The sequence below is a fragment of the Bombina bombina genome, chromosome 4 (genome assembly GCF_027579735.1).
Source record: "Bombina bombina isolate aBomBom1 chromosome 4, aBomBom1.pri, whole genome shotgun sequence".
NCBI lineage: Eukaryota > Metazoa > Chordata > Amphibia > Anura > Bombinatoridae > Bombina > Bombina bombina.
In genome coordinates, this window is record NC_069502.1 from 1,111,940,284 (window position 1) to 1,112,012,372 (window position 72,089).

Consider the following 72,089-nt stretch of genomic DNA (forward strand, 5'->3'; position numbering starts at 1 on the left):
TATGTTATTTTTCTAGTGTAATTTTTTTTCATTTTCTATCAGGCCAGTGTCACACAGCATATACTCTGGTTCATTGCTCTGTGCCAGCCAGCAGCCAGCAGTGTTAATATCCGTTTATAACATTATTTTTAATTTAAAAAAAAAACACAAAAAAATATTTTTCTAGTGTAATCTAATTACATTTACTATCATGCCTGTGTCTGTCAGGCTCACTCAGCATTAATATACCTCTTTTTTTTCAGTCTTTTGGTTAATTGGTCTGTGCCAGGCAGCCACCCAGCACTCATATCTATTTTTCTTTCACCTTAATTTTAATATAAAAAAAAATAAAGTTTAAATTTGTTTGCTAGTGTAATCTAATATAATTTTCTATCCGGCCTGTGTGTTTTGCTGACATAGAGAGCCTACTGTGTTTACTTGCTGCCCTCCCTAGTCTATGAGCCACGACTCATATGTGTTTAACCTTTTTTTAATTCCCCCCCAAAAAAATAATTTCAATCATTTTTCTAGTGTAATCTAATAGTATTTTCTATCAGACGTGTGTGTATCCGACATACAGAGCCTACTGTTTTTAATAGCTGCCCTTCCAAGGCTATCAGCCATGACTCATATGTATGTGCTTAACCTTTTTCTTAAAATTTCCAAAAAAAAGTCTTTAAATCATTATGCTAGTGTAATCTAATTGTATTTTCTATCAGGCCTGTGTCTAACTGTCTATCTGACTTACACAGCATACTGTTGTTATAATTGCTGCCCTACGTAGCAGCCAGCATACTGTGTTAAATTGCTGCCCTACCTACCATCCACGACTCATATCTGCCAGCCTGTCTGCCAGGCCCAAGTAGCCAATTAGTGGCACCAATCACAATTCTTGTAACAGTAATAAAAAAAAAAAAAACATAATTTTTTGGACTGCAAATATTCAGTCTCCTAGGGCCATTGAATTTCATTTACCTCCTGCCTGCCACTGCCAGCCTTTTGTGCCAGGCCATCTAGCAAACTATTTACACCAATCATAATTGTTGTCACAGTCAGACAGTATAGTTATTAATTTAAATAAAAAAAATTTTTATTGTTGATCTTAATCCTCAGTTTGCTCGTGCCTTTGAATTGCACTTTTCTACAGCCTTCCAAGTCTGTGTGCCAGGCCTACTTAAAAAATATTTACACCAATCATATTTGTTGTGACAGTATTCTAATAATTAAAAATTAAAATTTTTGGTAATAGTTGCTGTGATTTGAATCCTCAGTTTGCTGGTGCCATTGAATAGCACTTTCCTCCTGCCTTGCAGCCTGCTGTGAGCCAGGCCCACCTAGCCAATTGTTGTCAGCAATCATATTTCTGTTAACAGTATTGCAAAAATTGTCAATCATCACTGTTTAGACTGTCAGTAATCAGTCTCCTAGTGTCCTTGAATTGCATCTCCCTCCTGCCTGCCATCCTTTTGTGCCAGGCCGTCTTGCCAACTATTTACACCAATCCAAATTTTTTTGTCACAGTATAGTTACTAATTAAAATTAAAAAAATCTTTATTGTTGATGATCTTAATCCTCAGTTTGCTCGTGCCTTTGAATTTCACTTTTCATGCAGGCCATATAGAGCTGAAAACATTCGGTGTCGTATCAGCTATTAAACTAATAAGAACGGTACTACCAAAATACAGCCATTGAAGGGCCTTAGGAAGACTGAGCCAAGGTTGGATTGTAGTATTTGGTTAGGCTAATCATGATGGCCATGTAGACCACCATGTAGTAATAAGAACAGTACTACCAAAATACAGCCAATGAAGGGCCTTAGGAAGACTGAGCCAAGGTTGGATTGTAGTATTTGGTTAGGCTAATCATGATGGCCATGTAGACCACCACCACCGAGAGTCCTGGAAGTAACAGGGATGATGAGATGAAAGTGCTAAGAATAGTACTACTTGAAACAACAGAGTTAGCCATGGGTGTTAATCCAAGACCGCTTGGATTTATTTTTGTATTGGGTGCAGCTAATCATGCAGGCCATATAGAGCTGACAACATTCGGTGTTGTATCAGCTATAAAAATAATAAGAACTGTACTATCAAAATACAGACAATGAAGGGCCTATGAAGACTGATCAAAGGTTGGATTGTAGTATTTTGTTCGGCTAATCATGATGGCCATGTAGACCGCCCGTAACAGGGATGAAAGTGCTAAGAATAGTACTAATTGAAACAACAGAGTTAGCCATGGGTGTTAGTCTAAGACCACTCGGCTTTTTTTTGGGTTTGGGTGCAGCTAATCATGAAGGCCAGATAGACCTGCCACCATTTGGTGTTGTAACAGGTATGAAAATGCAAAGAACAGTACTACTTAACACAACCTACTTACCATGGGTCCCAGAGCATATGTTTGGTTGTTATATTTTGTAAGGGTAATCATGCAGGCCATATAGACCTCCACCGTTAGGGTGAGTATGAGTAACAGCTATTAAAATGCGAAGGACATTACTAATTAACACAACATAGTTACCATGGGTCGCAGACCAAGAGCAGATGTCTTATTATTATATTTTGTATGGGTAATCATCCAGGCCGTATAGACCTCACCAAATAGGGGGAGTTACAGAGATTAAAGTGCTAAGAATGGTAGCACTTAAAACACAACCTCGTTAAAATAGGTAGCAGACCACATGTCTTATTATTATAATTTTTCAGGGTAATCTGGCAGGCCATATAGAACTCCCCCGATAGGGGGGGGGGAACAGGGATTAAAGTGCTAAGAAAAGTACTAATTGACACAAGCTAGTTGGTTCCAAGAACGCATGTTTGATTATTAGAATTTATTAGGGTAATTATATATCTAACAAATCTATCTATTTCTCTTCTATCGATTCTATCTATCAATCTATGTATATCTATCTATCCTATCTATCACTATCAATCTATCTTCTGTCCGGGATGTTTTGAGACAGCCACTTTGGGAATGTTAGTTGATTTAGACCCATTATGGCTTAAAAGCAGACTCTGCATCAACTATGTAATTTTCCATGGGAGTTTGCCAGGGATCCCCCTCCAGCATGCAACAGTCCAGGTGTTAGTACCCTTGAAACAACTTTTCCATCACTATTGTGGCCAGAAAGAGTCCTTGTAGGTTTTAAAGTTCGCCTGCCTATTGAATTCAATGGCGGTTCGCGCGGTTCGCGCGGTTCGCGCGTTCGCAAACAATACCAGAAGTTCGAGTCCGCGGTTCGCGAACCGAAAATTTTAGGTTCGCAACATCACTACTCTGGTGCTGCACTGTGGCTTCAAAAACCAAACCAAAAAAAGGAACTTAACAGGGATTAAACTGATAGGAATAGTACTACTTAACACACCACTCCTATCTGGTGGCACATTAGATTGCACGTGCAGTGCCCCAAATTTGAAGTAGGAGGACCGACCAAGTATCTTTTTCCATCTCCCAGTTTCTAAAATCCATGCCATATACACGTCCCCTGATAGGGGACACCACAGTGGAAGGTACCCGGCCAAAATTTCTTTGCACAAAAGGTAATCCCCAACCTGTACTCGATTGTGCAAAAGGAAGTAACCTTACCATGGGTCTCAGACCACACGTCTTGTAATTCTCTGTCTGAGCAATCATCTATCTATCTATCTATCTATCTATCAAATCTATCTATTTATCTATCAAATCTATCTATCTATCGTATCTATCAAATGTATCTATTGCATATATTGATCTATCTATCTAATCTACGTATCTATCTATCAAATCTATCTATCTCATGGCCGGAACGACCAAGCATCTTTTTCCATCTCTCGGTTCCTAAAATCCATGCCATATACACGTACCCTGATAGGGGACGTAACAGGTATTAAACTGATAAGAATAGTACTACTTAACACACCACTCATATCTGGTGGCACAGTAGATGGCACGTCCAGTGCCCCAAATTTGAAGTAGGAGGACCGACCAAGCATCTTTTTCCATCTCCCGGTTCCTAAAATCCATGCCATATACACGCCCCCTGGCGCCGCAACTGCCTCTGCAAACCTTACCATGGGTCCCAGACCGCACGTCTTGTAATTCTCTGTCTGGGAAATTATCTATCTATCTATCAAATCTATCTATTTATCTATCAAATCTATCTATCTATCTATCAAATCTATCAAATGTATCTATTGATCTATCTATCTAATCTATGTATCTATCAAATCTATCTATCTCGTGGCCGGACCGACCAAGCATCTTTTTCCATCTCCCGGTTCCTAAAATCCATGCCATATACACGTACCCTGATAGGGGACATAACAGGTATTAAACTGATAAGAATAGTACTACTTAACACACCACTCATATCTGGTGGCACAGTAGATTGCACGCGCAGTGCCCCAAATTTGAAGTAGGAGGACTGACCAAGCATCTTTTTCCATCTCCTGGTTCCTAAAATCCATGCCATATACACGTCCCCTGGCGCCGCAACTGCCTCTGGGAACCTTACCATGGGTCACAGACAGCACGTCTTGTAATTCTCTGTCTGGGAAATTATCTATCTATCAAATCTATCTATTTATCTATCTATCAAATCTATTAACCTATCTATCTATCTATCTATCTATCTATCTATCGAATCTATCAAATGTATCTATTGATCTATCTATCTAATCTATGTATCTATCTATCTATCTATCTATCAAATCTATCTATCTCGTGGCCGGACCGACCAAGCATCTTTTTCCATCTCCCGGTTCCTAAAATCCATGCCATATACACGTACCCTGATAGGGGACGTAACAGGTATTAAACTGATAAGAATAGTACTACTTAACACACCACTCATATCTGGTGGCACAGTAGATTGCACGCGCAGTGCCCCAAATTTTAAGTAGGAGGACCGACCAAGCATCTTTTTCCATCTCCCGGTTCCAAAAATCCATGCCATATACACGTCCCCTGGTGCCGTAACTGCCTCTGGGAACCTTACCATGGGTCCCAGCCCGCACGTCTTGTAATTCTCTGTCTGGGAAATTATCTATCTATTAAATCTATCTATTTATCTATCAAATCTATCTATCTATTGATCTACCTATTTAATCTATGTATCTATCTATCTATCAAATCTATCTATCTCGTGGCCGGACCGACCAAGCATCTTTTTCCATCTCCCGGTTCCTAAAATCCATGCCATATATACGTCCCCTGATAGGGGACGTAACAGGGATTAAACTGATAGGAATAGTACTACTTAACACACCTTATAATAACGCAGAGAGAGGCAACGCAGAGAGAGGAGTCTGAATAAAAGGAGTCAGAGGAGGAAGGTGGCTTTGAGGAGGTGGAAGACCAAACACAGTAGGCGTACCAGGGGGCTTGTTGTCACCTTCCGGGGACCCTTGATGTTGTACTTGGCTGGGTAGAGGAAGAGACCTTCAATGACATCAGTGAGGACAAGGAACGGGACATGGCTAGCTTGGTATCCAACCTTGTGCAAATGGGAAGTTTGCGGTTGTGCAAATGGACTGTTTGCGGTTGTTTGCGGTGCGTTAAAGGGACAGTCTAGGCCAAAATAAACTTTCATGATTCAGATAGAGCATGTAATTTTAAACAATTTTCCAATTTACTTTTATCACCAATTTTGCTTTGTTCTCTTGGTATTCTTAGTTGAAAGCTTAACCTAGCAGGTTCATATGCTAATTTCTTAGACCTTGAAGCCCACCTCTTTCAGATTGCATTTTAACAGTTTTTCACCACTAGAGGATGTTAGTTCACGTATTTCATATAGATAACACTGTGCTTGTGCACGAGAAGTTATATGGGAGCAGGCACTGATTGGCTAGACTGCAAGTCTGTCAAAAGAACTGAAAAATAGGCAGTTTGCAGAGGCTTAGATACAAGATAATCACAGAGGTTAAAAATATATTATTATAAATGTGTTAGTTATGCAAAACTGGGAAATGGGTAATAAAGGGATTATCTATCTTTTAAAACAATAAAAATTCTGGTGTAGACTGTCCCTTTAAACGGGGAGTTTGGTCTGTCACTGTGATCCATACAACATCATACCTGATGTTTTAAAGCACGTCATTCCAAACTATTTAGGAATGTTAGGTGATTTATACCCTTTATGGCTTAAAACCAGACTCTGCATCAACTAGGCAATTTTCCATGGGAATTTTGCCATGGATCCCCCTCCAGCATGCCACAGTCCAGGTGTTAGTCCCCTTGAAACAATTTTTCCATCACTATTGTGGCCAGAAAGAGTCCCTGTTGGTTTTAAAGTTTGCCTGCCTATTGAAGTCAATGGCGGTTCACCCAGTTCGCCCGGTTCGCCCGTTCGCGAACAGTCGCAGAAGTTTGAGTCCGCCGTTCGCGAACCAAAATTTTTAGGTTTGCGACATCACTAATTAAGCTACCTTTTGGCAGCACAGCTGTAATCCATTACTAATCTGCAGGTCCTGCAGACATTGTAATTTTCCTGTAAAAGATGATGAGGATGCCCCGTGGCCCATCATTTCACTAGGGCTTCCCACAATAAAAAACAACTTAGATTCCATTTTAGCTTACATTTTTCCAAATTGGTGTAAACATTTCCAGTCCTGACCGGTTAAAACGACTCTGGATTTCTGGTAGGTCCATCAGTCCGCAGCTAAGGAACAGCTGACAGTGTACTAGCCGCTGTACAAAGTGCTAGCCTGCGTTCAAGCACCGGTCACAGTACGGTGCAATGACATTTGGTGAACATATTTCCAGCTATTTGTTGATAAATTCAGCAATCTGTGATACACTATGAGGCGCCCTCTTCTCTTCTTTCCAGTTCTATAGATTGTTCCACACACCGGATTCACAAGCGGAACGGCCTCTCCTCTTCCATACATCACGGATCAGAGCGTCACTTGCATACCATCACAGACAGCAGCAGATTTGTTTTTTCTTCAACAATATATATATATATATATATATATATATATATATATATATATATATATATATATATATATATATATATACAGTATATGTATAACATTATTTTAACTTATTTATGTTGTGTTTGGTGCACTTTTTTTTTGTTAACTCTTGCAATTTATGCTAGGTCTCCACTCGTGCAAACCAGACACGCTCTAAATATGCTTGCACTTAAGCAAACTGTCATGAACCAAGCCTCCAGACTAAAAAGAAAAAGAAAAGGTCTGGAAGGCATTCTGCTAGGAAGGGCTGTGTGGGGATTTGAACCTGTGGCTCTGTGCTTGCCAAGCACAGTTTGCTTGTGTGTTGAGCCAAAGCCAGTTCTAGCGACAGCATGGAACTTAAAAGATCTGATAAATTACTGTTTGTCTTACTTATAATTATACATGTGCAACACACATGTGCTCTTAATTTTGGAATTACTCAGAACTAATCCTGTGCAAAACCTCCCTATTTAAGGGTGGCTCTTAGACTGCATTTTGTCTTCACATTGGTTATGTTTTGTCACAAGTCAGAACCTGTTTCCTGTATTTCTGTAATTATTTGAAGGAAGACTTCACCTTTGCACCTGTTTACAAGTTTGCGTCCTGCTTTGTGCAATTCCTGCACATCAGTTATTTCCAGGACAAAGACTTCACCTGCTACCTGGTTACAAGTTTATTCCCTGCTTTGTGCAAATCCTGCATTTCAGTTATTACCAGGAGAAAGACTTCACCTTTGCACCTGTTTACAAGTTTGCTACCTGCTTTGTGCAATTCCTGCACATCAGTTATTTCCAGGACAAAGACTTTACCTGCTACCTGTTTACAAGGTTATTCCCTGCTTTGTACAAATCTTGCACTTCAGTTATTAGCAGGAGAAAGACTTTACCTTTAAACCTGTTACCTGTTTACAAGTTTGTTTCCTGCCTTGTGCAAATCCTGCACATCAGTTATTTCCAGGACAAAGACTTCACCTGCTACCTGTTTACAAGTTTGTTCCCTGCTTAGTGCAAATCCTGCACTTCAGCTATTACCAGGAAAATGACTTTACCTTTAAACCTGTTACCTGTTTACAAATTTGTTTCCTGCCTTGTGCAAATCCTACACTTCAGTTATTACCAGGAGAAAGACTTTACCATTAAACCTGCTACCTGTTTACAAGTTTGTTTTCTTGCTTTGTGCAAATCCTGTAATTCAGTTATTACCAGGAGAAAGACTTTCCTTTTGAATCTGCATCTCTGCTTACTTTGTTTGGTTATTTCCACTCCTGCCGTATGTGGACTTAACATACCTGAATAGCACATTTAAAATACCCTGCAAGTATTTGTTCAAAGTATTTTGTTTAAATAAATCTGTTATCATTTCAATCTATATGGCTTCTACTAATCTTCATTTAAAGCAACTGTTCCAGACAACGAGGCTTTCACAAAACATCCTGAGATAGAACATGACACAAACACATTTACTTTCAACTTGTAATATGCGCGCAAGTGAGTGTGGTTGCAATATTGCTTATCTTGACTCGTGCTAACAATAGTGCTCCACTTGTAATCTAGCCCTATGTAAATAAAGTTCTGTGTAAGTTCTTTATTATATATGTTTTTAGTAGCCCATAGTTAGTTTATTTACTTCTGAAATAGAGTCTCCAAAATAGAAGAGGCCTGACTAGCTAGCTATAGAGTGGCATAAGGAGCTCTCACTTACTGAAACAGCTAATAAATCCTACTACTTCTTCATGTTATGTGTAGCTCATTAGACGTATTTATTTCCATGTCTTGTTTCTCATTCCTGACTGTATATTTGAGCTTATTTTAGTTTGAAATTATGAGAAGCAAACACTGGTAATTTCTGTTTTTCTGTAAAAATTGAGCTTTGTCTCTCACTCCCTAGTGATGCCAAAAAGCAAAATCTGTAACCTAGGATTTCAAAATGTTGCAAATTGCCTAAACTGGTTGTTTTATTTTCAACATTTTCAAGTTACAGAATTTGCGTTTTAGCCTCTTCTGGGACAAAGAACAATTTTTACACAAAAAAAAATGTAATGTCTTTTTAAAGTCTAGATTACAATCCATGAAGTAACCTGGACTATATGAAAATATGTAAATAATATTAATTGTGCAAAGGGTTGACTATATAGCTAGTCGCCATCTTTTAAAAAAAAGGTACCAAAAATACTAAATGCTTTACTTGCCAAAATCAAATAAATGGAGGCCGTCTCCACTTCCTGAGAATGCCCCTTATATGCATGTAACATGAGGATAAGCCCGCTTCACACTTGTCATGTTAGATGCTACATTTTCGGAAAAAGTAACTCTACGTCAATTTACAAGCCAATGTTCTCAGATGAAAGCAGACATCAGGAACTATATATTTTTTAAGTAGACAATCCAAGGTTTTGATCTAGGCCTATTTTGGTTTGTTTAGGACTAGATTATAAGTGAGGCACAAAAATTTCACAATGGTTTTCACAAATGTTTAATTGCACTCATATTACGAGTTAAGCGAAAACTGGGTACAATGCGTCATCTATTCTTTCATTCATTCATTTATCTACAAAGACACACAAGTTACTGTAACTTTTAAAGCCAAACATTTGTATTTTCTCCAATATTCAAGCATAATCCCATATTCAAGCATAATCCCATACCTCGTCGCCAAATGTTACATTTTTTTATGAAAATCAATTAATAAATTATTATGCAACAATCAAAGCAACAAATTACAACATTAATATTTTTTAGTTCTTGGTATTATGGTCGAATATGTGGAAGAAAAACACACAAAACAGTAAAATATCAATTGACAATTTACTTGGCAATCCATATTAAAAGTTAACACAATAAAACAATACTAGTACGAAAGAGAGAAACAATACTTGACACAGTGATAACACAAAACAATACAATAAACACAACCATGAATCAAAACAATACTCACAATAGTACACATTCATACCTTCAGGGCCCAGCCTGCCATCTGGGCCCAGCATAAACTCCAGTCCATCCTTGCTGGCTCATGGTGGAAGGGATAAGCCTTTTCCAAATCCCTCAATTTACTCTAAAATGGGAGGTACTATATCAGGTAGGCTGGTCTGTGATGTCACCACATGGAAATGAATTCTACACAGTGCCCCCAGTGGACCCTCTAGCAAATTGCATAATAATTATTAATAATTATGCTTAATTTATTACATAAATCATTAGTGAATAATCAGTACACATACAAATAATGAGAGCTGTTTTCTAGTTAAAAATTTACAATGGAGGGCAAAGTACAAAGGGAGAAACCAGTGTGTTTTAAAACTTGAATATTACGCTTAATACAAATCAATTTACACTATTTTCTGTGCACTGTACCTTAAATTCACTGTAATTTTTTATATGCATATAAGTGGAGAGCTATTTTACACTCAAGCATTAACTGTGATAGAACTAAGCTTTCTGCTCTGTTTTCTCTTGCTCACTAACCCGACAAGTGTAAAAATCCGAACTTACAATATTGTGTGCACTTTCACCTATTCCCCAATAGAAGTCAATGGAGCAAAAACAGTGGAAAAAAACACCCTACTCGCGAGCAAACCTGATTGCATACTCTCATGTGCGCTAACCCAACATAAAAATATGAATATTTCATATTTTAATGTTCTTCCCATAGAAGAAAATGTTCTATTTATTCATAAATACATATTTGTACATGCATCTTTACCTATAAATATATACATGATTATATATAGGTGTATATACATATATATATATATATATATATATATATACAGTATAATTAAAAATACTTAGAACATAATCTGCTATGTGCAGAACATTGGTATGTGAAATATTTACAGTACAAACACAATATAACAATTAATTAAACATGAATATTGCATAAATATGCTTTTACATGTTTTAATCTATTAATGTGTACATATGTATTTGTTTACAGACATATATACACATATAATTACATAAATACACACATAAATACATATATATATATATATATATATATATATATATATATATATATATAAGTATAGTCCTCTCGAAATTTCCTTCCTTGACTTAAAATTATTGAAAGTGGGAAACACAATTGTTACTGAAAGCTATAGGAAGCCAACAGCAGCTAACACTTTACTAGAGGCAACAAGCCATCATCCCATCGCACAAATAAAAGTTATTCCCATAGGTTAATACCTTAGACACAAAAGAAATTGCTCTGATGGCTTGCTTTTTAAGAAACATGTTGATGATTTAAAACACCGATTTTTAGAGAGAGGGTATAGTAAAACTTGGTTAAAAAATGGATTTCATAGAGCATCTCAAACTGAGAGAAAAACCTTACTCTACCAATCTAAAGAAAAGATTGGAGAACAGAAATTAAGGATGATTACCACATATAATAACCAATGGTCTGATGTAAAGGCTATACTTTCTAAACATTGGCATTTGTTAACCCTAGATAGTGATATACATAATCTAGTGGGGGATTTTCCGCTACTAACGGCTAGAAAAGCTCCATCTTTAAAAGACAAACTAGTACATAGTCACTATATTAACTAAGGCCTAGATTTGGAGTTTGGCGTTAGCCGTGAAAACCAGCGTTAGAGGCTCCTAACGCTGGTTTTAGGCTACCTCCGGTATTTGGAGTCACTCAAAAGAGGGTCTAATGCTCACTTTTCAGCCGCGACTTTTCCATACCGCAGATCCCCTTACGTCAATTGCGTATCCTATCTTTTCAATGGGATTTTTCTAACTCCGGTATTTAGAGTCGTGTCTGAAGTGAGCGTTAGAACTCTAACGACAAAACTCCAGCCGCAGGAAAAAAGTCAGTAGTTAAGAGCTTTCTGGGCTAACGCCGGTTTATAAAGCTCTTAACTACTGTACTGTAAAGTACACTAACACCCATAAACTACCTATGTACCCCTAAACCGAGGTCCCCCCACATCGCCGCCACTCGATTAAATTTTTTTAACCCCTAATCTGCCGACCGCCACCTACATTATCCTTATTCTGCTGCCCCTAACACCGCCGACCCCTATATTATATTTATTAACCCCTAATCTGCCCCCCACAACGTCGCCGCCAGCTACCTACACTTATTAACCCCTAATCTGCCGACCGCAAAGCGCCGCCAGCTACATTATCCCTATGTACCCCTAATCTGCTGCCCTAACATCGCCGACCCCTATATTATATTTATTAACCCCTAATCTTCAACCCTCAACGTCGCCTCCACCTGCCTACACTTATTAACCCCTAATCTGCAGAGTGGACCGCACCGCTACTATAATAAAGTTATTAACCCCTAATCCGCCTCACTAACCCTATAATAAATAGTATTAACCCCTAATCTGCCCTCCCTAACATCGCCGACACCTAACTTCAATTATTAACCCCTAATCTGCCGACCGGAGCTCACCGCTATTCTAATGAATGTATTAACCCCTAAAGCTAAGTCTAACCCTAACACTAACACCCCCCTAAATTAAATATAATTTACATCTAACAAAATTAATTATCTCTTATTAAATAAATTATTCCTATTTAAAGCTAAATACTTACCTGTAAAATAAATCCTAATATAGCTACAATATAAATTATAATTATATTATAGCTATTTTAGGATTAATATTTATTTTACAGGCAACTTTGTAATTATTTTAACCATGTACAATAGCTATTAAATAGTTAAGAACTATTTAATAGTTACCTAGTTAAAATAATTACAAAATTACCTGTAAAATAAATCCTAACCTAAGTTACAATTAAACCTAACACTATACTATCATTAAATTAATTAAATAAAATACCTATAATTTCCTACAATTAAACCTAACACTACACTATCAATACATTAATTAAATACAATATCTACAAATAACTACAATGAAATAAACTAACTAAAGTACAAAAAATAAAAAAGAACTAAGTTACAAAAAATAAAAAAATATTTACAAACATAAGAAAAATATTACAACAATTTTAAACTAATTACACCTACTCTAAGCCCCCTAATAAATAACAAAGACCCCCAAAATAAAAAATGCCCTACCCTATTCTAAATTACTAAAGTTCAAAGCTCTTTTACCTTACCAGCCCTGAACAGGGCCCTTTGTGGGGCATGCCCCAAGAAGTTCAGCTCTTTTGCCTGTAAAAAAAAAACATACAATACCCCCCCCCAACATTACAACCCACCACCCACATACCCCTAATCTAACCCAAACCCCCCTTAAATAAACCTAACACTAAGCCCCTGAAGATCATCCTACCTTGTCTTCACCTCACCAGGTATCACCGATCCGTCCTGGCTCCAAAATCTTCATCCAACCCAAGCGGGGGCTGGCGATCCATCATCCGGTGGCTGAAGAGGTCCAGAAGAGGCTCCAAAGTCTTCATCCTATCCGGGAAGAAGAGGCGATCCGGACCGGCAACCATCTTGATCCAAGCGGCATCTTCTATCTTCATCCGATGACGACCGGCTCCATCCTGAAGACCTCCACCGCGGACCCATCTTCTTCCGGCGACGTCCAACTGAAGAATGACGGTTCCTTTAAGGGACGTCATCCAAGATGGCGTCCCTCGAATTCCGATTGGCTGATAGGATTCTATCAGCCAATCGGAATTAAGGTAGGAATATTCTGATTGGCTGATGGAATCAGCCAATCAGAATCAAGTTCAATCCGATTGGCTGATCCAATCAGCCAATCAGATTGAGCTTGCATTCTATTGGCTGATCGGAACAGCCAATAGAATGCGAGCTCAATCTGATTGGCTGATTGGCAGAATATTCCTACCTTAATTCCGATTGGCTGATAGAATCCTATCAGCCAATCGGAATTCGAGGGACGCCATCTTGGATGACGTCCCTTAAAGGAACCGTCATTCTTCAGTTGGACGTCGCCGGAAGAAGATGGGTCCGCGGTGGAGGTCTTCAGGATGGAGCCGGTCGTCATCGGATGAAGATAGAAGATGCCGCTTGGATCAAGATGGTTGCCGGTCCGGATCGCCTCTTCTTCCCGGATAGGATGAAGACTTTGGAGCCTCTTCTGGACCTCTTCAGCCACCGGATGATGGATCGCCAGCCCCCGCTTGGGTTGGATGAAGATTTTGGAGCCAGGATGGATCGGTGATACCTGGTGAGGTGAAGACAAGGTAGGATGATCTTCAGGGGCTTAGTGTTAGGTTTATTTAAGGGGGGTTTGGGTTAGATTAGGGGTATGTGGGTGGTGGGTTGTAATGTTGGGGGGGGTATTGTATGTTTTTTTTTACAGGCAAAAGAGCTGAACTTCTTGGGGCATGCCCCGCAAAGGGCCCTGTTCAGGGCTGGTAAGGTAAAAGAGCTTTGAACTTTAGTAATTTAGAATAGGGTAGGGCATTTTTTATTTTGGGGGTCTTTGTTATTTTATTAGGGGGCTTAGAGTAGGTGTAATTAGTTTAAAATTGTTGTAATATTTTTCTTATGTTTGTAAATATTTTTTTATTTTTTGTAACTTAGTTCTTTTTTATTTTTTGTACTTTAGTTAGTTTATTTCATTGTAGTTATTTGTAGATATTGTATTTAATTAATGTATTGATAGTGTAGTGTTAGGTTTAATTGTAGGTAATTATAGGTATTTTATTTAATTAATTTAATGATAGTATAGTGTTAGGTTTAATTGCAACTTAGGTTAGGATTTATTTTACAGGTAATTTTGTAATTATTTTAACTAGGTAACTATTAAATAGTTCTTAACTATTTAATAGCTATTGTACATGGTTAAAATAATTACAAAGTTGCCTGTAAAATAAATATTAATCCTAAAATAGCTATAATATAATTATAATTTATATTGTAGCTATATTAGGATTTATTTTACAGGTAAGTATTTAGCTTTAAATAGGAATAATTTATTTAATAAGAGATAATTAATTTCGTTAGATGTAAATTATATTTAACTTAGGGGGGTGTTAGTGTTAGGGTTAGACTTAGCTTTAGGGGTTAATACATTTATTAGAATAGCGGTGAGCTCCAGTCGGCAGTTTAGGGGTTAATAATTGAAGTTAGGTGTCGGCGATGTTAGGGAGGGCAGATTAGGGGTTAATACTATTTATTATAGGGTTAGTGAGGCGGATTAGGGGTTAATAACTTTATTATAGTAGTGCTCAGGTCCGCTCGGCAGATTAGGGGTTAATAAGTGTAGGCAGGTGGAGGCGACGTTGTGGGGGGCAGATTAGGGGTTAATAAATATAATATAGGGGTCGGCGATGTTAGGGCAGCAGATTAGGGGTACATAGGGATAATGTAAGTAGCAGCGGTTTAAGGAGCGGCAGATTAGGGGTTAATAATAATATGCAGGGGTCAGCAATAGCGGGGGCGGCAGATTAGGGGTTAATAAGTGTAAGGTTAGGGGTGTTTAGACTCGGGGTACATGTTAGAGTGTTAGGTGCAGACGTAGGAAGTGTTTCCGCATAGCAAACAATGGGGCTGCATTAGGAGCTGAACGCGGCTTTTTTGCAGGTGTTAGGTTTTTTTTCAGCTCAAACAGCCCCATTGTTTTCTATGGGGGAATCGTGCACGAGCACATTTTTTAGGCTGGCCGCTTGCGTAAGCAACTGTGGTATCGAGAGTTGAAGCTGCGTTAAAAATGCTCTACGCTCCTTTTTTGGAGCCTAACGCAGCCTTTATGTGGACTCTCAATACCAGAGTTATTTTTATGGTGCGGCCAGAAAAAAGCCGGCGTTAGCTACGCGGGTCCTTACCGACAAAACTCTAAATCTAGCCGTAAGAATTTAAAATGTGGTTAGGGAGTATGAAAACTAAAAACGGTAACTATCCGTGCAATAAATGCAAAATGTGTAAATTTTTGATTACAGGAAACAAGATTGAAGATAGCAAAGGACAAATTCATAGGACAAAAGGGCAGGGGCGGTTCTACACAGGGGCCCACAGGGGCCAGTGCCCCTGTAAAAATGTCCCTGGCCCCCATTGTGGCCCCCCCCTGAGCTGGCCACTGAGCTGACTGAAAAATACCGGACAAGATCAAGGCTATTTATCTGCTTCCCTGTACCTGAAACGTTGTCTAGTCAAAGTGTGGGGTTAACAAAGTGAAGTAAAACTTGTGCCCCCTCCCCTTTCAGAGATGTGCTACAGTTCCAGGGTTGTTGTGGGGGTGGGGTGTCTTACAGCTGCAGTCTGCAGACAAGAGTTCCAGAAGTGTCACTGGTTGGTTTTGCAGACGTTCTCTCTAGCCTGTACACTGCCAGAACAGAAGAGATGCAAGTCTGAACTCTCACCTCCACAACTCTGCTGGAGTGTTTTCCTTATTTTTCTAATGTATGTAAATAATTATTTGACACCATTTTTATTGAATGTGCTATCTGAACTATGTAGAACTAGTTAAGTGCATAGATTGCGTGTATATATACACACACATATATATATATATATATATATATATATATATATGTGTGTGTGTGTATAAATGTATATATATTTATAATTTTTGTGTGTGTATATATATGTGTGTGTGTATGTGTATATATATATATGTGTGTGTGCGTGTGTGTGTGTATATATATATATATACATACATACATACATATACACACACACACACATACACACATATATATATATATATATATAATTTGTTTCCGTTTATTAATGTGCCCCCCTGATTAAACACTGGCCCTACCTTGGCCCCCCCAGTAAAATTTGTCTAGAACCGCCACTGCAAAAGGGTTTATAACATGCAAAACTTATGGGGTTGTTTATGTACTCTCATGTTCATGTCCCAAACAGTATGTTGGGAAATCCTACAGAGAATTCAAAGAGAGGATGAATGAACATAGGCGAGATATAGTAAATAAAAAAATTAAGACCAATGGCATAGCATGACATTTTTTTGAATTTCATAACAGTAGTGATGAATGTTTGAAATTTATAGGTGCTGAGTATTTAGGCATAAATGAAAGAGGGGGTGACTGGGACAATTTATTACTAAAAGCAGAATGTAAATGGATATTCAACCTGGACACTGTTCAACCAGGAGGATTAAATGAAGAGTTAAATGATGCTCCATTTCTATCTTGAATATGCATCTGCTACTCTCCCTTAAATGTTTTTTCTGTCAAATATTTTTGTATGGTTACAAACCCTTACCAATCTAAATTCAATCACATTTTTGACAATATTTGCAGATACTTCTGTGCAGATATATATTTTACTGTAAATCAATGAATATGTTTGAATATTGGCAAATTTAAACTGCTATTTAATAATTGTAACTATGTGTCATATGTATTTATGTTTCATGACTCGATTTTCATACTCCTAAAAATATGTACTGGTGATGCCATTGCTGCCATAACAATATGATTAATAAATATCCCTTAATGATTGACTATATAGATTAATCCCAGAGCAGTCAGGAGAGTTGTATTTACACAGGCACTGAATGAGTTAATTATTTCACCTGGGATCCACTGCAATATAAGGCAAACTTTACGTAACACGGCATCACATGCCTGAAGAAGCCCAATCAGAACGCAAGTTTGGGTGAAACACGTGTAGCTGCTTTTTCCACGCCCACTGGAGCTCTGTGAGCGTGGCTGTGTTTGGACACGTTGTATGGCTTAGGTAAGGTAACAGACTTTACTGGAGTCGAGAGAGCTGATGTCCTGAAAGACTTCACAGGTAATCCCTGTTGTACTCCCGACATAGTGGTGGTAGTGAGACGTCACTCCCGCTATTAAGTTGTTTGTGAGCAAGTTACGTTTCAATATCTGACAGCCCTCCATAACGTCTCTTTATGGACAATATCATATAACCAGACCTACCTTATTGCTACTAGCGTCCAATATATACCAACCAGATTTATCTACATCCTGCATTTGTTTTTTTACCACTGATCAAGACAAGCTTACTCTGTCAGCACTGATGTCGGATTTAAAAGGCTTTCTACTTTATTACATCGGAGACTGCTTCAAAACTTTGTATACTAACCAAGGCTTGCTTAACATTTAACTATCTTTGCCTGGCTTTTGAACTGCTACAAATTAACCTTTCCGCTACTGACATGTACTGGCAGATGCCTTTGCAGGACTTTATCTGTTTTTTACAGTTTTTTTTTATTTGGTCCATTGTCCTCTATTGAGAGGAAGGTATATATGTCATATGATTATTTAGTTTTAGTTTGGTGTCTCAATTGTTTATGTTATTTAGTTTAAGTTAATAAAGGGTTTTGATGTTTTCTTGCATTTGGTCTCTTTGTCTGACTTTTGTGTCAAGGCTATCTATATTTTATGTTTGCTTTATGAGCAAGTGCTGGTTAAAGGTACAGCTGTAATATTTTTCTTTATTTTTCATTTAATTATTTTCGTACCTCCTTACACCAGATGGAAGTATACATTTTTTTTCATCTGAGCTCAGCATTGATTGCATTCAGCAAAATATGACAGATGCTAAGTACACTCAGCATGTCCGGTTATCTGAAAGCTGACTCAATTAGCAGTTGACAGGAAATAAAGCTAGCAGTGATGTTTCAACTCTATTTCACATATCTAGCCCTGAATCATAGAATATGGGAGTAAACTAGAATAAATCTGGATAATACTTTGTCACTTCTATTGTTAGACAAATCTAAAGGCAATCTAATTAATCTCTATGTACCTTCACTACCCATTATTCAAGAACCTTAAATTGATAGTGGAACTATGTTATGTGGTAAAGCTAAACTAGATCATAAGTGGCCCAAGAGTAGGGGGGCATAAGGATAAAATAATGGAGTGTTAAGGGCGCTGTATGTATCAACTACAAATTATGACCCTATGTCCCCATGAACTAAATTACATCACAATACGTCAGTAGGGAATTATGTATCACTGACTCCAACCATTAATGGATACTAAACTGGAGGGTGGACCTTTGTGTCACTTAGAGCATGGTAATGCAAAATAAATAAGTAGGAAATGGAATGTACGTGGACTCTCGACATGCCCACCAGGGCATACATGGGTATACATGGACTCTCATTCGTAACTGATATGTCTGGAGACATCATACCCGTTCTACTTCTAGGCTAGGTATTATAAGAAGCAGTGCCAGTCCACATTTGCGTTAAGTCCACCAGGGTATACCATTCCAAGTCTATGAATCCATTTGGCTTCAATTTGAAGGAGCTTCTTCTTTCTGTTGCCTCCACGTGGCATTGTTGGTACATGGTCAATAAGTATGAAGCGTAGATCGTTCACCGTGTGGTTCATCTGTAAAAAGTTGCGTGCCACTGGTTGTTCCGATGTACCATCCTTGAGTGCTGTCCTAATGGCACTCCGATGGTTAGCCATCCTCTTCTTGATGTCATCATCCGTCTTACCAACATAGTACACCCCACATGTACAATTCAGCAAATAGACCACAAACGGAGTGGAGCACGTTAAGTGGTGTTGGATCTTGAAACTCTTGGTGGTGTGTGGATGGTGGAAGGTATTGCTCTGTATCATCGAGTTGCACATTGTGCATCCCAAGCACTTAAAACAACCCTGTCTCTTGGACTTTAACCATGTATCTCTGATGTAAGCATGCCTTGGGTCAGTAATCATCAACATATCTTGGAGGTTACGTCCTCTTTTATATCCCATCCTTGGTGGAGAAAAATCTTTAAATGGTAACTGTTGGTCTGAGGTCAGTAGGTCCCAATGGTCCTTCACCGATCTTGCTACAATACCAATATTGGGTGAGTAAGTCATGGTACAGGTCATCCGTTTCTCAGCAGGTTTCTCCCCTTTTGTTTTAAGTAGGGTAGGCCTCTCTGTGTCCTTGGCTAATCTATGGGCTTTTTGAATAGTTGGGTAGGAATAGCCCCTCTGTAGAAATTTGGTAGACATCTCTTCAAGTTGTATCTCAGTATTCTTCCGTACAGAGTTATTTCTCACTACTCGGTAGTGTTGTGCCAATGGAATGGCCCTAATGAGAGATCTCGGGTGGCTACTACTTGCCAAGAGGAGGGAGTTCCTGTCCATGGGTTTTTTGTACATTGTGGTCTCTAATTGCCCATTCTCCTTAAATATCCTCAAATCCAGAAAATAGATGGATTCTTTACTGGCCACCATCTTAAATTTCACCGGATGTGGAAGATCATTCAGGTCCTGTATCCACTTATGTAGATGTTCTTCTGTACCTCTCCACACGAACAGTACATCATCAATGTATCTCATATATTTGATAATCTCAGGAATCTCGTAGACCTTCATTATGTTGGATTCATAATCCTCCATAAATAGGTTCGCATAGGAAGGGGCCATGTTTGACCCCATGGCGGTCCCCGTAATTTGCTGGTAATATTTCAGTTCAAATCGAAAGAAGTTCAATGTCAAACACAATTCAAGGATCTTGATGATGTAAGTACTGCTAGGCCCTACATAGGGGTATCTCAAGAGGGCATTTGTGACTGCCCTCATGCCATCCTGGTGTGGGATAATGGTATATAAGCTTGTAACGTCCATAGACACCAGGTAATCATCTATCGATAGATCATGTACATGTGACAGATGTACCAGTACATCAGTGGAGTCCTTCATATACAATTTCATGTGTCTCACCAATGGTTGGAGGAATGAATCAATCCACTTTGCCAGGGGGCTCAGTAGGGATCCTCTCGCTGACACAATCGGTCGTCCGGGAGGTCTCTCCAGGCCCTTATGCACTTTTGGCAAGGTATATAGAATAGGGCAAATCGGATATGTCACTCGCAGCCACTCATATGTATCTTTGTTGAACCAACCTTCCACTACACCTTCAAGCAGTAGGTTATCGATTCGTTCTTGGAATTGATAAGTAGGATCCTTAGTGAGAGGTAGATATACCTGGTCATCATTCAATTGTGAGAGTATCTCTTCTTTGTAATCCTTATAGTTCAGGACTACAATGGCCCGCCTTTGTCCGCATTGCGGATCACTATGTTCGGATCACGGGCCAGATTCTCAATCACCAAACGTTCCTCTTTGGAGATGTTGTGTCTGAATATCTCTTTTGGCATTGTTGTTGCGTCTTGTAAAACCAATCTGGTGTAGGTTTGTATACTGGCAGCAGTGTGTTGGGGATCAAACGTGCCCTTGTTCTTAAAGATGCTTCCCATTTCCTGTTGTTCCGCCATTTTAAAATGGTCTTTAAGCTTAAGGTTTCTTTTGAACTTATGGATATCCAACCAGGTATCAAATTCATCTGGTCTGCGGGTGGGGACGTATGTCAAGCCTCTATTGAGGAGTGTCAGTTCTGCTTCAGTAAGTGAGCGATCAGATAGATTCAACACTATATTCTCCTGATTCGTCCACATCGTGGTGGTCTTCCAGTGAGTCCCACTCCTTCTTGGATGTGGTCTTCTTCATTTTTTCGGTGGCTTGATCTCGTAGTCACCCCTAAAAAATGTGACTGTGAGGTAGAGGGGCTTTGATATTCATGTAATCCTGGCATGTCTGTGTCCGAGCCTGAGCTTGTGTCCACAGTGTTAAGATGTCTCCTGGTGTAGACCCTCTGGTGGCGGGGTCGCCTAGGCCTGTATTGTTGCCTCTCTTCAGGGCTCAGGAGCCATTTGCACACCTGTCTCTCTCTGTAATCTTCAATCACTTGTTGTAATTTCTTATTTTTGAAGGCTATTAGGGAATCCTTATATTCCTTAACTTGATGTGTGAGTTTGTTCAGCCAGTTTTCACTCTGATCTTGTAACAAAGTGGGGCCCTTCGTGGTGTCAAATATCACGATTTCTTCCTTAGCTTTATTAAGTAGGGCTCTAACTTCTTCCACTACCAACAACAGTAGATCTAGAGAGCACTTGTTTAACACAGCACACCATTTTTTACAGAATTCACTGTTGTTCCTCCCAATCGTGGGTACACTGTGGATCCTAAAGCCTTTAGGGATCATTTTCTTCTTATAATATTCTGATAGGTAGACCCCATGGAGGTGTAGATCAACTTCTCTTTTCTTTAATTTTAAAAGATTCAAATACAAGGTTTGAATGGATTCGGTACCTGTTGTAATTTCCTCATGTTCAAAAAGAATTTGTGCTGCATTCACCTCCGTCAGGGATAGTGTGTCTGCTCCCTCTACATCTGATGGTGTTGTTACAGGCAGGCCTTGTGAGGTGCTAATCAGTACAGGTGTATCCATGGTCCACAAGTAGGTGCAAATATCACCCAAGTGAATCCCAAAGGGCAGTCTATGTTTAATACAATTACAAACCCCAAAGGTGATATTAAAAAAAAAAAAAATGTAAAATTACAGAAAAAAATAAACAAAGCTATCCAAAATAAAAAAATTAAACCTAACTAATACCCCTATAAAAATAAAAAATCCCCCCAAAATAAAAACACCCACTAAAATACCAATAGCTCTTAAAGTTAAACAGCTCTATTTACTAAAAAAAAAAAAGTCTAAAACAACCTAAGCTACCCATTGCTCCTAAAGGGGCATTTGTATGGGCATTGCCTTTAAATGGGCATTCAGCTATTTTACTGCCCTTAAAAGGGCAATCAGCTCTTTTACAGTCCAAAAAACCCTAATCCAAAAATAAAAAAAGCCACCCCAAAAAATAAAAAAAAGCTTAAGACTAAGCCCAAATAGGTAAACACCATTCCTGAAGTCTGGCGGAGAAGGTTTTCTTCCAGGCGAGTCCATCATCTTCTATCTTCATCCGGAGCAAAGGTGGTGTGGAGCGGAGGTGCGGAAATGGCTTCCCAGAGCGGTGGTCCTCAGCGGCAGGCTTCAGCTGCGGCGGTCCAAAGCGGCGTGGAGGCTCCTCTACATCTGATCTCCGTTGTACACTGAAAAACTGGGGTTCCTTACATTCCTATTGGCTGACATTTTGAAAGCAGCCAATAGGATTAGAGCTACTGAAATCCTATTGGATGTTCAAATCAGCCAATAAGATTTCAGTAGCTCTCATTCTATTGGCTGATTTCAAAATTTCAACCAATAGGAATGCAAGGTACCCCAATAAATATAAGGTACTTTGCATTTAATCTTTAGTGTGTGGCAGATGATTGCATGAAGAGGAGCCTCCACGCCACTTTGGACCATCGCCGCTGAGGACCGCCACTGAGGATCCGTGCATCGGGGAAGCCAGCTTCACGCCAACTTCGCTCCAGATAAAGATAGAAGATGATGGAGCCGCCTGGAATAAGACCTTCTCCGCCGGACTTCAGGAACGGTGAGTACCTATTTGGGGGTTAGATTTAGGATTTATTTTTTTTAGATTAGGGATTTAATAGGCTTGTAAAAGAGCTGAATGCCCTTTTAAGGGCAGTACAAGAGCTGAATGGCCTTTTAAGGGCAATGCCCATACAATGGTCCCTTTAGGGGCAATGGGTAGTTTAGGTTTTTTTATGTTAGTTTTTTTATTTTGGGGGGTTTGGTGGGTGGGGGGGACTTATTATTTTTTAAAATGTAAAAGAGCTGTTTAACTTAGGGCAATACCCTTTTAAGGGCTATTGGTAGTTTAGATTAGGGGGTGTTTTTATTTTGGGGGGCTTTTTATTTTAATAGAGATTAGGTTTATTTATTTTTTATTTTTAAGATAATTTTGTTTATTTTTTTCTGCAATTTTAGACTTTTTTTTATTTTTTTGTAATTTTAGATTAATTTTTTGTAATTTAATGTTAGGTTTTTTTAAAAAAAATGAATGTTAGGATTTTTTTTATTTTTTTTTATATTGTATTTTTATTGAGGTTATACAATTTAAGTTTGTGTATACAAAAGCATATGTAGTATAAAAAGCCATAGGTTCCAACCTGTATTCAAGAGCTTTGGTATATAATAACACAGAGATAAAAAGCGCAGCATTATACTTCATATAAAACAGAACATAACAATATTAAATAACTCTATAAGTCATAAGTATAGTAATACCTAACTCAATAACAAGTAGATTCAACTTCAAACCTCTTTTATAATCAAAGTCGGCTGTTTCCCAATATAGTGAACTGCAAATTATGGACCATTGCCTTTGAAAGTGTGATGAAATGGGAATAATGATATCATGTCTGTACGGGTGGGGGATATATCAATGACATAGAGACTGACTAAAGCATATTAAGACTAGTACTAGGTGATGTATAGATTTGCAAGATCACTAATTTTAGGTTATATTGGTTGTTATTAAAAGAACCTTGTAATATATATGTTCCAATCGCCTAAAGAACATTCTACAGTCAGTCTCCTCTATAACAGAATGTTAATTTCTAATAGTAGTTGGGAGAATATAGTATGTAGGATGCATTTTCCTGTGTTTACAAAGTAAACCATATTGGGGGGGAAGCAGAGTTGACGTTAGAAAAATTGATATTCTCTGACTGGTAAGGATGATAAAGTATATTATCAACCAGCATGAATAATGACTATCACAAAGCTGACATTTTGGACTGAAGTACCACTTTATAGTATAATATAAATACCTGATTTCTGAAAGTGCCTCATTTATAGAGGCCCATTTATCAAGCTCCAAATGGAGCTTGAGGGCCCGTGTTTCTGGCGAGTCTGAAGACTCGCCAGAAACAGCAGTTATGAAGCAGCAGTCTAAAGACCACTGCTCCATAACCCTGTCCGGATCGCCACAATTCAACCCGATCGAGTACGATTGGGTTGATTGACACCCCCTGCTGGCGGCCGATTGGCAGCGAGTCTGCAGGGGGCGGCATTGCACCAGCAGCTCACAAGAGCTGCTGGTGCAATGCTGAATATGGAGAGCATATTGCTCTCTGCATTCAGCGAGGTCTGTTGGACCTGGTCCGCACTGTCAGATCAGGTCTGACAGACATTTGATAAATAGGCCTCATAGAATTAAAGTGCACGATTGTGGTAATTCACCCTTCTGTCATCAGAAGCATGTATAAATGAATTCTAATGACCACAGAAAATGGACTTATGATGTAATTGTGAAATTTATAGTGATTCTAAAACTAGAGGCATATGATGAGCTGTCTATTTGGGGGTTGAATGTTACATTTAGATCTCTTCCAATGATCACTATTCCTGACCTCATTTCCAAAATCTTATTGTTAGCTTTTCTAAGAAATTTCTCTTGACTAGAGTTGGGTGCATATAGACACAGCAGAGTTACCTGTGCGTTAAATAAAAGCCCAGTGAGAATAATGATTCTTCAATCTGGATCCTCATATTTATATTGGAGATGGAAGTGTGTATTTTTTTTTTTTTTATTGAGGTTCTCTTAAGGCAAACAAACGGTAACCATCAACTGGTAAAGTCAAATACAGTCAGATTTGCCTACAAAACTTTGGACCCACTAAACGTCACATGAGGCCACTTTTGGACCTCTCAAGAAAGCAGTGCATGCGTATTCATAGTGGGATATCTTTAATAAAGGGAGGCCACTCTTGGGACTCCGCTGAAGAACCAACTTTTGATTTTATGTAATCTATCTATAGATATATTACGTAATGAAGCTCTATTATAGTTACAAGTATAAGATGCTGGGATTGTTAATAAGAGCTGTAGGAAAATAAATGTAAAATACTGGTATAAGCAGAAATTATAATTGATTGTGGGAGTGAAGGGACACTTCTAATCCATCAATTTAAGAGGCTTCATAAAGGCCATGTAGAACTCACTATTGTAAATAGTATAGGTGATACACACACTGAGGTCAGCTATTGTTATTTGTCGAAAAAATATACAAAAACATAATATTGCTGGCAAGGGAAGACAGTAGTCTCTCGTTATGTAATAGGGGCAGAGTGTAGATAATATTAACCCCACGCATAAAGGGCAAAGATTATATGACTCAGGGTTAGCATAAACTTAGGTTTAGTAGGTATGTAATTAATTAACAAGGCTAAAAAGTAACTTCCAGGATTGTTCTTGGGTCTCCCACCAGAGAGTATGTCACGTGATGTTGGAGATTAACTTTTACTGCAAAGCAGCTAGTAGGTGGGAATTACTTAGGTATCTCTCAATATGCCACCTTGGTATTAACCTAAGTAAGGTTTTAAACCTGCTATCTCGGCCGCAGACAGCAGGTCCATAGGTTGGTCTAAGAGAGCTAGGAGATAAACGTGAAAGACATAGTTACACAGTAAATACCAATCCAACTTTAAACAAAATACCCCCCTTCTATAACATCCTGCATTGTATTTATAACAGTATAACGATACAGACCCATCCTAGGAATAATTACCCCCCAACTATATACATTAACTGAAATAGGAGAAGTGATGCAGACAAACAATAGCGGCTTGGGTAATAGTAAAATGCAGAGGGACTGTCATCAACTTTCAATATGTAGTTAGATGCATATAGAGTACAGGTAGGACATAACTAAGTGAATAATCAGGGTGTAATACAGGCTAAAGGCATCATATAAGCAAAAAGCCCCTAGAGTCCCAGTCCATAGTAACATACAATGCAGCTTGAAATATGAGTCACACAAACATCCGGCAGATGAGCCACCATTAAAGTCACATAATAATAATCAGGGTGTAATACAGGCTAACGGCATTATATAAGCAAAATGCCCTTAAAGTCCCAGTCCATAGTAACATTCAGAGCAGCTTGAAATATGAAAGTCTCACAAACATCCGGCTGATGAGCCATCATTAAAGTCATATCAGTTTAGAACCTAGCCAATGAATAGATGTGGCTGATTAAAGTCTGTTTGCAGGACGTCCAGGTCACTACCAAACCTGCAGTGTCGATCCTATCTCAGATCCCCTTGTATGTAGGCCTAGCCGATCCCAGACTTCCTCCATTCCGATATAGCCTCCGGCTGTTTTGTGAGGGGGGAATGTACCGGGTTATGCCTCCAGCAAGTAGCGCATATCCTTTTCAAGGCAAGAATCCTCGGTATTTTCAATCCATAGGGCCCAAGTCATTGGCCCGCTATCGTTGGGGCCAGAAATTCTGTACTGCCCGGCTGATGATTTCGAAACTGAGGCTTTCCGGAGGAATCTGCAGACAGAGCCAGCTTGTTTTTCAGCTCACCACTGTTAAGTATAGGGCTCCTCTGGACTGCCTCGTATGGGTTATCGATGTAGCTGGGACCCGTTGCAATCGGCTCCTGGGCAGAAGTCAGAGTGCACATCGCCTCCTGTTCAGAAGGTGGGTTTAGTGAAAAACACTCGCCAATGAGCTTATGGAGTCTCCCATAGTGATCATCAAGCAGCGCAAGTATTGTGGATTCTAAGGCCTTTCCGTCCATGGTTATTTCAGTGGAGTGTGTGGCGGTGGGTTTTAATAAATGTGAATACTGTTGAGCAGTAAAACAAAGTGCCCCCTTCTAAATATAAGGTCCTGTAAGTGCTCCTTCGAGCAACTATCCTATTGTAGGATGTCGTAACCCCAGAGTTTGGGGGGGGGGTAATTTTGTGGCAGCCCTAGATCCATGCTTCAGACTCAACACAGGGTCGCTTCTTAGGATTCACGCGGCTAATTATAAGAATGGCTGACAAGTCTGTGAGAAATCTTGGCACACATCTGTCCCATAAAGCATAGGCAGAAACACAGTCAAATCCTCAATATTGAGCATGTATCAGTTCCCAGCTAGTCAAATGTCCTCTGATGAGTAGAAAATAGCAGTATTTCTGAAGAAAACTTATATTAAAACACTCATAGACCGGGAGCTTCACAGAGACGCATCTTGCCCCCCCCGGAAGTGTGTATTTTTATGGAAGATAATTCCAACTCCCACAACCTTCTTATTGGGGTGAGAATTAAGGAAGCTTGTAGGGTATTCTCGGGAGGAGAATCTTGGGGGATTCAGTCTATTAAAGTGAGTCTCCTGAACAAATATGACATCTTTTAAATTTATGGAAATTATTTAAAGCTATCGACCTCTTAGTGGGCGAATTGAGACCTCTACAATTCTGTGTTAAGCATCTAAGTTGACTCAGAGCCATACATTCTATGATGATTGTATATAATCCCTACCGATATTATGTGGTGATGAGTGTGTGTAATGTGTTTATTAATGTTGGATCTCAACTGCCGTAAAAGTATGAATGTTTCACTCTAAAATACAGACTATTATTTCAGCATAGGCTGTGATGATTTAGAGTGAGTTTTAATTTATGATGAATTGAAGACTGAGAATATATTTATAGTAATAAGGTACTATTAATGTGTAGCAATATTCCAATCTATAACTGAAAAGGTAGTTCAATAACTTTGAATTAGAATTCAGAAATGATAATCTGTGAATTTCAGTATTGAGACTTAAGTTCAGATAATGAGAGAGTGAAATGTGGACTAGCCACTGTAAAGGCTGTTTGTAATAGTATCCTTCTAGTATGTAGTGAGAGAAAACACAGAAACATGCAGCTGCTGACAGGGGCGTGTCAGGTACACAGGAGTTCCCCAGCTGATGACGTCAGAGCTGTTCCGTAGCGTTACAGTGAAACCGGCTTGATACAATTGATATATTGAAACAAAAGTAGCGATATGCTAGTAAGTGCAGTAAATAGATCAGTTAACTTTGTGGAATCAACTTAAGATTTTATTTTACTTGCGGTTACTCCTTGAAAGTCCCGGTTTGTCCTGCTTGCAGGTGTCTGATGAAATAGATCCAATCCTCAGTGTAAAAGCTTGTGTTGGCTGCAGAGCAAACAACAAGTAACTTAAATGATTTAATTCCGTTCACTGGATAAGTTGTTTATAGGAGCAGTTCCTGCTGGTAATTGTAAATCCAATAACTTGTAATAGCATATATCTTCAATTCGTGAATTTATACACAGGATAGGAATTGGATGCATAGAGCTTAGCTGACATGAACTTAATAACTAAGCACTTGTTTGGGGCGGAGACATGACTTAAATAGAGGTGGAAGGTGAGCTGTAGAAAAAGAAGGAAAACCAGGAGTGGAATCCTTACACGTCCCCCCCCTCAAGCAAGCCGACCACGGCTGGATGTTTAGGTCTGTGTGGAAAACGTCTATGGAAACGTGCAACAAGCCTAGTAGCATCAATATGGGTATGAGGTTCCCAGGAGTCTTCGTCAGATGAAAACCCCTTCCATCTTACAAGATACTGAAGTTCACCATTACAATATCTTGAATCCAGGAGATCCTGAACTTCATACATGTTTGCGTCCAGGCATACCGGATCAGGAGGAAGGAAAGGTGTAGGAGGGTGTTGACCTGTATAAGGCTTAAGTAAAGAGACATGGAAGGTAGGGTGTATTACCAAAGTATCAGGCAGATCCAAGGTAACTGCATTCTCATTTACTATGTGAGTGATCTTGAATGGGCCTATGAATAGACTAGCCAATTTCTTCTTGGGAAGATGTAACTTGATATTTTTTGTTGACAACCATACAAAGTCCCCTATTTTATACTTTGGAGCAACTCTTCGTCGTAAGTCATAATACTTTTTCTGAGATGCTTGTGCATGCTGTATGTTCGTACATAAATGATGGAAGTTTTCTGATAGGCGTTGTAATAATTCGTCAACAGATGGTGTATTTTCAGAAGAGGAGTGCTGAAAATTGAATCTAGGATTGAAACCGTAGTTAGCAAAGAATGGAGAGTAATTGGTGGTACTGTTGATAGTGTTATTGTAGGAAAATTCTGCCATAGCAAGAAAAGATGACCATTTATGTTGATGGTATGAACAGTAACAACGTAAGTATTGCTCAAGCCATTGGTTCAATCTTTCAGTTTGTCCGTTCGTTTGCGGGTGGAAGGCAGTACTGAGCCGTTGTTCAATTTGCAGAGTTGTAGTGAGTGTTTTCCAAAACCTAGAGGTAAATTGGCTACCTCTGTCTGTGAACAAAACAGTCGGTAAACCATGATGCCTTACAACGTTGTTTAGAAACAAATGTGCAGTTTCTGAGGAAGTAGGTAACTTGTGGTAAGCAATGAAATGTGCCATTTTAGTAAAGTGGTCAGTAACGACTAAAATGGTGGTGAAACCAGAGCTTGGTGGTAGTTCTACTATAAAATCCATACCAATGTGAGCCCAGGGTGAATTGGGTATGTCCAAAGGCATGAGGAGTCCGTACGGAGGTCTTCTCTCGGGTTTGGATACAGAGCAAGTATTACACTGCTGAATATAAAGCTTGATAGAATTTTCCATGGATGGCCACCAGTAAGTTCTGCTTACTAATTCCTTAGTGCGTCTGATACCTACATGACCAAGTAAGGGAGGATCATGGTGTTCTTTAATTATTTGTGCTCTGAGTGGTTCAGGTACGTAAATCTGAGAACCATGAAAATATAACCCATCTTTCTTAATTAGGGAGTTCAGAAGTGTTTGTTTTTCCAAACCTAAGGCGGCTTCATAATCTGGAACTGATATAGATAGTGAAGCGAGAAATTTAGTAGGTGGGAGGATACAACTAGGTGTATATTCAGGAATAGGTCTAGGATCTCTGCGGGAGAGGGCATCTGCCTTTCCATTTTTCGATCCAGGTCTATACAAAATCTGGAAGTCAAAACGACTGAAGAAGAGGCTCCATCTAACCTGTCTTCCAGATAAGGTTTTGTTGTTCTGTAGAAATTCAAGATTACGATGGTCTGTATATATTATGATGGGATGAGATGTACTTTCCAGGAGATGTCTCCAAAATTCCAAAGCTCTTTTGATGGCCAGTAATTCTTTATCCCCTATGGAGTAATTCATTTCTGCAGAGGACATAATTTTTGAGAAGAAGCCGATAGGGAATAGAGGTTCTTTGAGTGTCTTACGTTGTGATAAGACTGCACCGAGTGCATAGTCCGAAGAATCCACTTCCAATATATATTGCAGGTCGGGGTCAGGATACTTTAAAATAGGAGCTGAAGAAAAAGACTCCTTGAGGAAACTGAAAGCATCCGCAGCTTCTTTCGACCATCGGAACACGCAATTGGAGCTAGTAAGTTTGGTAAGAGGTTTCGAAATCCTTGAGAAATTTCGGATGAATTTCCTGTAATAATTACTGAATCCGAGGAATTTTTGTAGATCCTTTCTGTTCATAGGAGTTGGCCATGATTTTACTGCCTCAACTTTTCCCTCTTGCATTTGAATGCCTTCAGGGCTGATGGAATAACCCAGGAAATCAATCGTTGTAGTATGAAAAATACATTTTTCCAGTTTGGCATAGAGTCGGTGAACCTGGAGACGAGATAAAACCTAACTAACATGTTTGATGTGGTCAGTAGTATTGGAGGAATAAATTAAAATGTCATCTAAATAAACTATGACACAAATATCGAGTAAATCATGAAAAATGTCATTTATAAAGAATTGGAAGGTTGCTGGTGCATTGGTGAGTCCGAAAGGCATAACTAGGTATTCATACAACCCATATCTTGTTCTAAAAGCCGTGAGCCATTCATCCCCCTCTCTGATGCGTACAAGGTTGTATGCTCCCCTCAGATCCAATTTAGTGTAGATAGTAGCATGTCTTAGTCTCTCTATGAGTTCCGGAATGAGTGGAAGTAGGTAGCGATTTTTTATGGTGATCTTATTTAGTTGTCTAAAATCGATAATAGGGCGTAAAGAGTTGTCCTTGTTTCGGACAAAAAACATACCAGCACCGGCTGGTGAGACAGAAGGACGAATGAATCCTTTCTTCAAGTTCTCATCTAAGTAGCTTTTCAGATGGTCTAATTCGGATTGACATAGAGGATATAAATGTCCTATGGGGGGAGTTGTACCTGGTTTCAACTCTATGGGGCAGTCATAGGATCGATGGGGAGGAAGTGTTTCAGCCTTTTTTTTACTGAAAACCTCAGCGAAGTGACTGTATTCAATTGGTACAAGAGTGTCAGAAGTGGGGTTCAGAGAAAGTAATGACTGCCTAATACAGGTTTGTTGGCAATATTGTGAGTTTAAATGTATGTCTAAAGATTTCCAACTGATCTGAGGTTCATGTAGTTGTAGCCAAGCCAACCCAAGAACAATTGGAAATAAGGGAGATGTAATCACATCAAAAGAGAGATGTTCATGATGATTGTTTAATGTAGTGACAGAAAGAGGAATGGTATGATGTGTAATAGGTCCAGAAGAAATCTCAGAGCCATCAACAACACAAAGTGAAATAGGAGACAATTTCTTAATCAGGGGTATTTTATTGATAGACACTAATGAGCTGTCGATGTAGTTGCCTTGAGCTCCGGTGTCAAGGATAGCAGGGACGGAGATCTGTTTACTTGCCCACTGTAAAGACAAAAGTAGAGAACAGTGAAGTGGTTTGTTAAGTACTACTTGAGAGGTGAAGTTAGTGCTACACTTACTGTTCTTTTTCTGGGGTATGACAGGGCAGTCCTTAAGACTGTGAGCTGGATCACCACAATACATGCAAAGGCCCCGGGTCTTTCTTCTCATACGTTCATCCGGTGATAGAGGTCCCCTGAAGATGCTGATATCCATAGCTTCAGCTCCGGTGGGACTAGTAGACCTAAGAGTAGGTTGGTTAGGACTGGAAAACTTTTTGTTTGGCTGGTCTGAATATTGTCGTTCGGATCTTCTCTCCCTTAATCTTCTATCAATATGGCTACTTAATTTCATAAGAGCCTCAAGTGTCTCTGGCAATTCTGTTCTGGCTAATTCATCCTTGACTGCATCAGAAAGACCAAGCCTAAATTGATTTCTGAGGGCTATGGCATTCCATTGGGAGTCAATGGAGTACTGTTTGAACTCCGTTATGTAATATTCCACAGGTCTGGATCCTTGCTTCAATTTCCTCATTTTGCTCTCAGCTGTTATTTGGAGGTTGGTATCATTATACAATTCATCCATGACGTCAAGAAATGCCGAAAAGGATGATAGGACCGGATTATTAGTCTCGAATAGTGTGTCAGCCCATATACGGGGTTCTCTCCTTAAATAACTTATCATGCTGAGAACTTTCACCCAATCGTTTGGATAAGTCCTAGGCTTGAGAGAAAAATTAAGAAGGCAAGCATTCTTAAAGTGGCGGTATTGATTTCTGTCTCCTTGAAAACATTCTGGAGGAGCAACAAAGGGTTCAGGAGAGGTCTCTTGGGCTGGTAGCTTAGGATTGATGGAATCTTTTATAACGTTTCTCAAAGTCTCATTCTCCAATTGTAATTCTCTTAGACCCTGGCTGAGTTGGTCTACCCTTTGTGACAGGTTAAAGACAATTTGTGGGAGCTCGGCTGGATCCATAATAATGGCTTAGTTATTCTGTAATGTGTTTATTAATGTTGGATCTCAACTGCCGTAAAAGTATGAATGTTTCACTCTAAAATACAGACTATTATTTCAGCATAGGCTGTGATGATTTAGAGTGAGTTTTAATTTATGATGAATTGAAGACTGAGAATATATTTATAGTAATAAGGTACTATTAATGTGTAGCAATATTCCAATCTATAACTGAAAAGGTAGTTCAATAACTTTGAATTAGAATTCAGAAATGATAATCTGTGAATTTCAGTATTGAGACTTAAGTTCAGATAATGAGAGAGTGAAATGTGGACTAGCCACTGTAAAGGCTGTTTGTAATAGTATCCTTCTAGTATGTAGTGAGAGAAAACACAGAAACATGCAGCTGCTGACAGGGGCGTGTCAGGTACACAGGAGTTCCCCAGCTGATGACGTCAGAGCTGTTCCGTAGCGTTACAGTGAAACCAGCTTGATACAATTGATATATTGAAACAAAAGTAGCGATATGCTAGTAAGTGCAGTAAATAGATCAGTTAACTTTGTGGAAGCTACTTAAGATTTTATTTTACTTGCGGTTACTCCTTGAAAGTCCCGGTTTGTCCTGCTTGCAGGCGTCTGATGAAATAGATCCAATCCTCAGTGTAAAAGCTTGTGTTGGCTGCAGAGCAAACAACAAGTAACTTAAATGATTTAATTCCGTTCACTGGATAAGTTGTTTATAGGAGCAGTTCCTGCTGGTAATTGTAAATCCAATAACTTGTAATAGCATATATCTTCAATTCGTGAATTTATACACAGGATAGGAATTGGATGCATAGAGCTTAGCTGACATGAACTTAATAACTAAGCACTTGTTTGGGGCGGAGACATGACTTAAATAGAGGTGGAAGGTGAGCTGTAGAAAAAGAAGGAAAACCAGGAGTGGAATCCTTACAGTGTGGTACCTTAAGATGAGGGAGTTAAGTCCCATTGTTCCGTCATAAAAGTCAGTGTATTCCCCTGGAAGACTGCATAATATTCTTCTTATGCCCAGCTTTCCCATGTCTTTGTATACAAACCCAAGCTGTTTACTCTGTAAATTGGCTCGATACAGTAGATGGTAACCTGTTCTAATATCTGCAATAACAATATATGTCAGAAAAAAACATAACAAAAAATACAACAATAGAAAATACAAACATCTTTAAACAATTAACAAAACAAATGTCTAGCCAATATACAATGTACCTTGGCTATGTGGGGGTGAGATTATTTTAAGTACTTGGGTACTAGATAAGTGAAACTAGGGGACCCAATTGTAAGAATCAATTATGCATGTTATTTAACTTTTGCAAACTTAAGTAATATATAGATAAGTAGGTTGAAGGGCGTGTTTGATAACTGACCTAATCCTCGTCTACAATATAGCTATAGAGACTTTAAAGAAACAAATATAAGGAGTAAAAGTAGCCTCTCCAGAGGATTATGTTTCAATGTACCGGTTAGAGACCTTGAGTTATGCTGCAAGGTTTATAGTGCGGCCCCTCTTATAAGACTAGAAAGGATTTCAAATGTCCTAGTCTGTGGGACTACAATCTCCTTTAGTTCAAATTAATCTCTTTGTTCATGTAATGTCTTATTTCCTCTAAGTCTCTGCTGCTTGTGAGGGAAAGGCCGGTAAATTTCTTTGCCGTTTTCTGTTTACTTTCTGCCAGTGAGAGCGTTGAGGCTGTGGAGGAAATGTTGGCTTGTTTACAGATGTGGTGCTTTTCTCCTGCAGGCGGGGTAGTAAAGGTGGCGGTATGCTAAGAGCCCTTCAGAACTCCTCCAAATCTTCTGTGCTTCTGTATGTTATGATCGTATTATCTTTGTTGACTTTGAGGCTGAAAGGATAGCCCCATCTATATGGGATTTTGTGCTCATGTAAATGTTCTGTCAAAAACTTTGCTTCTTGTTGGTTGGAGAGAGTCACTGGGCTCAGGTCAGCATAAATTTGGATTGATCTTCCTTTAAAAAGGATAGGTGTAGTCTTTCTAGCTGCTTGGGCTATGAGCTCTTTCTCTTGGTATTAATGGAATTTTAGGACTATGTCCCTAGGTGGGTCAGAGTCTCGATGCCTGGGTCTCAGTGCCCTGTGTGCTCTGTCTAATTGGTATGGTGGTGCTGAAAGATCATTTGCTAGGTGCTGGAACAATTTCTGTAAGTAGTGCAGAATGAGAACTTCCGTCACAGTTTCAGGTACACCGCGGATTCACAGATTTTGCCTTCTGCCCCATTGTCCAAGTCTTCCAATATACTCTTGAGCTGCTGTATTTGGATGTCCTGTGTGGATAGGCATCTTGAGTGCTCATCCACTATGTTAGTAACATCATTAGTCTGTTCTTCCATATATTCAATCCTTTCACTGAGTTCCATTATATCTTTTTTAACTTCTGCTAAACCATCTTTGAGGATCTTTTCCACTCGTTGAAGTCTTCTTTGGTTGTGAGTGAAGTAAGATCCTCTCTGGTTAGGAGAGCATTAACATCTGTGTCTGAGTCTAAGGGGGTTAGAACATGTGTGGATTCTTCATGTTCAGAGTCCATTTCCTGCCCTTGTGATGGGCTTTAAAGTAAGTGTTTAGCTTAGTTGTTGTGGAAGGGTTTGTTTTAGGTGCCTTATCCCCTTTGGCCTGTCTCCTGGCTGCCATGTTGTCATAAATGCAGATGCCAATATGATATATACAATAGTGGAATAATATCTGCAGGCTGGATAGAGTGTTGAGGAGCTTAGTTTACAGAATATAAGAAATTAGTTTTAGTTCTGCAGTTTTATTAGTTCTTACTTCCGATTCGTGTTATGCTTGTACCTGTATTCACCTTGGGGTTCTATGTTATATCCTTTATAAGTGTTATATATTATTATTCTCCCCCACAGGCCTCAGCCGCTTGCTAAAGTTATGTCCCTACGGAAGTTGCTGTGATATGGAAAAGCAAAAGGCCACTGTCCTGTGAGACCTCTGTCCTTTATTTTATCTGCAGTTGTATTGAGTTGAGGATTATTGTTTCGTAACGCCTTGATGCCGATCCCAGATGCAAGGAAATATTCTGCAGTGGCACTATTTACCCTGTCTCTGTAGGTCTAATTGCGTGTTAGGGTTAAATGCTATTGACAGCCCTCTGCAGTTAATGCTTTTTCTCAGCTAACTTCTTTAAGGCTTATGGGGTCAGTATTTCTGTTTATATTGATGTCCCTTCTACTGCGATATTTATTTACCCCTTAGCTATGATCTGCGCAGTTTGCGCTCTTTTACCTTAGCCTGCCGAGGCTTGTTATGTCCTAAGGTTCCCGGTCCAGTCCCCGAGGCAGTTTCCTTATGTGCCGTTTCTGGTATCAGCACTGATGATGGCAATGCATATATGCTTGCTGGTCTGTGGGGAGTAAAAGCAGGACCCGGGACTGGAAAAAGTTTCCCGGTGCTGAATACTCCTTTGTGTCATTCCAGTTCGTTAGCGGTCCGTTATGGAGCCTTATTTAGAGCCTCTGGTAGACGTGCTGAGTGATGGGGTTATATTTTGTAGCTTTAGGGTGAATTTACATGCCCTAGATTTGTCTTCTAGCTAAACTCGGCACAGAGCTCCAACTAAGTGCGACCGTCCATGGCGGCAGTCAACTTCGCCCCCAGGATTTTTTTTATTTTAAATGTAACTTAGTTGATGTAATTGGGGTTAATTTAGGGGCCGTTACATTAGGAGTTAATAGGTTAATTAGGTGTATTGCGATGTGGGGGTTTGGCGGTTTAGGGGTTAATAGGTTAATTAGGTTTATTGCGATGTGTGGAGTTGGCGGTTTAGGGGTTACTAGGTTTATTGCGATTTGGGGGGTTGGCGTTTTAGGGGTTAATATTTTAATTATGTTATTTGCGTTGTTTAATTTGCGGATTAGGGGTTAATTGCTTCATTATTTTCTGATGAGGTGGTGGGCGGTTTAGGTGTTTATTAATACTTTGTGCGGGAGGTTAGTTTTTTGTTATACATTGTGCGGGCAGTTAGGTTTCTTTATTATTTCTTGCAGGTGGTTACGTGTTTTCTCGCTTTTTTGTGCGGGCGGTTGCGTTGTTTTTTTTTTTAAGGCTTCATTTGCCTACGCTGCATCCAGATGGATTCTTTTAGGTGCCCGCGCAGCCAACATTGTTTTGGCTGCCTTGAGCAGCCAAAATTTCTTTGAGGATGCGTGCACAACTGGCGACACCGACGGACACATTACAAACTCGATTATAGCATAGATATATATATATATGCTATACATATACATATTTAGACATGTACAGTATATGTATGTATGTTTATGTTATAGTTGTACTTAAATTACAATTTATGCTGTCCAAAGTTAATCGATTTATTCCTGTGTAATTTACGTACAAATTTTATGTTTTGATAAAATAATCATTTTTGGTGAACAATTTTGTTACAAATTTGTATGCACCTTTAATAATGCAATTTTTCCCTGCATAGTTTTATGTGAATGGTTCAATTAATTTAAATGACACATTTTATTGTGCACTTTTGTAATGTATGCATCTCCTTTCCATATGCAAATGCAGTATACGCCCCTTAGCGAGACACCCTGTATTCAGGGTAAAAAGTGTCTTTAGGGGGCGGAGCCGACTACAGAGTGAGCCAGTCGTGTTTCTATGAGGCTCCTGACATTTCGACATAATTATATAATTTAACCTACCTATTAAGAGCTCAAACTTTTATTTTTGTATCTTGGAGTACAAATACTAGCCTTTATACTCCCAAAGAGCCTGGGGATAGATTAACAGCGGTACATATGACTGATCTTTCTATCTAGGATATGCCACGTGGACTTTTCCAGCGCTACCTATACACAAAAGCACTCCTGATATGGAGGCCCTAGACTCCTGGGAGCGACACATTGAACACCTCCTAAAGAGACATTACCTAAACCTGAAAGAGGACCTAATGCTGCTACTGTCTGCTTGCACGCTATCACCGGAACGCTTAATTGAGGATACTCTCCCTGTGCAACAATGCGGACCGGTTACCGCGTCCACACCCGAGTGTCAGGACAAGGCGGAAATACCTCCTAGCGATCCAGCATTGACCTACCTGCGCCCTAAACTGAAGCATGTACCGGACCTGTTCTCTGAGCTAACTATGCATCCGGAACTGGGAGCGGTAGACGCATCACACTTCACAGCCTTGAGTTCACGGAGGGACTTACCAGCTGAGATGCTACAGGCTCCCCACGATCCCCCAGCTCAGCCCCAAGTTGATGCTCCGCCGAGCGAGACCGACTCGAGCAGAAGGTGTTGTTTACCGGCTGTGGCACTGTTTATTGCTACGGGTGTGGGCTAAGATGACATGCTGCGCAGCTGCTGAGAGGTCATCCTGGTGTTCATTCTCATAGAGACTTCTCACGGTTTGACCATTTCCCCTGACACTCAGGCCACATGGATGTTTGTGTGATACCCCCTATACCGACATTTTGTTTGGATTTTTCGCAGCTCGCATCTCCGGCCACTTTTGTCTGGATATATAGCCCCCTCTGGATAAGTTCTCAGTCGCACTCAGGATTTCAACACATCGATTCACTACATCAAGATACGTCTTAGAACTCTTACCACTGACCTCCTAGGGGACTTACAACCACGGTCTCTCTATATAAGTAATAATTTTGATTTGCAGGTATATATATTTATGTATGATGCTAGTTAGCTGATTCTCTAAACCATATATACAAGTAACTCAAAATCTAAGACTGCATGATACTATGGTACAACCTGCTAAAAAAAAAAAAAAAAAATGCCTAAAACATACTTAGAAGTGTAAGGATACGGCCATAACGTAAGGACAAAACATACCCGGTTTTCTAGGTTGCCACACTGCTTTGTTTTTACACCAACTTTCTTATTTAGATTGGAGATAGGGGATGTATTATTGCCATTTGCACTTCATAGCCAAAGATTGTATAATTGTTATCAATATTATATGTTAACTGAATTTATACAGCTCACTCTTTTTAATGTTTGAAAAGCTCACAGTCGCATAGACATTACTGCATTTGAGTTTGCGGTAGTGGAAGCTGATGTGGTTATCATTACTGGGACGCCCTTACAGAGTATTTTGTATGTTCCTTGCTAGGATGACTATAATTGTATATATCTTATCTGTTATGTTTCACATTGTGACTTAGCAAGGTTATTAGCGTCATGAGCATACTAGTTAATGGTTTTTATTGTTCACTATTATCCTAAATTGACATGCAGATATGATCTCTTCGCTAACCGCTATCTGTTCCTTTTCAGCTATGTTCACCACCCTGCCCTAGAACACTAAAAACTCACCCCTCACAAACTTGCAACAGTTAGTATAGAGTTAGCTCCCCATTGACATTGCCATGTGGTCCTCCATTTTCAACTAGCGGATCTGCCAGTACCATCCACTTTAATATTTACCCATTTTCAGACAATCCTGCGACTCCCCTGGGAGTGAGGATCGGTCCAGTTATAGCCCGGTTTCACATATTACAAATCCCTGGGGAAACACATTTCATTCACAAACCGTGACTGTATAGATCAATCTACGTAGTCTGCACCTTTTGTGCATTACTTACGAGAACTGCCTCTTATATTTCAATCATAACATACTCAATGCAACATGAGGTTTGCCATACTTAAACCCTTATTAAGATTACAACTGATACCGTGGACCATTCACTTTGGCTGTGATATATTTATCTCTACTTGTAATACAGGAATCTCTAATAGTTTTTTTTTATTATTATGCATCCTAGCTTTTAAAGATCTATACAAATTTGCCCCTCTAGGGGAAAACCTGGGATTACTCTACCCACATATATAAAATGAGATATCTGCAATTCTAATCCATGTACCCTCTGGTTAGATATCACAACCCGCTTAGCACTCCTGGTAGTAAGCTCACAGCAGCCTACAGCTCATGTTGGTAGTACCCCCTCTGAATTAAACTAGCGCATTTATATGAGTCTATTCCCCATCCAGTATCACTAAGATTTCTCCTCCCCTCCCAGACAAACTCTATTTCTTCAGTAGATGACCCATCCATCCCACGTCCCACCTTAGCATATATAATTTCACCTTTCTCTTAATATAGACGTTGCTGGGCCGTGCTAACTGGGAAGGCACGGCTCAGCAGAATGGTTGATTTGGTGATCTTGGACTGAGACTTGTTAGTAGGGACTAACAGTATGCATAGTTGGAGATGGGCCCATATTTATCCATGTTTTAACCACTTAAGTTTCTGCTTAGCATACTGAAAGTCAGCTTTTTATACAATATGTACTGCAGGCGGGTTATTCCTACTTAACCCCAACCCACCCATCATATTCGACTTTAGGAACTAATCTCTCCCTCTAGCCATGTTCTGTTTACTATAATTTGGGAATCAGTATAACTCTCCCTAGAGATCATTGCTTATACAACAACTAGCTATATCTACAACGCTATGCCACTAGCTTCCTCTCTATGTTTCCCCCATTAGAACTCTATAAAGTGTTACTACTCCTCATAAAGGCAAGGTATACCACATTTTATCCTAGGTACCGCTATGTATTACATATTGCTTTTTTAGGACATTGCTTTTCCAGTCCTCTACCAACTCTATCTGACCCCTCTCCTCCCTTTCCCGCCGGCAACTATTACCTGCGGGTCATATCCCTACTCCCTTTTACCTGCATCGTCTATAGTTGACATCTCCCCAGGAGAGGGGCCCATATAGTAGTCCTTTCCTCTCCGGTTATATATAATGTTACCCCCCCTGTTTGCACCCTCTCTGGGTAGCTACCCTTATCTTTACATGCCCTAGCCTTAATATATTAAGGACGTAGTTGGAAGATAACCTCACTAGAAGTTTACTTGTAAACCCTGAGACCCAACTCTATTTTATTTTTAAATAACTCTGTAGTCTACATCTTGTAAATATAACTATCCCCCCCCCCCATTTGTATCCTCTCTGAGATGCTTCCCTTACTTCCACATACCCCAGCTTTAATTTACTAGAGGCGTAGTTTAAAAATAACCCCACTAGGGGCGTACTTGGAAGCTTTGAGATCCCGTTCCATCCTACTTAATCCTGTAGTCTGTACCTTCATAACACTTTAACTGGCTCCGCCCTCCCCTCTCCCCTCTGTTGCGAGCGGCTCTTGTCCGCTGTATTCCCCACCCCCCCCCATACATTTAGGCCTACGGGAGGCCTAACAAAAGCCAGCTCCCTACCTCTCACTATTTTCAGCTCTTAGAATACCTCTTATCTTGAGAGTAGGGACCACTTGTTACCTATTATAAAAAAAAACGAGGCTTCTTTCCTATATGTTCCAGTCACATATATTTCATAAATATAGTTTTAAATTTCACACTTCATACTCTATGTTAAACTACTATGGACTAGTTACTAAGATAACAAATATTACATTGACACGCCAAAGTTGTAACCCTTGTCTGCCTTCAACATGTGAATTGTATTAGTTTCCTTATTGCTTTTGTTCCGTGCCTGGACATACTTCCTATTGTATTGCTTTTACTCAATGCCTCAATAAAAAAATTATATCAAAAAAGTGTCTTTATATAATTCCACCAGGGAAATAGAAAGGCTGGCTAGCAATCTTATATAATCTCACCAACCCAGAGGAATCTGGGCATATGTATCTTATTTGTATAGAGCAGGGAAGGTGAACCTTGGCACTTCAGATGTTTCAAAACTACGTTTCCCATGATGTTTAGACACTCTGAAGTCCAGTAGAGCATCATGGGAAATATAGTTCTGAAACATTTGGAGTGCCAAGGTTCGCCACCACTGGTATAGAGAATACAAGAATATATTTCTCATGCTTGCTGAAGACTTTTAAAGAAGAAAGTTATAATTGAAGCATATCTCACTATTATTTGAGCACAAAGGCTTTTATATATTGCACAGAAATATATTCGACTTTTTACGAAGGTTCATTGGAGATTTGAATAATCTATAGCCTGAATGTAGGTACATCTCATTCTTTTTTCATGCCACCACCACTTAGATCGTAAGGTTGCTTGTGTCTCTGTGGAGCAGGGTCCTGTACTGCTCATGTTTTAAACTTTTATAACAATACTAAGGGTTATGTTATTGTAACAAAAACAATTGTTTTCAATATAACTACATATTTAAATAATGATTTAAAATTGCTGGCAAATTTATTTTTTAATTACTTTCGGCTAGATTACAAGTTTTGCGTTAGAGGCTATGCGGAGCTATCAAGCAGTTTATGCTCACCGCTCATTTACAGACAGCGCTGGTATTACGGGTTTTTACAAACCCGGCGTTAAAAGACAAGAAGTGAGTGTAGAGCAAAATTGTGCTCCACATCTCACTCCAATACCAGCGCTGCTTTAGTCAGCGGTGAGCTGGTGTAACGTGCTCGTGCACAATTCCCCATAGGGATCAACGGGGAGAGCCGGCTGAAAAAAAATAAAGCAGCGTATAACTCACTAACCCAGCCCCATTAATTCCTATGGGGAAATAAAATATATGTTTACACCTAACACCCTAACATGAACCCCGAGTCTAAACACTGTAATCTTACACTTATTAACCCCTAATCTGCTGCCCCCAACATCGTCAACACCTACATTATATTTATTAACCCCTAACCTGCCTTCCCCAATGTCGCCGCAACCTACCTATACTTATTAACCCCTAATCTGCCTCCCCCAACGTCGCCACCACTATAATAAACATATTAACCCCTAAACCGCCACACTCCTGCCTCGCAAACATTAGTTAAATATTATTAACCCCTAATCTGCCGTCCCTAACATCGACGCCACCTACCTACATTTATTAACCCCTAATCTGCCGTCCCCAAAGTCGCCGCCACTATTCTAAATGTATTAACCCCTAAACCTATGTCTAACCCTAACCCCCACTAACTTAAATATAATTTAAATAAATCTAAATAAAATTACTATAATTAACTAAATTATTCCTATTTAAAACTAAATACTTACCTATAAAATAAACCGTAAGATAGCTACAATATAACTAATAGTTATAATGTAGCTAGCTTAGGTTTTATTTTTATTTTACAGGCAAATTTGTATTTATTTTAACTAGGTAGAATAGTTACTAAATAGATATTAACTATTTAATAAACTACCTAGCTAAAATAAAGACAAATTTACCTGTAAAATAAAACCTAACCTAAATTACACTAACACCTAACACTACACTATAATTAAATTAATTCCCTAAATTAAATACAATTAAATAAAATTAGCTAAAGTACAAAAAAGCAAAACACTAAATTACAGAAAATAATAAACAAATTACAAGATTTTAAAACTAATTACACCTAATCTAATCCCCCTAACAAAATAAAAAAGCCCCTTCAAAATAAAAAAAGATCACCTTACCGGGAGAAGTCTTCATCCAAGCGGGCCGAAGTCCTCAACGAAGCCAGGAGAAGTCTTCACCCAAGCCGGGCGAAGTGGTCCTCCAGACGGGCAGAAGTCTTCATCCAGACGGCATCTTCTATCTTCATCCATCAGGCGCGGAGTGGGTCCATCTTCAAGACATCCGGCATGGAGCATCCTCTTCCAACAAAGTCTTCTTACTAAATGACGGTTCCTTTAAGTGACGTCATCCAAGATGGCGTCCCTTCAATTCCGATTGGCTGATAGAATTCTATCAGCCAATCGGAATTAAGGTAGAAAAAATCCTATTGGCTGATGCAATCAGCCAATAGTATTGAAGTTCAATCCTATTGGCTGATCCAATCAGCCAATAGGATTGAACTGGCATTCTGTTGGCTGTTCCAATCAGCCAATAGAATGCCAGATCAATCCTATTGGCTGATTGCATCAGCCAATAGGATTTTTTCTACCTTAATTCTGATTGGCTGATAGAAATCTATCAGCCAATCGGAATTGAAGGGACGCCATCTTGGATGACGTCACTTAAAGAAACCGTCATTTAGTAAGAATACTTAGTTGGAAGAGGATGCTCCGCGCCGGATGTCTTGAAGATGGACCCACTCCACGCCGGATGGATGAAGATAGAAGATGCCATCTGGATGAAGAATTCTGCCGTCTGGAGGACCACTTCGGCCCGGTTGGATGAAAACTTCTCCTGGTAAGGTGATCTTCAAGGGGTTAGTAAAAGGGGTATTGGTTTTGGATTTAGAGTAGGGTTGGTTGTGTGGGTGGTGGGTTTTAATGTTGGGGGGGATTTGTAATTTTTTTTACAGGTAAAAGAACTGATTACTTTGGGCAATGCCCCGCAAAAAGGCCCTTTTAAGGGCTATTTGTAATTTAGTGTAGGGTAGGGCTTTTTTTTATTTTGGGGGGCTTTTTTATTTTGTTAGGGGGATTAGATTAGGTGTAATTAGTTTAAAATTCTTGTAATTTGTTTATTATTTTCTGTAATTTAGTGTTTGTTTTTTTGTACTTTAGCTAATTTTATTTAATTGTATTTAATTGCATTTAATTTAGGAAATTATCGGCTAGATTTAGAGTTCTGCGGCCAAAGGGGTGCGTTAGCTACGCTGGCTTTTTTTCTCCCGCACCTTTTAAATACCGCTGGTATTTAGAGTTCACAGAAGGGCTGCGTTAGGCTCCAAAAAGGGAGAGTAGAGCATATTTACCGCCACTGCAACTCTAAATTCCAGCGGTGCTTACGGACGCGGCCAGCTTCAAAAATGTGCTCATGCACGATTTCCCCATAGGAAACAATGGGGCAGTTTGAGCTGAAAAAAATAAATAAAAAAGCAGCGTTCAGCTCCTAACGCAGCTATATTGTTTCCTATGGGGAAACACTTCATAAGTCTGCATCTAACACCCTAACATGAACCACGAGTCAAAACACCCCTAACCTTACACTTATTAACCCCTAATCTGCGGCCCCCGCTATCGCTGACCCCTGCATATTATTATTATCCCCTAATCTGCCGCTCCGTACACCGCCGCAACCTAAATGATCCCTATGTACCCCTAATCTGCTGCCCCTAACACCGCCGACCCCTATATTATATTTATTAACCCCTAATCTGCCTCCCCCAACGTCACCTCCACCTACCTACAATAATTAACCCCTAATCTGCCGACCGGATCTCACCGCTACTATAATAAATGTATTAACCCCTAAGGTTAAGTCTAACCCTAACACTAACACCCCCCTAAGTTAAATATAATTTTTATCTAACGAAATAAATTAACTCTTATTAAATAAATTAATCCTAATTAAAGCCAAATACTTACCTGTAAAATAAACCCTAATATAGCTACAATATAAATTATAATTATATTGTAGCTATTTTAGGATTAATATTTATTTTACAGGTAACTTTGTAATTATTTTAACCAGGTACAATAGCTATTAAATAATTAATAACTATTTAATAGCTACCTAGTTAAAATAATTACAAAATTACCTGTAAAATAAATCCTAACCTAAGTTACAATTAAACTTAACACTACACTATCAATAAATTAATTAAATAAAATACCTACAATTATCTACAATTAAACATAACACTACACTATCAATAAATTAATTAAATAAAATACCTACAATTAAATACAATTAAATAAACTAACTAAAGTACAAAAAATAAAAAAGAACTGTTACAAAAAATAAAAAAATATTTACAAACATTAGAAAAATATTACAACAATTTTAAACTAATTACACCTACTCTAAGCCCCTAATAAAATAACAAAGACCCCCAAAATAAAAAAAATGCCCTACCCTATTCTAAAATTAAAATAGAAAAGCTCTTTTACCTTACCAGCCCTTAAAGGGGCCCTTTGCGGGGCATGCCCCAAAGAATTCAGCTCTTTTGCCTGTAAAAAAACATACAATACCCCCCCCAACATTACAACCCACCACCCACATACCCCTAATCTAACCCAAACTCCCCTTAAATAAACCTAACACTAAGCCCCTGAAGATCTCCCTACCTTGTCTTCACCTCGCCGGGTTCACCGATCCGTACACCGAAGTCTTGATCCAAGCCTCCGAAGTCTTGATCCAAGCCCAAGCGGGGGGCTGAAGAGTGACGTCCATCCTCCGGCTGAAGTCTTGATCCAAGCGGGCAGAAGAGGACATCCGGACCGGCAAACATCTTCATCCAAGCCGCATCTTCTATGTTCTTCAATCCGATGACGACTGACTGATCTTCAAGACCTCCAGCGCGGATCCATCCATCTTCACCGATGACTTCCCGACGAATGACGGTTCCTTTAAGGGACGTTATCCAAGATGGCGTCCCTCGAATTCCGATTGGCTGATAGGATTCTATCAGCCAATCGGAATTAAGGTAGGAAAATTCCATCAGCCAATCAGATTCAAGTTCAATCCGATTGGCTGATCCAATCAGCCAATCAGATTGAGATCGCATTCTATTGGCTGTTCCGATTCGATTCTTTGGGGCATGCCCCGCAAAGGGCCCTTTTAAGGGCTGATAAGGTAAAAGAGCTTTTCTATTTTAATTTTAGAATAGGGTAGGGCATTTTTTTATTTTGGGGGTCTTTCTTATTTTATTAGGGGGCTTAGAGTAGGTGTAATTAGTTTAAAATTGTTGTAATATTTTCTAATGTTTGTAAATATTTTTTTTTTTTGTAAATTAGTTCTTTTTTATTTTTTGTACTTTAGTTAGTTTATTTAATTGTATTTAATTGTAGGTATTTTATTTAATTAATTTATTGATAGTGTAGTGTTAGGTTTAATTGTAGATAATTGTAGGTATTTTATTTAATTAATTTATTGATAGTGTAGTGTTATGTTTAATTGTAGATAATTGTAGGTATTTTATTTAATTAATTTATTGATAGTGTAGTGTTAGGTTTAATTGTAACTTAGGTTAGGATTTATTTTACAGGTAATTTTGTAATTATTTTAATTAGGTAGCTATTAAATAGTTATTAACTATTTAATAGCTATTGTACCTGGTTAAAATAATTACAAAGTTACCTGTAAAATAAATATTAATCCTAAAATAGCTACAATATAATTATAATTTATATTGTAGCTATATTAGGGTTTATTTTACAGGTAAGTATATAGCTTTAAATAGGATTAATTTATTTAATAAGAGTTAATTTATTTAGTTAGATTTAAATTATATTTAACTTAGGGGGGTGTTAGTGTTAGGGTTAGACTTAGCTTTAGGGGTTAATACATTTATTATAGTAGCGTTGAGATCCGGTCGGCAGATTAGGGGTTAATTATTGTAGGTAGGTGGAGACGACGTTGGGGGCGGCAGATTAGGGGTACATAGGTATAATGTAGGTTGCAGCGGTGTACGGAGCGGCAGATTAGGGGTTAAAAAAAATATGCAGGTGTCAGCGATAGCGGGGGCGGCAGATTAGGGGTTAATAAATATAATATAGGGGTTGGCGATGTTAGGGGCAGCAGATTAGGGGTACATAGGGATAACGTAGCTGGCGGCGGTGTACGGAGCGGCAGATTAGGGGTTAAAACATTTTAATAGAGTGGCGGCGATGTGGGGGGACCTCGGTTTAGGGGTACATAGGTAGTTTATGGGTGTTAGTGTACTTTAGATCACAGTAGTTAAGAGCTTTATAAACCGGCGTTAGCCCAAAAAGCTCTTAACTACTGACTTATTTCTGCGGCTGGAGTTTTATCGTTAGATTTCTAACGCTCACTTCAGCCAAGACTCTAAATACCGGCGTTAGAAAGATCCCATTGAAAAGATAGGATACGCAAATAGCGTAGGGGGATCTGCGGTATGGAAAAGTCGCGGCTGCAAAGTGAGCGTTAGACCCTTTCCTGACTGACTCCAAATACCAGCGGGCGGTAAAAACCAGCGTTAGGAACCTCTAACGCTGGTTTTGACGGCTACCGCCCAACTCTAAATCTAGGCCTAAATTAATTATAATGTAGTGTTAGGTGTTAGTGTAATTTAGGTTAGGTTTAATTTTACAGGTAAATTTGTCTTTATTTTAACTAGGTAGTTATTAAATAGTTAATAATTCTACCTAGTTAAAATAAATACAAACTTGCCTGTAAAATAAAAATAAACCCTAAGCTAGCTACAATGTAACTATTAGTTATATTGTAGCTATCTTAGGGTTTATTTTATAGGTAAGTATTTAGTTTTAAATAGGAATAATTTAGTTAATGATAGTTATTTTTATTTAGATTTATTTAAATTATATTTAAGTTAGGGGGTGTTAGGGTTAGGGTTAGACTTAGATTTAGGGGTTAATAACTTTAATATGGTGTCGGCGATGTTAGGGACGGCAGATTAGGGGTTAATAATATTTAACTAGTGCTTGCAATGCAGGAGTGCGGCGGTTTAGGGGTTAATATATTTATTATAGTGGTAGCAATGTCCGGTTCGGCAGATTAGGGGTTAAAAAATGTATTTTAGTGTTTGCGATGTGGGGTTAATAGGTAGTTTATGGGTGTTAGTGTACTTTTTAGCACTAAGAGTTTTTAGCACTAAGAGTTTTATGCTACGGCGTTGTACCATAAAACTCTTAACTACTGACTTTAAAATGTGGTACCAGTCTTAACAGGAGAGGATCTACCGCTCACTTTTTGTCAAACTCGTAATACTGGCGCTATGCAAGTCCCATTAAAAAAATTGGATACGCAATTTATGTAAGTGGATTTGTGGTATTTCCAAGTCTGGCCAAAAAAGTGAGCAGTACACCTGTACCTGCAAAACTCGTAATACCAGCGAGCATTAAAAAGCAGCGTTAGGACCGCCCAACGCTGATTTTTTAAGCCTAACGCACAACTCGTAATCTAGCAGTATGTTTCTCATGAAACAATTTAAGAGATTCATAAATATGGAATCCCAGGCTTCCAAGATATATAATTGACCAAACACATAACCGTATAAAAGAACCTTGCAAAGACCCCATGCTGACATAATAAACTATAAACCAAGAAAATAAAACAATATACATTTCCATCTTACTCTCTGTACAGCATTGTCCTTGGAGAAAAAAAACAAACATTTTAAGTCAATTTTCAAAATAAAATATGGGAAAAAAAGAAATGTTTACTTTAAAGGGACATACAAATCAAAATGAAATTGTAATGATTCAGACAGAGCATGTCATCTTGAGACACTTTTAACCCCTTCACTACCAGGAATTTTAGAGAAAATTTGCCCAAAAGTACCGGAGACTTTTTAGCATTTTTTCTATCACTCCATTTAAACTGAAATAGAGCCTTGTTTTATTTACCTATGAAAACTATGTATATTTTTAAAGTAGACAACCCAAGGTATTGATCTAGGCCCATTTTGGTATATTTGATGACAATATTTGGCAAGGCCAAATACGATTATATAAAAAAAATTACTAACTTTTTGGAAGCTTTGGGTTTCTCACTGAAAACAGAAATTATGCTTACCTGATAATTTCATTTCCATTTGTATAAGGAGAGTCCACGGCTTCATTCATTACTTGTGGGAAATACAGAACCTGGCCACCAAGAGTAGGCAAAGACACCCCAGCCAAAGGCTTAAATACCTCCCCCACTCTCCTCATCCCCCAGTCATTCTGCCAAGGGAACAAGGAACAGTAGGAGAAATATCAGGGTATAAATGGTGCCAGAAGAAAAACAAAAGAAATTTAGGTCCGTCCAACGGTGAACCGGGCAGGGGCCATGGACTCTCCTCATACAGATGGAAATTAAATGATCAGGTAAGCATAATTTATGTTTCCCATCTTAATATGAGGGGAGTCCACGGCTTTATTCATTACTTGTGGGAAACAAATACCCAAGCTCTAGAGGACACTGAATGGAAAAAACAGGAGGGTAAAAAAAGGAGACGGACCCTATTTTGAGGGCACCACAGCCTGCAAAATCTTTCTCCCAAAAGCTGCTTCCGCCGAAGCAAAAACATCAAATTTGTAAACCTTTGAAAAAGTATGTAATGAGGACAAGGTAGCCGCCTTACAAATCTGCTTCATAGAGGCCTCATTCTTGAAGGCCCAAGAAGAAGTCACAGATCTAGATGAGTGAGCCGTTATCCTCTGAGGAGGCTTATGTCCTGCTGTCTCATAAGCCAAGCGAATCATGCTCCTCAGCCCCTCTGCAAAACCCTAAGAACCAAATTCAAAATCCAAGGAGGAGCAGAATGTCTAAATACAGGCCTGATCCTGGACAGAACCTAAACAAAAGACTGTAAATCAGAAAGTTCAGCGAGCTTCTTGTGTAACAACACAGATAGAACTGAAATCTGTCCCTTTAAGGAACTGGCAGCAAGTCCCTTCTCCAAACCATCCTGGAGGAAGGAAAGGAACCTGGATATCTTGACCTTATGCCAGGGATACCCACGAGCCTCACACCAGAATAAGTAGGTCCTCCACATCTTGTGATTGATGCGGCGGGTGATTGGCTTCCTGGCTTGAATGAGAGTATTAATCACACTCTCAGAAAACCCTGTATTGGCTAGGACTAAGCGTTCAATCTCCACGCCTCAGATAATCTAGATTTTGATGCACAAAGGGAACCTGTACCAGCAGATCTCTGCAACAGGGTAACCTCCATCCTACATCCCCACCAGATCCACAAACCACATCCTTCGTGGCCACGATGGAGCAATCAGAATAGTCGATGCTTTTTCCTGCTTGATGCGGGCCACTACTCGAGGTAGAAGTGGTAACGGTGGAAATATGTAGACTAGATTGAACCCCCAAAGCACTGCTAAGGCATCTATCAGTTCTGCCTAGGGATCCCTGAACCATGACCCATATCTGGGTAGCTTGAAGTTGAGTCTGGATGCCATGAGACCTATCTCCGGTGTCCCCCATCTGTTGCAAATCTCTGCAAACACCTCGGGATGAAGAGACCATTTGCCTGGATTAAACGATTGTCTGCTGAGAAAATCCACTTCCCAGTTGTCCACACCCGGGAATGTGGATCACTGACAGCGAACAGTTGTGGGTCTCTGCCCATTACAGAATCCGAGATACTTCCCTCATGGCTAGGGAGCTTCTCATTCCTCTCCTAATGGTTGATATAAGCCACCTAGGTAATGTTGTCCGACTGGAATCTGATGAACTGGGATGAACCTAGGAGGGGCCAAACCATCAGAGCATTGAAGATCGCTCAAAGTTTCAGGATGTTGATCGGAAGAAGCGACTCCTCTCGATTCCACATGCCCTGTTCCTTCCTGGCACCCCAAACAGCTTCCTATCCTGAGAGACTCATGTCCATAGTCACAATCTCCCAGGATGGTCTCAAGAAGGATGTCCCCTGGGACAGCTGATCTGGACAGAGCCACCAAGAGAGGGATTCTCTCGACCGGTTGCCCAGAGAAATCTGTTGGGATAGATCCGAGTGACTGCCTTTCCATTGTCTCAGCATGCACAACTGAAGAGGTCTGAGATGGAACCTGGCATATGGAATGACATCTATGATGGATACCATGAGCCCAATCACCTTAAAAACCTTAAAAAACCTAACACTAACCCCTCTTTAGATACTTACAGTTGCTGAACTCTGACTTGAACAATCTTAATCCCAGTGGCTCCATCTTCACCCAGATGGCTCCATCTTCATCCATTGAGGGACCGACATCTTATTCATCCCTGCAGAGGCTGAACGGTCGATGCAACAGAGGTGGAGGTCCATAGCATAGGTCCAGTCTGAGGTCCAAGGCGGAGGTCCAGGTGGAATTCCAAGGTGGAGGTCCAGACGGAGGTCCAAGGTGGAGGTCCAAGGCAGAGGTCCAGGTGGAGGACCAGGTGGAGGTCCAGGTGGAGCTCCAAGGTGGAGGTCCACGCGGAAGTCCATCGATCTGACGTGGAGGTCCTCTTCATGTGATCGTCTGCCGCACACTGAGGATTCAAGCGCAAGGTACCCCTTTTATACTGGGGGTACCATTGCATTCCTATTGGCTGAAAAAAATTAATCAGCCAATAGGAATTAGAGTTGCTAAAATCCTATTGACTGATTTTAACAACCAATAGGATTTTAGCAGCTCTCATTCCTATTGGCGGATTCAAATCCGCCAATAGAAATGAGAGCTGCTTAAATCCTATTGACTGAGTTGAACAGCAAATAGGATTTTAGCAGCTCTAATTCCTATTGGCTGATTTAAAATTTTCAGCCAATAGAAATGCAATGGTATACCCAGTATAAAAGGGGTACCTTGCATTTGAATCCTCAGTGTGCGGCGAATGATCGCATGAAGAGGACCTCCACGTTGGATCGATGGACCTCCGTCTGGACCTCAGCCTTGGACCTCTACCTGGACCTCTGCCTTGGACCTTCACCTGGACCTCTGCCTCTGCGCATCGACTGCTCCGCCTCTGCAGGGATGAAGAAGATGCCAGGCCCTCGATGGATGAAGATGGAGCCACCTGGATGAAGATGGAGCCGCTGGAATGAAGATCATTCAAGCCGGACTTCAGCAACTGTGAGTACCTAAAGAGGGGTTACGTGTTAAGGTTTTTTTGGGGTGGGTTTTTTTTTAGATTAGGGCTTTTGGGCAATTCTAAAATAGCTGAATGCCCTTTTAAGGGCAGTAAAAGAGCTGAATGCCCTTTTAAGGGCAATGCCCATACAAATGCCCTTTTCAGGGTAATGGTAGATTAGGTTTAACTTTATTTTTATTTTGTGGGTTTGGGGGTGGGGGTTTGGTAGTTTATTATATTATAGTTTATTATAGATTAGGGTTTTTTTATTTTGGGGTGTTTTTTTTTTTTTTTTTAAACAGTGTATTAGAATAGGAATAATTTTTATTGTTTTGGATAATTTCGTTTGTTATTTTGTGTAATGGTAGCTTTTTTTATTTTTGTAAATGTAGTGTTTTTTATTTTTGTAATGTTAGTTGTTTTTTTGTTGTAAGGTTTTAGTGTAAGGCAGCTTAGGTTTTACTTTTATTTCACAGGTATGTTTGTATTTATTTTAACTAGGTAGTTAGTAAATAGTTAATAACTATTTACTAACTAGTCTACCTAGTTAAAATAAATACAAACTTACCTGTGAAATAAAATCCTAAACTAGCTACAATATAACTATTAGTTAGGGTTACAGTTAGGGTTACAGTTAGGGTTAGGTTTAGGTGTTAATATAGTTTAATTTAGGTGGTTGCAATGTGGGGGGCTGGCGGATTAGGGTTTAATAAGTTTATTTAGTGGTATTGATGTGGGAGGCCAGAGGTTCAGAGCCGGACTGGGAATTAAAAGCAGCCCTGGAAAATTTGGAGACCAGCCCTATTTTCCGTTGACTCAGTACAATGCGCACACCCCATATTTTCAAAGGGGATTATTGGGATACTCCTTCCCCCAATATTTTGGTTCAGTATTATATTATATTAGTTTGTATTTATTTTAACTAGTTAGTTAGTAAATAGTTAATAACTATTTACTAACTAGTCTACCTAGTTAAAATAAATACAAACTTACCTGTGAAATAAAAACCTAAGCTAGATACAATATAACTATTAGTTATATTGTAGCTAGCTTAGGTTTTATTTTTATTTCACAGGTAAGTTTGTTTTTAGTTTTAAATAGGTATTATTTAGTTAATAATTGTAACTTTAATTTAGGTCTATTTTAATTATGTTAAAGTTAGGGGGTGTTAGGTTTAGGGTTAGGGTGACAGTTAGGTTAGGTTTAGGGTTAGGTTTAGGTTTAGGGATTAATATAGTTTAATTTAGGTGGTTGCGATGTGGGTGGCTGGCGGTTTAGGGTTTTATAGGTTTATTTAGTGGTAGTGATGTGGGAGGCCAGAGGTTTAGGGGTTAATAACTTTATTCAGTGGCGGCATAATAGGGGTTAATATCTTTATTATACTGTGGGCGATGTTGGGGTGCCGGGAAATAGGGGTTAATAACTTTAGTATAGTGGCGGCGATATCGGGAGTGGCAGATTAGGAGTAAATAGATTTATTTTGGTTGCGGCGATGTCAGGAGCAGAAGATTAGGGGTTAATAGATTTATTTAGGTGTCGCAATATTGGGGCGGCGGATTAGTGGTGTTTAGACTTGAAGTTTATGTTAGGGTGTTAGGTTTAAACGTAACTTTTTTTCCCCATAGACATTGCGTTATAGAGCTTTTCATTCCGCGATCGCAGGTGTTAGATTTTTTTCTAACATGCTCTCTCTATTGATGTCTATGGGGAAAGCGTGCACGAACATGTCAAAGCAGCGCTTGTATTTTGTGCGGTATGGAGCTCATCGCCACCATATCGCATGCACAAGGCGGCTTTTTCAAAACTCGTAATGACAGCGCTATGGAGGGTGAAATAACGCAACTTTTGTTGCGTTCATTTCACACCATCTATAGTGCAAAACTCGTAATCTAGGTGAATGTTTTTAATTATAAAAATTATGGATTAGACTGTCCCTTTAAATTATGATTTATGCTGTGCATATTTAATACTATTTATTACTGTGTAATTTAAATACAAATGTTACATTTTTTACAAAATATGATTTTTGGTAAACAATTTTGTTAAGATTTTTTATGCACTTTAACAATATTTGGACGGATTACTAGTGGCGCGCTATTGATTTTTTCATGTGGGTGAGCTGGCGTATTACAAGTTGAAAGTAAAATGTTAGCGAACGAGCGAAACCTGATGTGCACTACCTTTAGGACTTTGGATAAACCACATCACTAGTGCACTAAGCCGAAGGTACGTATAACACATGGTTTGGGCGCTAACCGACACTCATCAGACCAATTGTGCGAAACTTGAACGGTAGTTATGCATATTTTGCATTCCAATGTTCTTCACATTGAATAAAATATTCTTTTTATTTTTAAATATACAGTATATTTCTACAGTATAATTATAAATACAGTATATATATATATATATATATATATATATATATATATACAGGTAGCCCTCAGTTTAAGCCGGGGTTAGGTTCCAGAAGGAATGGTTGTAAATCGAAACTGTTGTAAATTGAAACCCAGTTTATAATGTAAGTCAATGGGAAGTGAGGGAGATAGGTTCCAGGCCCCTCTCAAAATTGTCATAAGTAACACCTAATACATTATTTTTAAAGCTTTGAAATGAAGACTTTAAATGCTAAATAGCATTATAAACCTAATAAAATAATCACACAACACAGAATATATCATTAAACTAAGTTAAATGAACAAAAACATTTGCTAAACAGCATTATAAACCTAATAAAATAATCACACAACACAGACTTCATTTGCATTTTTCTGCAAACCGTTCTTTCTATGCATTCCAATCTGGACTGATTTATAGACAGGAAGATCTTGTTCCTTTGAAATCTGCTTGATAGCTCAGGTCTGGTTAAACTGATTAATTTCAGTTTGCTTGGCTTTGCTGCAACACAAGCGGACAGCTCCACCTACTGGCTATTTTAATAAATGCACTGCTTCTCAATGCTTTTCAATAGCAGTCACATGACTGGAAAAAAAGGTTGTTATTCTGAAACGGTTTAAATTGAACCGTTGTAAAACGAGGGCCACCTGTATATGATTTTTTTTTATAAATATATCTATACCTATATATCTCTATATACAGGTATAGATATATATAGAAATACAAAGAACATTTTCTTCTAACTGAAGAACATTGGAATGTAAAATATTCAGAGGCCCATGAAATGAAAGTAAGTTTCAACAAAGGATACTAATAGAAAGAGATACATTTGAAAATAAATAATTATTGGAAAATTGTTTTAAAACGTACAGAATCATGAAAGTTCAATTTTAATTCCCATTTCTCTTTAAACTAAATTGTTTCTACACAGTTGAAAGGATTGTATGATCCCTTTGTAATATCACAGCTAAACCCTGTTTACACTAAATCATGCAACATTTTAAATGTACAGTAGTTAGAGAATAACTGCAGTCTGAAAATGATTGTGGTGCACTTTATTAATTCACTAGTATTTAGTAGCATTTTATTTGTAACCAAGCATAGAGCTAGAGAAAATCCACCTTAAATGCAGAGATTCTGGTTATAGCAGGGGTGGAGTTTGCAACTAAATTCTGGTGCATAAGTGAGAGGGATACAGGATCTGTTGGAGATACTGAATCTGTTACTGCACCAGCATCGTCTCACTGCAACATATTTTGTTCTTCTGTCCTATCTGCATAGCCAGCATTCTCTGCAGGATACGATGAGCTCCCCTCAGCAATAGCATCGCAGTACGCAATATAGAAGTAGGTGCTACACATACACATAATGACATGCCTGCTGAACCAGCAGTGCAGAGCCATCAAATCACATTAAAAGATAGTGACACACTATTTGTGGCCTGTCCTCCAGATCACTCTATAAATCATCAAAATCACAATATGAATTAAATAAACAGATTGTAAAATGCACATTTTGTTTTGTATGAGCACCTAGACTCAGACATCTTCAATAATTTAAATCAAACTGCTCTTTCACATTACAAGCAATAAAATGTGTTTTTAAAATACTGCATACATTAATAAATGATGTGGCTTTTGAAAAAACTACCAGTTTTTATTCAGTACTGCATTATTTTCTAAAATCAGATTATATGAAAAGGCAAATTAGATTATATTTATAAAAACCACAAGAAATAAACATAATCTCTTTAAAAATTTGACATTTCAAAAATATATTTCTATTTACACAATATGATTTCACAACTTGTCATTAGTTTTAATTTATTATGAGTAATTAACACACTTTTAAAATAAAAATAGCTTTACACAATGGATTATTTTCTAATAAAAAAAATCACTTTATAGCAATTGAAAAGTAAGGAACCAATTTGTTTTATATAGTAGATTTCTTTTGTGATGGCACTTTGTGACGTTATCACATATGTAAATGCTTACACACAGACATTATTTGTCAAAGTTGACAGTGGGTAGGTACCTAAAGACTGTTAGCTTTCTTTTACTCCACATCTCCATCTTGTGGTGAAGTAGCAGAAAGCATTTCAGTATAAATGGTATACAACCTTTTGAAGTCAGAGTCCTTTATTTTTATTTTTATTTGGTAGCCACTCACTGAGTCCCTGGACACATTTTGAATTTCAATAAATTGAAGCAATATAAATGTATCTATAAAAATGAAACATTAAGGGCCAGATTACGAGTGAAGGGGAAATTAACGTTTCATCTTGAGCGTTAACTGCGCTAGAATAATATCTATTTATAAATACATAGAACATATTCTGCTAGGTGCAGAACATTGGGATGTGAAATATTTACATTAAATACATAGTTAAAACTTTTATTAAAAATGAATGAAATATGCTTTAGCATGTTTTCATCTACTTAACTGCAAAGGGCTCCAATGCACTTGTATGTATGTCTATATATGTGTACATATGTATTTATGTGTTTATATGTGTATGTATTGTCTATATATGTGTACATATGTATTTATGTGTTTATATGTGTATGTATTGTCTATATATGTGTACATATGTATTTATGTGTTTATATGTGTAAATATGTCTGTAAAAACATATATATACATATAAATATATATGTACATATACATAGACATATCTATATACATATATATATACATCTTTAGACATGCATATGTATTTATCTCAGTGTTAAAGCCCCTTGTCTAACTTTTTTTTCCTTTCTATCACCTGGTGCTATAAAGAGTGTAACTGTAATGTATTTTTTATGTGTTTTGTGCAACTTTTATGTTTTGTGAAACAGTTAACCAGAACTCTGAAGTCACGGTAATCTTTCTAGCATAAATCGCGATTGCGCTCAAGTGATCGCATTTACTTTAAACTTGTAATACCAGCGGTAAGCACGGCAAGCGCAAACCCCTGTGATAAACCCCTTATAGCTCGATCGCAAACATTTGCGCTCCACTTGTAATCTGGCCCTAAATAAGCAAGTTTGAATAAGCCATGTGAGGTGCATTGGAAATAGGGAAATGTAGTGGAGTGCTTTCCTATATCTCACAAGTATATGGTAGAGCATGCAGGTTTTGTGAAAGGGCTGCAAAATAGCTACATAATTCAAACACAAAAACACTGTTGGGATGAAAAGCCCAGTGGTTTTAAGGCCTTATGTTGAACACAGTATGTTATTTATAGTAAGGCTTTCATAGTAATTACCCAGTATTATTATTTGTTAGGACGTCCTAATGTTTTTGGCGTTCTGCACCCTCCTCCTTTTGTCTAAAGGGACAGGAAGCCCCAACATTTTCTTTCATGATTTGGATAGAACATACAATTTCAAACAAGTTTCCAATTTACTTCTATTATCAAATTGGCTTCATTATCTTGTTATCCTTTGCTTAAGAAATAGCATTGCACTACTGGCAGCTAGCTGAACACAACCAGTTAGCCAATCACAAGAGACAAATGTGTGCAGGCACCAATCAGCAGCTGGCTCCCACTAGTGTAGGATATGTGCGTATTCGTTTTTCAACAAGGGATAATAAGAGAACAAAGCACATTTAAAAATAGACTTGAATTTAAAAATGCCTTAAAATTACATGCTCTAGTTGAAAGATTCAAGTTTAATTTTGACTTTCCTATCCCTTTAAAGGGAAATTAAACTGGAGGTGTGTTAACCAATTGCCCCAGGCATGAAGGGTTTAAACAATTTACAAAAACAATCACCTAGATTACGAGTTTTGCGTTAGGCTTAAAAAGCAGCATTACGAGTCTTGCAGGTACAGGTGTACCGCTCCCTTTTTTGGACAGACATGGCAATACCGAAAATCCACTTACATAAATTGCGTATTCTCTTTTTTCAATGGGACTTGCATAGCACTGGTATTACGAGTCTGCCTAAAAGTGAGCGGTCAAGCCTCTCCTGTCAAGGCTGGTACCGCATTTTAAAGTCAGTAGTTAAGAGTTTTACACTACAAAGCCGTAGAACAAAACTCTTAACTAAAGTGCTAAAAAGTACACTAGCACCCATAAACTACCTATTAACCCCTAAACCGAGGCCCTCCCGCATCGCAAACACTAAAAGAAAAACTTTAACCCCTAATCTGCCGAACCGGACATCGCCGCCACTATAATAAATATATTAACCCCTAAACCGCTGCACTCCCGCCTCGCAAACATTAGTTAAATATTATTAACCCCTAATCTGCCGTCCCTAACATCGCCGACACCTACCTACATTTATTAACCCCTAATCTGCTACCCCAATGTCGCCGCCACTATACTAAAGTTATTAACCTCTAAATCTAAGTTTAACCCTAACCCCCCCTAACTTAAATATAATTAAAAGAAATCTAACTAAAAATGACTATCATTAACTAAATTATTCCTATTTAAAACTAAATACTTACCTGTAAAATAAACCCTAAAATATCTACAATATAACTAATAGTTACATTGTAGCTAGCTTAGGGTTTATTTTTATTTTACAGGCAAGTTTGTATTTATTTTAACTAGGTAGAATAGTTACTAAATAGTTATTAACTATTTAATAAACTACCTAGCTAAAATAAAGACAAATTGACATGTAAAATAAAACCTAACCTAAGTTACACTAACACCTAACACTACACTATAATTAAATTATTTCCCTAAATTAAATACCATTAAATACAATTAAATTAAATTATCTAAAGTAAAAAAAAAACACTAAATTACAGAAAATAATAAACAAATTACAAGATTTTAAAACTAATTACACCTAATCTAATCCCCCTAACAAAATAAAAAGCCCCCCCCCCAAAATAAAAAAGCCCTACCCTATATTAAATTACAAATTGCCCTTAAAAGGGCCTTTTGCAAGGCATTGCCCCAAAGTAATCAGCACTTTTACCTGTAAAAAAAATTACAAATCCCCCCCAACATTAAAACCCACCACCCACACAACCAACCCTACTCTAAAATCCACCCAATACCCCCTTAAAAAAAACTAACACTAACCCCTTGAAGATCACCTTACCAAGCGAAGTCTTCATCCAACCGGGCCAAAGTCCTCATCGAAGTCAGTAGAAGTCTTCATCCAAGCCGGGCGAAGTGGTCCTCCAGACGGGCAGAAGGCTTCATCCAGATGGCATCTTCTATCTTCATCCATCCATCCATCCATCCGGCGCGGAGCGGGTCCATCTTCAAGACATCCGACGCAGAGCATCCTCATCATCCGACGGCTAACAAGATCCAAGATGGCGTCCCTTCAATTCCGATTGGCTGATAGAATTCTATCAGGCAATCAGAATTAAGGTAGAAAAAATGCTATTGGCTGATGCAATAAGCCAATAGGATTGAAGTTCAATCCTATTGGCTGATCCAATCAGCCAATAGGATTGAGCTGGCATTCTATTGGCTAATTGGAACGTCGGATGTCTTGAAGATGGACCCGATCCGCGCCGGATGGATGGATGGATGAAGATGAAGAAGATGCCGCCTGGATGAAGACTTCTGCCCGTCTGGAGGACCACTTCGCCCGGCTTGGATGAAGACTTCTCCCGGCTTCGTTGAGGACTTCGGCCCGGTTGGATGAAGACTTCTCCTGGTAAGGTGATCTTCAAGGGGGTAGTGTTAGGTTTTTTTAAGGGGGTATTGGGTGGGTTTTAGAGTAGGGTTGGTTGTGTGGGTGGTGGGTTTTAATGTTGGGATGGGATTTGTAATTTTTTTTACAGGTAAAAGAGCTGATTACAATGGGACAATGCCCCGCAAAAGGCCCTTTTAAGGGCTATTTGTAATTTAGTGTAAGGTAGGGCTTTTTTTATTTTGGGGGGGCTTTTTTATTTTGTTAGTGGGATTAGATTAGGTGTAATTAGTTTAAAAATCTTGAAATTTGTTTATTATTTTCTGTAATTTAGTGTTTGTTCTTTTGTACTTTAGATAATTTAATTTAATTGTATTTAATTTAGGGAAATAATTTAATTATAGTGTAGTGTTAGGTGTTAGTGTAACTTAGGTTAGGTTTTATTTTACAGGTCAATTTGTCTTTATTTTAGCTAGGTAGTTTATTAAATAGTTAATAACTATTTAGTAACTATTCTACCTAGTTAAAATAAATATAAACTTGCCTGTAAAATAAAAATAAACCCTAAGCTAGCTACAATGTACCTATTAGTTATATTGTAGCTAGCTTAGGGTTTATTTTATAGGTAAGTATTTAGTTTTAAATAGGAATAATTTAGTTAATGATATGAATTTTATTTAGATTTTTTTAAACTATATTTAAGTTAGGGGGGTTAGTGTTAGGGTTATGCTTAGGTTTAGGGGTTAATAAATTTAGAATAGTGGTGGGGCCGTTGGGGGTGGCAGATTAGGGGTTAAATATAATGTAGGTGTCAGCGATATTGGGGGCAGCAGATTAGGGGTTAATAAGTGTAATGTAGGTGTCGGCGATGTTGGGGGCGGCAGATTAGGGGTTAATAGTTATAATGTAGGTGTCGGCGATGTTGGGGCAGCAGATTAGGGGTTAATAAGTATAATGTAGGTGTCAGCGATATCGGGGGTTGCAGATTAGGGGTTAATAAGTATAATGTAGGTGTCAGCGATGTTGGGGGCGGTAGATTAGGGGTTAATAAGTGTAATATTAGGGGTGTTTAGACTTGGGGTTCATGTTAGGGTGTTAGGTGTAGACATAAATTTTATTTCCCCATAGGAATCAATGGGGCTGCGTTAGGAGCTAAACGCTGCTTTTTTGCAGGTGTTAGAATTTTTTTCAGCCGGCTCTCCCTGTTGATTCCTATGGGGAAATCGTGCACGAGCACGCACAGCCAGCTCACCGCTAACGTAAGCAGCGCTGGTATTGGAGTGAGATGTGGAGCAAAATTTTGCTCAACGCTCACATTTTGTCTTTTAACGCCGGCTTTGTAAAAACCCGTAATACCAGCGCTGTCTGTAAGTGAGCGGTGAGCATAAACTGCTCGTTAGCACCGCATAGCCTCTAACGCAAAACTCGTAATCTAGGTGAATGGAAATTAGGCCTTTATATAAAAAATAAATATGTTCTTTATAAATAGTGAGATAGTATTATTTTCTTCCTATATGGGACATTTGGTTGTTTTGTATTTCCTTGTTAGTGTAACACATAAATTGTATGTGCACAATTGTATAATGTTTTATGCAATTTTCATGTTTCATATTGGCATTGAAAGGTGTTTGTTTAATTTTATTTGTTTTATATGGCGCTTGTAATAATTTACTATGAAAGTGCAACTCTCTGTTGTGAGAGCATGAGACTCTTATTTTGTAATAATTCCGATTATCCTAGATTTGTGAAGGAATAATCTAGATTGTATTAAAGACAGAGAGACAAATATTTTGCATTACTTTTTTTTGCTACTAGTGTGCAGCCTTAAAAGTAAATAAATCACATATAGAGTTAAAATAAAACAGAGAAAAAAAAGCCTACATAACTAGTCAATGAGAATGCTAGGTTTAAGGCAAGGGTAAAAACAAATCAATCAGATGAACCATATTGTCAATAAACAGAATCTTTAGAAGAAACAGAAAAGTCCTAAAAGTACAATCAACAAACATAGAACAAAAAAGAACCATAAAACTTGTATAAATTTTGACTCAAAGAAAACGTAGGACAGGAGTATGATAGCCCGTAGATACATTTATATCTCAATGAGGTTGAAGAAGATTGGATTGTAGGTGCAAAACCGGATTTAATTAGTGATGTTTGAGTAGTTGGTAACTAAAAAATTAAAATATATCATTAGTACAAATAATTATAATAATATGGGTTAGGAAGAAGGACAGAAAAATAGAGGTGGGAAAAACGAAATTTATGCTTACCTGATAAATTTATTTCTTGACACGGTGAGTCCACGGATAATCATCAATTACTGTTGAGAATATCACTCCTGGCCTGCAGGCAAAGAGCACCACAGCAAAGCTGTTAAATATCACTCCCCTACCCACAATCCCCCAGTCATTCGACCAAAGGTAAAGGAGAGAAAGGAAGTAACAAAAGGTGCAGAGGTGCCTGATGTTTATATAAAAAAAACTGTCTGAATACAGGGCGGGCCGTGGACTCACCGTGTCAAGAAAAAAAGAAATTTATCAGGTAAGTATAAAACATAATTTATGCTTACCTGATAAATTCCTTTCTTCTGTTGTGTGATCAGTCCACGGGTCATCATTACTTCGGGGATATAACTCCTCCCCAACAGGAAATGCAAGAGGATTCACCCAGCAGAGCTGCATATAGCTCCTCCCCTCTACGTCACTCCCAGTCATTCGACCAAGGACCAACGAGAAAGGAGAAACCAAGGGTGAAGTGGTGACTGTAGTATAATTTAAAAAATATTTACCTGCCTTAAAAAACAGGGCGGGCCGTGGACTGATCACACAACAGAAGAAAGGAATTTATCAGGTAAGCATAAATTATGTTTTCTTCTGTTATGTGTGATCAGTCCACGGGTCATCATTACTTCTGGGATACCAATACCAAAGCAAAAGTACACGGATGACGGGAGGGCTAGGCAGGCTCATTATACAGAAGGAACCACTGCCTGAAGAACCTTTCTCCCAAAAATAGCCTCCGAAGAAGCAAAAGTGTCAAATTTGTAAAATTTTGAAAAAGTATGGAGCGAAGACCAAGTTGCAGCCTTGCAAATCTGTTCAACAGAGGCCTCATTCTTAAAGGCCCAAGTGGAAGCCACAGCTCTAGTAGAATGAGCTGTAATTCTTTCAGGAGGCTGCTGTCCAGCAGTCTCATAGGCTAAACGAATTATGCTACGAAGCCAGAAGGAAAGAGAGGTAGCCGAAGCCTTTTGACCTCTCCTCTGACCAGAGTATACGACAAACAGGGAAGACGTTTGTCGAAATTCCTTAGTTGCCTGCAAATAGAACTTGAGGGCACGAACTACATCCAGATTGTGCAGAAGACGTTCCTTCTTTGAAGAAGGATTCGGGCACAAAGAAGGAACAACGATCTCCTGATTGATGTTCCTGTTAGTGACTACCTTAGGTAAGAACCCAGGTTTTGTACGCAGAACTACCTTATCTGAATGAAAAATCAAATAAGGAGAATCACAATGTAGGGCTGATAACTCAGAGACTCTCCGAGCCGAAGAAATAGCCGTTAAAAATAGAACTTTCCAAGATAACAACTTTATATCAATGGAATGAAGGGGTTCAAACGGAACTCCTTGTAAAACGTTAAGAACCAGGTTTAAACTCCATGGCGGAGCAACAGTTTTAAACACAGGCTTGATCCTAGCTAAAGCTTGACAAAAAGCCTGGACGTCTGGAATTTCTGACAGACGCTTGTGCAACAAAATGGACAGAGCTGAGATCTGTCCCTTTAATGAACTAGCCGATAAACCCTTTTCTAAACCTTCTTGTAGAAAGGACAATATCCTAGGAATCCTAACCTTACTCCAAGAGTAACCTTTGGATTCGCACCAGGATAGGTATTTACGCCATATCTTATGGTAAATCCTTCTGGTAACAGGCTTCCTAGCCTGTATCAGGGTATCAATAACCGACTCAGAAAAACCACGTTTTGATAAAATCAAACGTTCAATTTCCAAGCAGTCAGCTTCAGAGAAGTTAGATTTTGATGTTTGAATGGACCCTGAATCAGAAGGTCCTGTTTTAGAGGTAGAGACCAAGGTGGACAGGATGACATGTCCACTAGATCTGCATACCAAGTCCTGCGTGGCCATGCAGGCGCTATTAGAATCACTGATGCTCTCTCCTGTTTGATTCTGGCAATCAATCGAGGAAGCATCGGGAAGGGTGGAAACACATAAGCCATCCCGAAGGTCCAAGGTGCTGTCAAAGCATCTATCAGAACCGCTCCCGGATCCCTGGATCTGGACCCGTAGCGAGGAAGTTTGGCGTTCTGACGAGACGCCATGAGATCTATCTCTGGTTTGCCCCAACGTCGAAGTATTTGGGCAAAGACCTCCGGATGAAGTTCCCACTCCCCCGGATGAAAAGTCTGACGACTCAAGAAATCCGCCTCCCAGTTCTCCACTCCCGGGATGTGGATTGCTGACAGGTGGCAAGAGTGAGACTCTGCCCAGCGAATTATCTTTGATACTTCCATCATTGCTAGGGAGCTCCTTGTCCCTCCCTGATGGTTGATGTAAGCTACAGTCGTGATGTTGTCCGACTGAAACCTGATGAACCCCCGAGTTGTTAACTGGGGCCAAGCCAGAAGGGCATTGAGAACTGCTCTCAATTCCAGAATGTTTATTGGAAGGAGGCTCTCCTCCTGATTCCATAAACCCTGAGCCTTCAGAGAATTCCAGACAGCGCCCCAACCTAGTAGGCTGGCGTCTGTTGTTACAATTGTCCAGTCTGGCCTGCTGAATGGCATCCCCCTGGATAGATGTGGCCGATAAAGCCACCATAGAAGAGAATTTCTGGTCTCTTGATCCAGATTCAGAGTAGGGGACAAATCTGAGTAATCCCCATTCCACTGTCTTAGCATGCACAATTGCAGAGGTCTGAGATGTAGGCGAGCAAAAGGTACTATGTCCATTGCCGCTACCATTAAGCCGATCACCTCCATGCATTGAGCTACTGACGGGTGTTGAATGGAATGAAGGACACGGCATACATTTTGAAGCTTTGTTAACCTGTCTTCTGTCAGGTAAATCTTCATTTCTACCGAATCTATCAGAGTCCCCAAGAAGGGAACTCTTGTGAGTGGAAAGAGAGAACTCTTCTTTTCGTTCACCTTCCATCCATGCGACCTTAGAAATGCCAGTACTAACTCTGTATGAGACTTGGCAGTTTGAAAGCTTGGAGCTTGTATCAGAATGTCGTCCAGGTATGGAGCTACCGAAATTCCTCGCGGTCTTAGGACCGCTAGAAGAGTACCCAGAACCTTTGTGAAGATTCTTGGAGCCGTAGCCAATCCGAATGGAAGAGCTACAAATTGGTAATGCCTGTCTAGAAAGGCAAACCTTAGATACCGGTAATGATCCTTGTGAATTGGTATGTGAAGGTAAGCATCCTTTAAATCCACTGTGGTCATGTACTGACCTTTTTGGATCATGGGTAAAATTGTCCGAATAGTTTCCATTTTGAACGATGGAACTCTTAGGAATTTGTTTAGGATCTTTAAATCCAAGATTGGCCTGAAAGTTCCCTCTTTTTTGGGAACTACAAACAGATTTGAGTAAAACCCTTGTCCTTGTTCCGACCGCGGAACCGGATGGATCACTCCCATTAATAAAAGATCTTGTACGCAGCGTAGAAACGCCTCTTTCTTTATTTGGTTTGTTGACAACCTTGACAGATGAAATCTCCCTCTTGGGGGAGAGAATTTGAAGTCCAGAAGGTATCCCTGAGATATGATCTCTAGCGCCCAGGGATCCTGAACATCTCTTGCCCAAGCCTGGGCGAAGAGAGAAAGTCTGCCCCCCACCAGATCCGGTCCCGGATCGGGGGCCCTCGATTCATGCTGTCTTAGGGGCAGCAGCAGGTTTCCTGGCCTGCTTGCCCTTGTTCCAGGACTGATTAGGTCTCCAGCCTTGTCTGTAACGAGCAACAGCTCCTTCCTGTTTTGGTGCAGAGGAAGTTGATGCTGCTCCTGCTTTGAAATTACGAAAGGAACGAAAATTAGACTGTCTAGTCTTAGCTTTGGCTTTGTCCTGAGGCAGGGCATGGCCTTTACCTCCTGTAATGTCAGCGATAATCTCCTTCAACCCAGGCCCGAATAAGGTCTGCCCCTTGAAAGGTATATTAAGCAATTTAGATTTAGAAGTAACATCAGCTGACCAGGATTTTAGCCACAGTGCTCTGCGTGCCTGAATGGCGAATCCTGAATTCTTAGCCGTAAGTTTGGTTAAATGTACTACGGCTTCCGAAATGAAAGAATTAGCTAGTTTAAGGACTCTAAACCTGTCCGTAATCTCGTCCAGCGTAGCTGAACTAATGTTCTCTTCCAGAGATTCAATCCAGAATGCTGCAGCAGCCGTGACCGGCGCGATGCATGCAAGGGGTTGCAATATAAAACCTTGTTGAACAAACATTTTCTTAAGGTAACCCTCTAGTTTTTTATCCATTGGATCTGAAAAAGCACAGCTATCCTCAACCGGGATAGTGGTACGCTTAGCTAAGGTAGAAACTGCTCCCTCCACCTTAGGGACCGTTTGCCATAAGTCCCGTGTGGTGGCGTCTATTGGAAACATTTTTCTAAATATTGGAGGGGGTGAGAACGGCACACCGGGTCTATCCCACTCCTTAGTAACAATTTCAGTAAGTCTCTTAGGTATAGGAAAAACATCAGTACTCGCCGGTACCGCAAAATATTTATCCAACCTACACATTTTCTCTGGTATTGCAACTGTGTTACAATCATTCAGAGCCGCTAAAACCTCCCCTAGTAATACACGGAGGTTCTCCAATTTAAATTTAAAATTTGAAATATCTGAATCCAATCTGTTTGGATCAGAACCGTCACCCACAGAATGAAGCTCTCCGTCCTCATGCTCTGCAAGCTGTGACGCAGTATCAGACATGGCCCTAGTATTATCAGCGCACTCTGTTCTCACCCCAGAGTGATCACGCTTGCCTCTTAGTTCTGGTAATTTAGCCAAAACTTCAGTCATAACAGTAGCCATATCTTGTAATGTTATCTGTAATGGCCGCCCAGATGTACTGGGCGCCACAATATCACGCACCTCCCGAGCGGGAGATGCAGGTACTGACACGTGAGGCGAGTTAGTCGGCATAACTCTCCCCTCGCTGTTAGGTGAAATTTGTTCAATTTCTACAGATTGGCTTTTATTTAAAGTAGCATCAATACAGTTAGTACATAAATTTCTATTGGGCTCCACCTTGGCATTGGAACAAATGACACAGGTATCTTCCTCTGAATCAGACATGTTCAACACACTAGCAAATAAACTTGCAACTTGGCTACAATTTTATTTAATAAAAACGTACTGTGCCTCAAAGAAACACTAAACGATTAATGACAGTTGAAATAATAAACTGAAAAACAGTTATAGCATCAATCCTTGTAAACAACACAACTTTAGCAAAGGTTTCCCATTAGCAAAGCAAAATTAATTAAATTACAGAGTAACGTTTTTTATCACAGTCAATATATAATTCTCACAGCTCTGCTGAGAGAATCTACCTCCCTCAAAAGAAGTTTTGAAGACCCCTGAGTTCTGTAGAGATGAACCGGATCATGCAGGAAATACAATGAGCAACTGACTGGAAATTTTGATGCGTAGCAAAGAGCGCCAAAAACGGCCCCTCCCCCTCACACACAGCAGTGAGGGAGAAACGAAACTGTCATAATTAGAATAAGCAACTGCCAAGTGGAAAAATAGCCCAAACATTTATTCACTCAGTACCTCACTAAATGTAAACGATTCTACATTCCAGCAAAAACGTTTAACATAATCAATACATATAAAAAAATTCACTTCCAGTGAAGTACCATTCCCAGAATACTGAAGTGCAAAGTATACATACATGACATTATATCGGTATGGCAGGATTTTCTCATCAATTCCATTGTCAGAAAATAAAAACTGCCACATACCTCTATGCAGATTCATCTGCCCGCTGTCCCCTGATCTGAAGTTTTTACCTCTCCTCAGATGGCCGAGAACAGCAATATGATCTTAACTACTCCGGCTAAAATCATAGTAAAACTCTGGTAGATTCTTCTTCAAACTCTGCCAGAGAGGCAATAACACACTCCGGTGTCATTGTAAAATAACAAACTTTTGATTGAAGTCATAAAAACTAAGAATAATCACCATAGTCCTCTTACACATCCTATCTAGTCGTTGGGTGCAAGAGAATGACTGGGAGTGACGTAGAGGGGAGGAGCTATATGCAGCTCTGCTGGGTGAATCCTCTTGCATTTCCTGTTGGGGAGGAGTTATATCCCCGAAGTAATGATGACCCGTGGACTGATCACACATAACAGAAGAAATTTTGTTTTCTTTCTAATCACACGGTGAGTCCACGGATCATCATCAATTACTGTTGGGAACCAATACCCAAGCCAGAGGACACAGATGATAAGGGAGGGACAAGACAGGAACCTAAACAGAAGGCACCACTGCTTGAAGAACCTTTCTCCCAAAAGAAGCCTCAGTCGAGGGAAAAATATTGAATTTAAAGAATTTGGAAAAAGTGTGCAAAGATGACCAAGTTGCAGCCTTGCAAATCTGTTCCACAGAAGCTTCATTTTTGAAGGCCCAGGAAGAAGAAACAGTCCTTGTGGAATGAGCTGTGATTTTCTCAGGAGCTTGCTGTCCAGTAGTCTCATATGCCAAGTGAATAACGCTCTTCAGCCAAAGGGAAAGTGAAGTAGCTGTAGCTTTCTGACCCTTGCGTTTCACAGAAAAGCAAACAAACAATGCAGAAGACTGACGAAAGTCCTTAGTTGCCTGCAAATAAAATTTTAGCGCTCGCACAACATCCAGATTATGTAACAAGCATTCTTTGTGAGAAGGATTAGGACACAAAGAAGGTACAATGATTTCATGATTAATATTCTTGACCGAAACAACCTTGGGTAGGAAACCAAACTTAGTACGCAGAACCACCTTATCAGAGTGAAATATAAGATAAAGGGAAATCACACTGTAAAGCAGAGAGTTCAGAAACTCTCCGAGCAGAGGAAATAGCAACAAGAAACAAAACTTTCCAAGACAATATCATAATATCTAAAGAATGCATAGGCCCCAATTTATCAAAGGTCTTGCAGACTTGATTCGACACTGCGGATCAGGTCCGCAAGACCTCGCTAAATGCGGAGAGCAATACGCTCTCCGCATTTAACATTGAACCAGCAGCTCACAAGAGCTGCTGGTGCAACGCCGCCCCCTGCTGACTCCCGGCCAATCGGCCGCCAGCAGGGAGGTGTGAATCAACCCGATTGTATTCGATCGGGTTGATTTCCGGCGATTCCTGTCAGCCTGCTCAGAGGAGGCGGACAGGGTTATGGAGCAGCGGTCTTTAGACCGCTGCTTCATAAGTTGTGTTTCTGGCGAGTCTTCAAGCTCCGTACGGAGCTTGATAAATGGGCCTGTATGTCTCAAACGGAGCCTGTTGTAAAACTTTAAGAACAAGGTTAAGACTCCATGAAGGAGTAGCAGGTTTAAACACAGGCTGAATTCTAACCAAGGCCTGACAAAACGATTGCACGTTTGGCACATCTGCCAAGTGCTCATGTAACAAAATAGACAATGCCAAAATCTGACCCTTTAGAGTACTTGCTGACAAACCCTTCTCCAGACCATCCTGGAGAAAGGACAAAATCGTAGAAATCCTTACTCTACTTCAAGACTATCCTTTGGATTCACACCAATACAAGTATTTACGCCAGATCTTATGGTAAATCCTGCGAGTCACAGGCTTACGAGCCTGAATCAAGGTCTCAATGACCGACTCTGAAAATCTACGCTAAGATTAAACTCAATCTCCAAGCAGTCAGCTTCAAAGAAACAAGATTTTAATTAAGGAAGGGACCCTGAAGTAGAAAGAAAGAAAAAAATACAGCACTCGTGGGACACTTACGATAAAAATCCAAATTTTTATTCCATAATGTTAAAAACACAGGTTAGGATCAGGGAATTAACCCCTTACGTGTTTCGTGCTCCAACTGAGCACTTAGTCATAGGGATGTCTGCTAAGACCGGACATGGCCTATTTAAAGGCACAGTGTCCAATCATGCAGTCTGTCAAAAGGTTTTAAAAAAACAACAATATAAAAACATGTTAGCCTAGAACATAATCATCTAACAATACTTGTACAAGAGTTTGCTAAACATCAAAATTCATATCCTATTGTCATATTGTAACCATATACAGCCCATTGCCACATCATAAATATATCAAACAACAAACATGACCAAAACAACAGGAAATAACATAGATCTGATTGTAAAACCTTATATATGGATATTGAATATTACCCAATACCTAGAGCTAACCTAGTACGTTTGCGCAGTGTAACTACTGAAACTACCACCATTAAATTGAATAAATTCAAAACATCATACAGTGTGTTACATAACGCTGAACATAGTCGGTGATATAAAATTAAGGTATATGTCTTTGGATAATAAGTTAATCCATAATAATATTGCATATTACTGTCAAAATAGAAAGAAATGTGGAGAATTAAGATTTAATCAATCTATGAATAAACTCATATCCCACTCCTTATTTTGACCATCAGGGGTGACAGTTCTTAATTTATATATCCAGAACATTTCTTGTTTAAGTAACATTTTATTTCTGTCACCCCCTCTGGTGGGTGGATAAATTTTGTCAATAACTTTGACCGTCATGTTGAATTTATTGGTCATATGCATGCTAAAGTGGTGTTGTGCAATTGCTGAACTTTTATTATATGTTTTTGTATCATAGATATGTTCTGTCATGCGAGATCTTAATTCCCTACTAGTCTGACCTGTATATTGCATATGGCACAGAAGATATACAACCAGTGATGTGCAGTCACTAGAGGCAGGTGAGGCAGTGCTTCACCTCTCATATGGGCAAAAATATATATTTTTTTAATTGGCTTTAAAAAAAAATGTATTTTTTTTCCTCAGCATTTTTTTTTTTCACAGCTACATGTGCAATGGAGAGGCGCAAGCAGGTCTGCCCACCATTACACAACATACCACCTACTGGATGAAAGTGGTTAAGATCATTGCATGGCCCATTAACTGCTTATTTGAGGCGGTCCTATTTGGGCTGCACCAATCCAGTGAGAGGCATTAGTAGGTGGAACTTAGGGTTGGGGCTGGATGTTAAATCATATAAAACAAAACAGAACAAAAATGGAGTAAAACAACTTTCATTTATTTTGTTGCTGTCCTGTGAACCTGCTAGCTTTGCTAAAGTGAAAAAGAGAGTTCTGTTCTTCCCCTCTAAGTGCAGTGGAATGTGCCACTGTCACTTCCTGAATCCTTATACAGAGCAGGAAGAGAGGCAGAGAGAGCAGTGTTTCAGCCACATCTTATTAAAGTAAGATTTTACTGAAAGTGATTCTGTTAGTGAAAATGATAATTTAATGAATGTGGTTTAGTGCTTTTTTACTCTTTTACAGCAAAGGATCGTTTTTGTATTTTGTTTACTCAAACTTTACTCCCATTAACTTAGCAGCTTGCCTCTGTACTTCACACTAATGCATAGTCTCATTTTCTGTAGCTCTGCTGTTTTATTATTTAAAAATGCAGTGGTCCCTCCCCCCCCCTTGTGTGTGTGTGTCTCTC